The sequence below is a fragment of the Adiantum capillus-veneris genome, chromosome 6 (genome assembly GCF_014529385.1).
Source record: "Adiantum capillus-veneris isolate H3 chromosome 6, ASM1452938v2, whole genome shotgun sequence".
In the NCBI taxonomy this organism is placed as follows: Eukaryota; Viridiplantae; Streptophyta; class Polypodiopsida; order Polypodiales; family Pteridaceae; genus Adiantum; species Adiantum capillus-veneris.
The window spans coordinates 12,695,709-12,767,797 of NC_140936.1; the positions used below are offsets into that span (position 1 = coordinate 12,695,709).

General features: G+C 44.1%; 2 protein-coding genes across 2 annotated transcripts; both read left to right on the forward strand.

Moving 5' to 3' along the window:
- Positions 1–12,018: 12,018 nt before the first annotated feature.
- Positions 12,019–51,726, forward strand: LOC147455160 (ER lumen protein-retaining receptor-like). Its single transcript, XM_086513999.1, has 6 exons — positions 12,019–12,329; positions 49,770–50,035; positions 50,849–50,964; positions 51,210–51,283; positions 51,380–51,443; positions 51,565–51,726. The coding sequence occupies exons 1-6, from the start codon at positions 12,239–12,241 to the stop codon at positions 51,599–51,601; spliced, it is 648 nt and encodes a 215-aa protein (XP_086370125.1). The 5' UTR covers positions 12,019–12,238; the 3' UTR covers positions 51,602–51,726.
- A 13,306-nt stretch (positions 51,727–65,032) lies between these two features.
- On the forward strand, positions 65,033–67,953 carry LOC147455161 (uncharacterized). The gene is made up of 2 exons (XM_086514000.1): positions 65,033–65,761; positions 66,032–67,953. The coding sequence occupies exons 1-2, from the start codon at positions 65,696–65,698 to the stop codon at positions 67,490–67,492; spliced, it is 1,527 nt and encodes a 508-aa protein (XP_086370126.1). The 5' UTR covers positions 65,033–65,695; the 3' UTR covers positions 67,493–67,953.
- The last annotated feature ends 4,136 nt before the right edge of the window (positions 67,954–72,089 follow it).

Sequence of the window (72,089 nt, forward strand, 5' to 3'; positions counted from 1 at the left end):
CTGGAGGCCTTCTTGTGCATCAACGCTCCCCCCCCCCCCCCCCCCCCCCCCCCCCCCCCCCCCCCCCCCCCCCCCCCCCCCCCCCCCCCCCCCCCCCAACTTTTGCACTATATTTGAGTATTTTTGAACTCTTTGCTCATGTGGAAACATTACAGCTGATTATCATGAATATTTTAGGGTGTTGTGAATTGAAACCGTCACCTATTTGTTGCTATTTGTTGACGAGTATCAATATCCTTGTTGAGTTTTATTTAGCTTTTATGAGGAATCTATCAAGATTCCAAAGACAAAATTAAAAGTCGACTACAAGCAAGAAGTTTGTGTTGCATTGACTATTGCATGCTTGTCCCTCCGCCTTTCTTAAAAAGGAGAGTCTCAATAAAATCCATTAAGATTTTGTTTCCCACTTGTTCTAATCACACTCCCTCCCTCTCTCTAGAAGACTCTAGAGTCCAAAACCTCAGTTTGCATTCGAAAGACCTCTCTCTCTCTCTCTCTCTCTCTCTCTCTCTCTCTCTCTCTCTCTCTCTGTGAAACACATATTTGATGACTCTATGGCAATTCATGTGCTGTAGCCTGCACACAAAAAGATCCTGCTCCTTCTCAGCAAGACTGTCTGCCACCAAATCCACATCGAGTCGTGCCATCAACATCCTCAAGTACAAAGATTGTTGGGTGAGAGCTATAACAATTTTTTCTTTTGAGAGGAAACTCTCTCTCTCTCTCTCTCTCTCTCTCTCTCTCTCTCTCTCTCTCTCTCTCTCTCTCTAAGTTTGGTTCTAGAAAACCTGTAATGAGAAGGTGGTGGGAAGTATTTCCACCCAACTCTTAACAGTGTGTGACCTTACTCGAAAGGTAGGGCAAGATTGTTGTCGTGCGTCATGTTCACCAAAAACATTTTTAGCAACCAATGCAAAAAAGGAGAGCATTGAAAATCTCCCAATTTTTAGTAAAAATTTATGGGTTTTTATTGAATTTTACACTAAAATCCTCCAAATTTAGTCAATTTCCATCAAGGTGACCCTCCAAACTAGCCAATAATTTTTAATTTTTGTCCTTAAAAATTACACCAAAGATTGGTTTTCTATGAACATTGGTTGTTGAAATAACACAATGAGGCCTTGTTAGTCGTAGGCTACTATTATTGAAAGATAGGGTGAGATTCAAGATTGTTAATCAGGAATTTTTATTAATAATAGAAACATTCATTCCGTCCAACTTTTGCTTTCTCTCTTTGTATAGTAAAAAAAATCTCCCTCGAAAGGGATGCACGAACAGATACTCTTTTAGGGATTTTTTTTCTCTATAACACATTGCTAGCTTTGAAAAAGAAAAATCTATTCACTTTTCCTTTAGTTGAGAGAGAGAGAGAGAGAGTAAAAAAAAACCTATTCACTTTTGAACTAGATATGATATGTCACTCTAATCTTTTTTCCATTTCTTTTTGTAGGAATCTCCGGAGATGCTTTTGTGAAAGTTTGCACGAAAGCTAAACTAAAGGGTATGGGGAGGGGCAGGGCAAGTGGAGGAGATAGAGAGAGATTTTCAAAAGAGGGAATTTTTTTTGAGGGTAGAGAATTGAGAGGTTGTGGCGCGTGTGTCAGAGCAAGATATTTGCAGGTAGAGACAGGGGCGATGCATGAGCGGTATGCATGGGGATTTTGTTGTGTCCATGCTGTCAGGGTGATGAGACAGAGAGAGCCGACTCCGGATATTGGAGGCATTGCAAATATGTCTGGTCACAAGGGTGTATGTGTGTCAATTATAGGCCAAGCCGAGGTAGACAACCATTGTGTAAACCAAGGGATGCACGTGCAATATGGGAGTCTTGTCGCTGTAGGCAATGGCATACGTTGTGCATGGTGCGATGTTCGTCCAATTGCATTGCAAGACAAGCACGAGGAGTAGTGGGCTGCTCATCGGCTGCACGACATAGAGAGGTAAGAGAACGAGCTACGAGCATGTCTACGTAGCAAAATTATCCTCTCTCTCTCTCTCTCTCTCATGTTCTAAGTGTTGTCAAGCCTAGTAGTGTGCTCTCCCTCGCAAAAGACATGTGTGGTCTCCTTTCGTGCATGCACAACAAGTGTGGGCGGAGGGGCAATCCATGGTGATTCGAAAGAGCGGGGGCCAGAGTTCGATCCTAGTGATAGACACAAGAAGTGCAAGGAGTGGAGATAGCACCGATGCACGAACTGCATCAAAGCTCGAGGTGATGGGGAGGGTGGGAACCTTGCTGAGCATAAACTTTTTAGTGGTTTTGGAAAGCAAGTGGGGAATCTTAGAAAGAAATTAATGGGGAGGTATGAAAATAGACCTAGCATGTAATGTAATACCTCACTATAAAAGACAAAGCTTCAAACAAAAATCACTTTTGGATTCACTCAAAAAGACAAAGTTTCAACAAAAGAACAGCGTCCTAAAGGATCAGCGCCGGCGCAGATCCTTTAGGAGGCTCTTTTTTTAAACTTTAGACTTTGTCTTTTAGTGAGTTCAAATGTGAATTTTTCTAAAAACCTCTTCGGTTATTATTCATGTTATTCCACTATTATTGTCCCTCCCCCCAACAAACTAATTAATGGGTTTCATAAAAACAACGTTTTGAGGACCTATTCGACCTGGTTCCAAAATTGGGGAAACATACTCGATCTACTTTCGCAAAAGTCTATTAAATTGTCATCGAGATTCTGACGGATTCAATCAAATTCTAAAGCAAAAGAGCTCATAATCCCTGTTCAGGTGCACCCACCTCCACAGTTTGACCCTCCCCCCAGACATGTTTTGTGAATCTCTGTGTTTCATGCCTTTGCGTGCCTTGGCTTGCAAAACAGACCTGAGGTCAGAGAGAGAGAGAGAGAGAGAGAGAGAGAGAGAGAGAGAGAGCAACAAAAGGAGCACGACTTTGCTACCCTACCTGTTATCCCCTTTCCTTTGATGACCAAAAGATTTGCGTTCGCAGCTCGTCCTCCTACCGTTTCTCCATACAGCCTAGCTAAGGTCCGCAAGCAGCCTCTTGGATGAGGAGTCGACCATGGAGGTGCCCCAGCTGCACCGAGCACAACACTCAAGCACGCACGAACAGAGCTCCAAATTCACAAAAGTATTAATTTGATGGGCAGATGCTTCACCATGAAAAAAAAATGAGGCCAGCACGCTCCATCTCTTTGTTGCTCACCCCTGCCATATCTCATGGACACGATGCAGATGGCAAGGCCAGAGTCTCTCTCTCTCTCTCTCTCTCTCTCTCTATATATATATATATATATATTTATTTATTTATTTATTTATTTATATATAGTTACTACACTCTGGGAGCATCGTTGCCATGCCAATTGCAGCCCTCATCCCCCTTTCTTCCTCAGTAGTCTGTGAGTTTGCCCTCTATCGATAGGCTACTCTCCAGGATAATGCAGTTGTCTTCCTTGATCTGCATAACCACCCACACAATGGGTGCCTAGCATGATCTACAACTGCAGGAAGCCCTACCACATCCTCTCTCTTCCAAGCCCATTACGGACAGCACTACAAAAGGCGGAGGGGGGGGGGGGGGGAGAGAGAGAGAGAGAGAGAGAGAGAGAGAGAGAGAGAGAGCAAGAATAGAAAAATACATTTTTCCTAACTAGCAAAAATAAGGGCAAACTTGGATTACTCCCAATTTTTAGGTCAAAATTTGAATATTTTGCCAATATGACACTAAAACTTGTGTAAATATCTCGCTATTTTTTAAAGGCAAGCTCAAAATCTAGTCGAGATTCTACAATTTCAGCTAGTTATAATACACTGGAACCCGGTTTTTTTCTAACCTTGAGAGAGAGTCTCACTTATTTGTTTTAAATGTCTAAACACATCGAAGAGTTTCAAAAAAAAAGCTCATTCACTTTTGTATTTTGAAATGACTTCACGTCCCTTGTCACACTAGAGCGCTTGCCCCACCCTCCTTTTGCAGATGGCCGTTAGTGCTACTGTCACATTGGACTTGAAAACAAAAACTTTGAATTTTTCTCAGCAAATGGGAGTATAATACACTGGAACCCGGTTTTTTTCTAACCTTGAGAGAGAGTCTCACTTATTTGTTTTAAATGTCTAAACACATCGAAGAGTTTCAAAAAAAAAGTTCATTCACTTTTGTATTTCGAAATGACTTCACGTCCCTTGTCACACTAGAGCGCTTGCCCCACCCTCCTTTTGCAGATGGCAGTTAGTGCTAATGTCACATTGGACTTGAAAACAAAAACTTTGAATTTTTCTCAGCAAATGGGAGTAGCCCAGGTGGTTAAACCTTTGGCTTAGACCTTAGCCTACATTCACGAGCACATGTGTAGTATGGGGGGGGGGGAGAGAGAGAGAGAGAGAGAGAGAGAGAGAGAGAGAGAGAGAGAGAGAGAGCATGTGAGAGGAGCCCTGTCTTGTGCACTATGGTCAAAGAGAGAAGAGAATGCATTTGCAACAAGGGAGAGAGAGTGAGGAGATGCAAGAGGAGAGACAAAGAGCCTGCAGAATGTCTGTGCTCTACAGCTCTTGGAGTCAAAGACTCACGAGTCATGTCTCTTGAATGATGACGTGAAGACAAGAATCAACACAAATAGATCATTGCTCTATTAGGATTTGAAAGTGATTCTACATATGCTAGAGAGAGAGAGAGAGAGAGAGAGAGAGAGAGAGAGAGAGAATATAGAAGAAAAATGTAAACATGGTCCCTAGGTGGCATGCCCCCCTCTGCTTCATCCTTGATGTTGAGGATGGCACTCAAACCGCACCACATAGGACAACATGGGCCCATGCTATATAAATATTCGCTCGGAAAATATCGCTCGATGTATGGTAAGACTCCATTTCGTGTAAGCTTCAACTTACAGGGGCGTCTATTGGGGTAAGCCTTAGCTTACACTCACTTTGAGAACACTCACTAAAAGCCAAGCATGCACCATTTAAGTGCAAAATCACATTTCCCCTATGGAACCCACAAAGCGTCACACATGCTACTCATTCCATACACACATGCCACACACTTGATGGCCACATGCCACTTGTGGTAGCTCACACTACCCTTGCCATTTTCACTTGTGGTGCATATCCATTCAATCATTCATTGCACTTCTCTAAATTTAGTATATATATGGCCAATACCCAAAGCTATTACCAAGTGGTAGTGATGTGTGTGACTTAGGACCGTCGGGGCATTTTTTCTCTCACTAGGAGGTTTCCCCCCCAGTGCATTGTATATACACCCATCATTCTAGGGCTATCTATCTATCCATTGCGCACTAAGTAATACACTCTCTGTTGTGTGCCTTGAGCTTCCTTTGTCTTCTCCAAGACGCGTGTGTTTTCTTGCAACCCTAATTCCAACCATTGGTATCGGACCACGTTGCATCCTCCGGGGCTTAGTCGCCAACAACTCCATCACATGCCTGCTCACTCTCTCCGATTTTTGTAAGCTTTGACGAGAGTTAGCAGGTTGACCAATATTCTGGGTAAGCTTGAAGAGCGCTTTTTTGCTTTGATTTCTTTGAAGTTTACTTCAATCCAAAATCATCATTATCATTTCATGCAATGGTGTAGTATGTGAGGATGGTAATTGCCAACTTGCTTGCATATTTTTTGGTATTTTGAACTACTAGGTGTTACCATATACATGTGGTAGTGATGTGTGTGAACACACTAGGACCGCCGGGGCATTTTTTCCCTCTTTAGGAGGTTTTTTCCCCCGTGCATTGTATATACGCCCATCACTCTAGGGATATCTATCTTTCCATAGCACACTAAGTAACACACTCTCTATTGTGTGCCTTGAGCTTCCTTCGTCTTCTCCAAGCTGTGTGTGTTTCTTTGCAACCCTAATTCCAACAATTGGTATCATAGCAGGTCACGTCCTCCCGGGCTTAGTCGCCAGCTGCTCCAGCACATGCCAGCTCACTTTCTCCGATTTCAGTGAGCTTTGGCGAGTGTTCGCAGGTCGAAAAATATTTTGGGACAGCTCGAAGAGCTAGGTCTGCTCAGAATTTTGATTTGGGCTCATTTCGGCCTCCGTTTCCACTACGGGCAGTACTGCACAGGCTATTTCGTCATTTTGTGCAGATTTTCTGTCAGTGCCGTTTCCTGCATAACAGGTGCCTTATAGTCTTCTACAGTTTGTGCTATATAGCACAAGTTGTTCCCGCTCCATTTCTCCTATTTTCGGGCAGTTATCACATCAAGTGCAGCATTTACCATGGCTGACAACAACAACACAGATGTGTTCAAGATGTTTGTTGCTGAGGACAGGTTGGATGGGGACAACTACCCTATGTGGGCTTATATGATGCAACATGTTCTTGTGTCAAGTCTTGCTGCAAGGATTGCAGCTGTTAGAGTTGTTTTGCCTACGGCAGAACAAGCTCGTTGGGATGTTAAGGATGCACAGGCTCATGCATTGATTGCGTTGTCTGTGAAGCGCACCATTATTCCTCACATCCGTTCAGCAAAATCTGCAAAACAGGCTTGGGATATTCTAGCAGGTCTTTATGCAAGCCGCAATGAGGCTAAAATTGCTTTGCTGCGTAAAGAGCTAGAGTCGAAGATTATGCATGAGGAAGATGATATGGACACTTTCCTTGCTAGTGTCAAGGATATCAATGAGCAACTCATTTCTGCAGGTGAAGTCATTTTGGACAGTTCCCTTGTGCAGACTGTTCTTGATGCCTTACCAGATTCCTACCAGACTTTTGCTAGTACTTGGAGACTCATGACCCAAGGAAATCCTGAAGTTGTCAAGTTTGATGCATTATGCACATTGCTGTTGCAAGAGTCACTTTCTAGAAAAAACAGGACTAGGCAGCGTGCAGTTGAACAGGCTTTTATTGCTTCTCAAAGAAAGGGTGGTAACAGTAATGCAGCCACTTCTTATGGTTCTGCTGCGAGTGGCAAAATTTCTGTTCCTAATGCTTCTGCTGGCAGCACTTCGTCTGGCAATTCTGGTGATAAGGGCAAAAAGAAGATGCGTTGCCATTATTGTAAAGCAAATGATCACTTGATCAAGTCGTGTCCTAAGTTGAAGGCCAAAGAGGCTAAGAAGAAAGAGGGTGGTGCCACTGCAAATGCTGGATCCACTACAAATGCAACCATTGTTGAGTCTTCTGTGAAAGGAGATTGTGATGCTGATGTTGATGCAGAATGGGCTTTTAGCGCAGAGTGCACTTACAATCCTGCTGTCCATGATGCATGCTTGTCAGTTGCTGCAGATTCACATGTGTGGTATTTCGACAGTGGTGCTACAAAGCACATTACCTCACATCGTGAATTGTTTACCTCTCTTTAGTCTGTCCCTCATGGGAATTCAGTCACTTGTGCCAACAACGCCTCTTATCCAGTTCAGGGAGTTGGAAAGATTGTGCTCACTGCTGCTAATGGCAGTTCCTTCACACTTGTTGATGCACTGTATGTACCTCGGATCAAGAAGAATCTCTTGTCTGTATCCGCACTTGCTAGACTTGGACTTGTAGTCAAATTTGTGGATGACAGATGTACAGTTCATGATCTCAGTTTTGGTGATGAAATTGTTGCATCTGGGCTTTTGTGCCGTGGGCTGTATAAGCTCACTTTGTATGACAAGTGTGGACAAAATTTTGCAAATGCTGTTGCAGATTCAAGGGCTATTTCAGATGCAAAACTTTGGCATGCACATTTTGGTCATCTGAATTTTGCCAGTTTGCTGCGTTTGCAGAAATCTGATATGGTTGCTTCTTTGCCGCCTCTTGAAGGACCTATCAAACATGTTTGTGAAGGCTGTATTCTGGGTAAAATGCAGCGTTCTAAGTTTCCAAAGGATGGTTCAGCTAGGGCCACATGCAGGTTGCAGCTTGTGCATAGTGATGTTTGTGGGCCCATGCAAACTCCGTCCTTGGGCAATTACCTGTACTTCGTGACTTTCATTGATGATTACTCCAGGCATGCATGGGTATTTCCGCTTAAAGCGAAGTCCGAAGTTTTTATGTGCTTCAAACAATTTTTGGCTATGGCTGAAAATGTCTCAAAATGTACTATGGGCACCCTCCGTTCCGATCGAGGGGGGGAGTATATGTCTCATGAAATTTAATGCATTTCTGGCTAGTCGTGGGATAAAACACCAATGTACAGTGCCTTATACACCTCAGCAAAATGGTGTTGCTGAGAGGAAAAACAGGTCACTAACGGAAATGGCACGATGTATGGTCAAAAGTCAAGCTTTGCCGCATTCTTTTTGGCTTGAGGCCATCATGTGTGCCACTTATGTACTTAACAGGTGTCCTACGAAAGCTTTGCAGTCTATTACTCCATATGAAGCATGGCATGATAGAAAGCCTTCTATTGAGCACATGCGTGTTTTTGGCTGTTTGGCATATGCTTTGGTGCCACAAGTGCAGCGCAGAAAATTGGATGATAAGGCTGTCAAATGTATTTTTGTTGGTTATAGTGCTGAAAGCAAAGGTTACAGGTTGTATCATCCGCAAACAAAACGTATTCTGGTTTCACGGGATGTAGTGTTTGTGGAAGACTCTGTTCAGCCCTTGCTATCATGTACTAGAGACAGTAATGTAAGCTCACAGGACATTTATGACACTTTGTTGCCTCTTTTCAGTGGTGGAAATACGAATGTAAGTTCCAATGAGGCAAATGTACAGCCTATGGGGGTTTCTGAAAATGTTTTAGAACAGCCTATTACTGATGCAGATGTACATGATGTACTTGATGAGGAAAGGGCTGAAAATGAGCAGGCTAGAGGTATGCCAAAATGGCTGGTGCACACTTTGCGTGACAGTAAATTGGATGCACCTTTATCTAGTCGTACTCGTTCAGGCTCTCGCCATGCATCTTATGCATCAGATTGTTATGCTTTGGCTGTGTCTAGTTTACATGATGTTGAGGAGCCTCTGTCTTTTGATGAAGCACAGAATTCAGAAAATTGGATTGCTGCCATGAAATCAGAATATGATGCACTTATAGAGAATGACACATGGACTTTATGTGATTTGCCTCCTGGCAAAAAGGCCATTGGTACGAAGTGGGTTTACAAGTTGAAACGCAAGCCGGATGGTGAGATCGATCGCCATAAGGCTCGACTTGTTGCAAAGGGTTATGCACAACAAAAAGGCATAGATTATGAAGAGAATTTTGCTCCCACTTGTCGTATGACTACTGTGCGTTTTCTATGTGCATTGGCATCTCATTTTGGTTGGGATGTACATCAATCAGACATTGTTACTGCTTTCTTGAATGGTGACATATTTGGGGAAGTTTATGTAACGCAGCCTCGCGGTTTTGTCATAAAAGGACAAGAGGACAAAGTGTGCAAATGTAAGAAGGCTTTGTATGGGTTGAAGCAATCTCCTCGTGCTTGGTATGAGAAAGCTGACACTCATTTGGTTAAACGAGGCTTTCGTAACAGTCCAACAGAAAGCACATTGTATGTAAAGCGTGAGGATGATGTATTTCTCATTGTGGTTCTTTATGTTGATGATTTGCTGATCACTGGACCAAATGAGAGACATATTGCTGAATTTAAGGCTGATTTGAATGCTACTTTCAAGATGAAAGATTTGGGGCTGTTGCATCATTACTTGGGTATACAGTTTAAGCAGTGTGATGGTGGTATTGCCTTGTGTCAGAAAAGTTACATAGAGACATTGCTATGTAAGTTTGGACTTGAGGATTGCAAACCTATTGCCACTCCCATGGAAACAGGTTTGAAGTTGAGTCTACATGATGCTGGCGATCCTGCTGATGTCACTCTTTACCAAACTGCTGTTGGCTGCCTCATTTATGTATGCAACACGAGGCCAGATATTCAGTTTGCAGTCTCGCAGGTCAGCAGATTTATGCATAGCCCAGGGTCTAAGCATTGGCAGGCTGTCAAGAGGATTTTCCGCTACCTTAGTGGCACTTTACATCTTGGCTTGTTTTATCCCAAGGGGGGATCATTGCCGCCAGACTTACATGCTTTTTCGGACTCATATTGGGCTGGTTGTTTTGACACACGAGTGTCCACAAGTGGTTTTTGTTTCATGCTTGGCAGTTCATGTATATCATGGTTGAGCAAGAAGCAACCTACTGTGGCCACTTCGAGTTGTGAGGCTGAGTACAGGGCAGTCTTCACAGCTACGGTTGAGTGTGTATGGCTCAGACGCCTTATGGCTGACTTGGGTGTTGGACAGGACACTGCCAACACTATCTACACTGACAGTCAGAGCGCATTGGCAGTTGCGAGGAACCTAGTTTTTCATGCTCGCACAAAGCACATTGAGGTGCATTACCACTATGTCAGGGAGAGGCTCTCAGTAGGAGAGATCAGCTTGGCTTATGTGCCAACACAGGACAACCTTGCAGATCTTTTCACAAAGGCATTGTCTCGTGAGAAGCTTGAAGCTTTCCGCAAAGCTTTGGGCTTACTCCCCTTTGTGGACTGATCCTGTCCTCAGGGCATGGCACTTCCCTTTACTCATGTGCCAGCTCTCGTTCACCGCATCACTCCAGGGGGGATTTGTTACCATATACATGTGGTAGTGATGTGTGTGAACACACTAGGACCGCCAGGGCATTTTTTCCCTCTTTAGGAGGTTTTTTCCCCCGTGCATTGTATATACGCCCATCACTCTAGGGCTATCTATCTTTCCATAGCACACTAAGTAACACACTCTCTATTGTGTGCCTTGAGCTTCCTTTGTCTTCTCCAAGCTGTGTGTGTTTCTCTGCAACCCTAATTCCAACACTAGGCTAATCTCAATTTTGGTACGTTGATTCTTAGCAAGTTTCTTTTGCAAACAATTATGTTTGGCTCTGTGGCTATCATGAAGAGGCGTTCTTAATGCAAGTGACCATTCTCTGTTATTTCTAGCAAATCTATTTTATAGTTGGAGAAGTTTAGCCCATTGGTTTTATCGTGACATTCCTTACCCCTAAGAGGCTCCTTTTTAATATGAGGATGTGGATTTACTTAGTGGTTTTTGTGCTATGGTCTTTGCCTCAATTATTGTACCATGAGTTTATCCTTGCTACAGATGTCTAGTAACATCATTGATTTTGTTAGGGGACCATCAAAGTCCTCAATGTAGATCCAAATTTGAGTAGTATGCTTTTTGTTGCTATTGTAGGTTGCACGGTTGTCGGAGGCAGCAAGAGTCCCACTCGTCTTGAGATAAAAAAATATTCAAAACTATTCATTGCCCTTAATGCTCACCTACATTTCTTTAAGATCTCTCTCTTTCTCTCTCTCTCTCTCTCTCTCTCTCTCACACACACACACACACACACACACTCTCTCTCTCTCTCTCTCTCTCTCTCTCTCTCTCTCTCTCTCTCTCAAGACAAAGGAGGAGCGGATGAAGCTTTTGCGCCAATCCCGCCTCCTCAAGGGAACCAAGTTCCTATTGGCAGATGAATTGACTACCAACCAGTTGAAACTCAAAGCAAATGAGCTCACGAAGATACATGAAGCCCGCAAACAAGGTAAATGGGCGGTCTACAGAGATGGTAAAGCGGTCATCCAAGAGTTTCGGACTCCCAAACCGACACCTCCCTCCCTTAACCTTCCTTGGTTTTAGTTCTAGTTGTGTTTTTCTTTTTTATCTTCTTTTACTCTATCGATGGTCCCTCAGATTTTAACTGATATGTATCCCATACCTTCACTCCTCGAAAGATATCGTTGTACTGTTTTTGCTTTGGTCCCATAGGTCATATCTGACATCTGTGGACGATAAATCTATCTATTTATCTATCTATCTCTCAAATAATTGAACGTCATGCTAATAGTTAAAATTTCCTAGTTTCCTTTCCCATAGGTCATATCTGACATCCGTGGATGATAAATCTATCTATGTATCTATCTATCTCTCAAATAATTGAACGTCTTGCTGATAGTTAAAATTTCCTAGTTTCCTTTCCCAAACTCTCTCTCATCTCAATCTATATCTAAAACCATCGCTTAGTTAGTTAATTGGGAAGAATGCTTTTTGTCAATGCCACTCTCTTTCAACAAGGTGTCTAGCGGCAAACATTGCACTGCTGTTCACTGTGAGATAGACCTAGAGAGAGAGAGAATGCCTTGGCCGAAAGGCCGTGCCAACAAAGTATATTCCGACATTCTCGTTTTCTTTTCTACACGACCTCCACGCACAGCTTTTACGTGGCAGACCACTTCGTAATTCATACATTTCCCCTACACAAGCGCTCCACTAAACGCAGAGGCAGAGAGAGAGAGAGAGAGAGAGAGAGGGGGAGAGGCACCATGAACGTGTTCAGGCTTGTTGGTGACATGATGCACCTGCTCAGCGTTGTCGTCCTGCTTCTTAAGATCCACACTATGAAGTCGTGCGCAGGTCAGTCGTCCGGCTTACCTAATTGTTACTCTTGGGTTGGTCCTTGTTCGTTTAGAAAAACAGGCTTTCAGCTCAAGCAGGCTGATTTGAGCATTGCTTAGCAAGGGAGCGGGGTCTGCATTACGAATATGTGTTGATTATGTGCAATGGTCTAATTTGGGGTTGCAGATCAGGGGTTTAAGATGATGGGAGGCGTGTGTTTGTACATATGTACACATTTATCTGTGCTTTGCATGTATAGAGCATGTCATTTTGTTAGCTAGCTTTAGGGAAGATATTTCATCAGCACCATGACTCTCAGCCATGTTATGCATGCATCCAGAGAGAGAGAGAGAGAGAGAGAGAGAGAGATGAATTGATCGTCCTCATGATGTAATGGGACCAAAACATGCCTAGGAAGTGGTTGTTACATTGAAGCAACGACCTGAAGGGCGGTATGACTAGTGGTTGGGTGAGCCTTATGATTACAAAACAAGACACGACAAGACGAGGGAAAAGAAACTAGACGCTAAGGGGTGGTGTTCGGTGGTGTTGTAGAAGGCTTGGGAGAGCGAAAGTCTTCTATGATTGCCTTCCCTCTGCGACATACTGCCCATTTGCCTTTCGCTCGTGCCACGTGTACTATCTTGAGCTCTAACGCTATGTGTTTGAATTGTAGCGGGGTGTGAGCCAAAACTGACGTCTTTGATAAGGTATGATTGTTGGAGTAGCTAGAGCGAGCTTCCCTTTTCTTGAATTCAAGAATGGCATGTCCACTCGATATGAGTTCGTTGGGCTCTTGGCGGTGATACATTCTATCATGGCATAGTCGAGGTTGATCGGCTTGAGGGTCTCGTTGAGGAAGTTGAAGCGCTTGGAGAAGTCATTCGTGGTGGTTTCCCATGTTTGTGATACCCCACCAATGCGGACCTTGGAGCCGTTGTTCTCCGAGCTCCGTTGTCACACAAGTATCCACTTTAGCAAGCGTTGTTGAGTGGACTTGGTGACTTTGCTTCAACTTCTTTCACCTTATTGGTAGCAAGATCGAGCATGGAATCAAATTGTGGAGTTGATGGTTATGTTGAATGGGCTTGAGTGACCTTGCTTTGACTATGCATGATGAAATTGATGGTTATATTGTCTTGTGGGTGACTACCACGGGTCTCTACCTTGCACTCTCCTCTAATTTTGCATCCGGGTGCACCAATTTTGCATCCGGGTGTCAGGAGCAGCGGAATTGAAACGGTGAAGATTTAGGTTTTACACTTCCACAAATCTTTTACTTCTTTTCCTTAAGTTCATGATTCCTTTTAGCTTGATTGATGGTTCCTTTTACTTTTCCCTGAAGAGGGGGAATGGGAGAGTGCCATAGAGATGTGTTGAGGGAGAGAGAGAAGAGGAGGATGACATCCGATGGGGTCCCAACCAACCCTCTCAAGGGCCCCCCACACCGTTGCCAAAGTGGTATTTGCTGTCGATTGCATAAATGGAAGCAATACCTCAAGTGTAGACTCTACTAACTCAAATGATGACTGTCGCCCCGGTAACTCCTCAAGACGAGGCACCTCCGGGGTTGATTTGACGCACCTTTGGATCCTTCTCGATGTGGGATTGTGGATGGCCACCGAGGGGTAGATCTGGGGCTGAATTGCGCTCTTGATGTGAGAGGAATGAAGGGTTGAAAGCTGTCTGCAAAAACACAGATCTCCAATGTAATCCCAACAGATCTCTCGTGTAAACCAGAGTTGAAAACGCAGATCTCGATGACGACGATGATGGGCAGTAACGGAGTACTTGATACTGGCGAGGGAACGGTCGAGTGGAGGCTCGATGGGCTGTCGAAGTATGGACCGCAACGAGGCGAAGACAGATCCAAGCCGCCGTTTCTGGCGATGGAAAGGGGTGAAATCTGAAAACCCTGGCTGCTGATCTGAAAATGCTGGTGTTGATCTGGAAACGCTGGTCTTGATCTGGCAATTCCCAGCAAAACGTTGAGGCTGATCTGAATACTGGAAATGCTAGTGTTACGTGACACATCCCAACCCTATGTGTCCGTGGACAAGCTACACCATAACAGGGGTTTCTGTCAAGTCCAGTCAAGTTAGATTAGGAGTGATCTGGCACTTTTGTGAGTCTATTCGTAGACCGTGCATGCCCAGTCACTCAGTGTAGATGCATATCCTCTGGTTGCGCCTTGCATAAACATAAGCATTTCCATCAGATTCCATCAGAGTCAGTTTGGGGATTTTTCAGAGGACTTTATCCATTTTCCCCTATTTTTGACATTTTTCACTTATTTATTAAGTGACTTTTGTTGGGTACTCAGTAGGGCAAATTGGGTAAGTTAATATATAAGCAAACCCAAGTTAGCACAAATTGGAGATGAGCAAAGACACAGCAGGCTTCCCCAAGCAACAGGTGTCAACCCTCTCTCAGCAAGACCCTCTCCCAACCCTTGGCTAGGCCACTCCCTCCTATCAGCCATCGCCACAGTACTCCCCTTCCATTGGCGTTTTCTAGCTCAGCCATCGCCACCCCATGTCCCTCATGCCTGGCGTTTTCACCATTCATTGGCAGCAGCAGCAGGGTATCACTAACGCTAGCATTCAGTTGCAGATCTGCAGCGTTTTCAGCACCTAAACACTGCAAAGAATTCAGCCCCTTAAACCTGCAATAGACCAGCGATTTCAGCATTGTAAGATCTGCTGTGGCAGCGTTTTCTCAGCCAAAGATCATCTCCAAAAACGCAGCCTCAGGGTACAGGAAGTTCAGCGTTTTTACAGCCAGTCATCAGCGTTTTACAGCAGGTATTAAAGCAAGGAAAAACGCAGCTATATGTCCAGCTAGATCAGCATTTTTCATCACCAAGTCACCCCCGACAAGGGCAATGAAATTCAGCCATAAGTCAGCCCCGAAACAGTCCATTTTCAGCCCAAATACAGTCCCCGATTCCCGTCGAAGAAGATCACAGATTTAGTCATCACCGTCATCGTCATCGGCATAGTCCCATTGCATTAGTCCATTGCATACGCATTGTACACCTTTGTGCAATCAAGTAGACCACTCTCGTCGACGAGAGTGGGGCCTTCGGAGGAGGGTTTTACAATCTCTCGGTGTCATATCTCTTCTCTCTCCTTCTCTCAGTCTCATTCACTTGCACGCACAATACCCACTCACTTTGTTCGTGATCACAGCACTCTCCATAAGACGGAAAGCTCTCTCTTTCCCTAAAGAACTAAAAGGAACCTTGAGCAAGAAAGATCACTGATCTTGAGAAAATACAACATTCATTCCGCTGCACCTTACATTGGTATCAGAGCTTTGGAAATGTTCTGCATTACTCAAGGGAAGAACCACAAGAATTTTTTTTGCTTGTTGCGATCGCACGAACCCAAGTTTACTTGGGCGTGGCGATTCCTAATCGTGTTTTGTTGAAGAGTGACAGGAATCCCAAGAAAGAAGGGCTTGTCCAACCTCCCCTTGTGTCTCTTTTCACTCATTGAGAGCGGACCGTGCACTTAGCAGCCGGCCAATCGACGTGAGGTGGGAAAAAGCAACCTTGGTGTGAGCGCAAGGCCGCCAAGGGGTGCGCCTGCAGAAAAGGGTAGAACTCGGGTGATGAGAAGATCCTTCTCAACACGATTTGCAAGCAAAAGAACCCCTCAAGAACCTCAAGATCCTCAAGAACCCAAGATTCTCCCGAATCAAGGACCTCAAGAACCTCAAGATCCTAAAGAACCAAGTTCCTCGCGAGCTTCAGACCCCAAGATCATAGTGCATGGTCATCATCCGAAGCGGCATGGATACTTTGAATTCAGGTGATGAGCATGAGAGAGGCGACAAAGGATTCTCTCCATCAGGAGATTTTTCCAACCCTCCCCCTTCGCAATCTACGCCATACCCTATGGAGGCAATGGTCAAGCAGATGATGGCCATGATGGATAGATAGGAAGACAAGCGCCTTCCCTTAGAACGCGAGCGCCTTGCTCAGGACCGTGAGTGCGACGACAGAATTGCAAGAATGGCCGCAGATCAAGCAGCCAAGGACCGGGAGCGCGACCGAAAGAAACGCAAGATTTGCCGCACAACAAGAAGAAAATCGGCTTGCTCTCGAACGAGAGCGCGCTGAACGAAATGAACGAAAAGCAGAAAAGGAGGCCGAGCGTGAAGCTCAAAGGGAGCTTCGCAATCAAGAATTTATTGCCCAACTCCTCGCCTCGAAGACCGAACCACCCAAAGATCGTGGGAGTTCGTCAAGTGGCGCAAGCCACGATGCGGATTCACACAATCCAATTATAGAGAAGTTGACTTTCAGTAAGTATGACGGTAAGATGGATGCTACTGTTATTCATTCTTGGTTGCATCGATTTAATGCTTTTGTGACAACTAAGAAAACAGGCAATAGCAAAGTTTTGACGGCAGCTATGTACCTTGCTGGTGATGCCATAAATTGGTACCAGGCATGGCAAGAGGCACAGGTAGCCGCTCACCTAGAGGCAGCCAACGATCTCAGGCCCCTCTCTTTTAGTTGGGTTGATTTCCAAGACAAGCTCAAGGCGCGGTTTATGCCACCTCAGTACCTTGCACGATTAAAGGATGATTGGCGAGCTCTTAAGCAAAATGGTATGCCGGTTATGTCTTTCTCTAATCGTGTTTTGCAGCTTGGCACTCAATTACGCAAATCGGATGCGAAGCGCAAGGAGGCATTTCTTTACGGCTTGGACGAGTATATCAAGTATGATGTCGAGGTACTCGATCCCATCGATCTCAACAAAGCGGTAGCAATTGCTCTCGCCCACGAGATGAAGCACAACAAAGGAAAGCCTAAGGAAAACAAGACTTCTCAAGGAACCCTGCAGAATTCTCAGAACACACAGAATGGTAAGAACGGAAAGAATGGTAATTCTTCTAGTCCTTCTTCCTCTAATTCCTCGGAAAAGAACTCTAATAATGAATCTAAGGGTAAAGCTAAAGCACCTGCAAAACCTAAGCTAACCCCTGATGAAAAAGCTTCACAAGGAATTATAGGAGGATACATCACGGCTGAAGAACAAGTGATTTATGCTAAAGAAGGTAGATGTTTTCAATGTCACATTAAGGGTCACATTAAGAAAAACTGTCCTAAGACAGTCCCACCTAAAGAACCAAAGGCACCCGCAACTACCACAAACTCTGTCACAACACAACTTGCATCTTGTCATGACTCTGACACACACATTGATGAATCTCTCATGAAGTGTTATGGCCGTGTAAAAGGACAACGTTTTATCATATTGTTTGATCCAGGTAGTATGCATGATGTGATTAGTCCCCCTCTTGTTGAGAGAGCCCGCCTAGAGGTTAGTCAGAAATCTCCTATCGAGGTTTCTGGCTTTGCTCTTGGTATGGACTCTCTCATCACGAAGGAGTGCCTTGATGTGATGTTTACCGTTCAGCAAGCTTCTTTTCGTAGGAAATTTCTTGTGTCTCCTCTCTCAGGATGTGATATGATTTTAGGCATGAAGTGGTTTTGTGAATTGAACCCTCTCGTTGATTGGGAGGCTCTAACTCTCACTTTGCATGCCAAAACAGATTTCCCCCTCATCATTCGTGCTGAGGAGGGCTTGCATTCTTTGCCTCTCATCTCGCATGTGCAGGTAAAGTGTGAATTACGACGAGGAGCACAAGCGGCATTCATATATGCTGTCCCAGTTTCCCAGAGCATTCAGGCTCCAGGTAAGTATTCGGAGTTGTTTACGAAATTTAAACATCTCTTTTTGCAGTATGATCTTCCACCTCGTCTCCCACCGAAGCGGCCGGAGGACCATCGCATCGAGCTTATGGAGGGAGCGCAGCCGGTCAGTAAGGCTCCCTACCGTTTGAACAAGTCACAGGAGGAAGAGTTAGAGCGACAACTCACGGAGTTGGTGGCTAGACATAATGTGTGGATGGGAAAAAAAATATGGGAAAAGGCATGGCGTAGGCAGCGTACAACGTAAGGGAGGGGGAGAAGTGGCACTCACGACAGCTACCGTGGTGATCGGACGGCACCACGTATGAAGCGGAAGTTGCAGAGCATCGCCTGGCGCTTGTCACAAGATGAGCACCACGTGCCAATAGAAAAGAACAGACTGAATAGACTTTTAGCACTTCAGTAACAACTGAACTGAGAGAGAGAGAGAGAGACAACACGCGACACGGAGTGGTGGAATTTCACCCCAGAGAGTATTAGCCCCAAACCTTGGTGCCCCTTTCGGTATTTCTTTATATTGCATCAACACTGTTCAAGCCGGTACTCCAGACTCTGCACCTTCTCCAGGAAGCATGCCAGAGAATGAGCCCTTAGCACATATTTAAAGGCCCTAGGCCCCAAAAGCAGTTTACATGAAAAGCCTTCAAAATTCAAAAGCTTATAGTCAAAAAGCAATGCCAAAAAGTTGCCAGCACGATTTGCGGAATTTCGTACAACTGCCACGTCAACAATCAGCGCAAAACGCGGAGCGTCCGTACAGCTGCCACATCATCAGTTTTGAGAGTGTGTGTGTGTGTGTGAGTCCTGCTTTATTTTAATCCCTTTATGTCAGTGGGGCTCCATTGGACGGGGTCCCCATAAGTTGGTAGGACTTCTTTTTCTTCTACTACTTCTTCTTCTTAGGGTTTAGGCCCCTCGGCCGGCATCTGTAAGTTGGCTCCATTCTTCAGGGCTTCGACACGTCAACAGTTTGTGACATCCCCCCTTCTTGAAAGAAAGTAATCGTCCGCGATTACAGCATATCTGCAAAACAACTCAAGTTAGCTGAAAAATTTCCGAAGGTCATTTCGAAGGACAATCACTTTGCTCTTTTTGTTAACGAGCTTCTCCTTTTGGCTCTTTTGATCAAGGAGTTGGCTTCTCCTTTCGTCCAGATCGGAGCTCTTGATATTCCGGCGTAGTAAAATTAGCCATCACACCCATACCGCACTGATCTTCCATGGGTGTCTTGATGCACTAAAATTACATACCGAAGCAATCTCATCCAATTAGGAATATTCGGTGGTTGGTGAAACCGGCCTGTTCAATCCAAAAAGGGCGGTAGACTTTACTTTAAACCTTGATTTAGCTTTCACCCATTATTAGTCGTCTATTTTACCTGTACTTTCAAGACACAACAAAGGGGAGAGGGATACAGGCTGCTAGATTGCACCTGTATGAGTAGACAGACACCAGATTGGCCCCTAACTTAGGCGCCCCTTTCGGTATTTCTTTATTGTTCAAAAGAGGGAATAAACGCTGTGGTTCCTACAAGCTGCCCCGCACAAACTCGGCTGAATTTCCACTGTTCCAGCCCGATTTCGGCAGCATAACTGTACTAGAACCTTTCACGGTCAGTATTCCCACGCATTGACTGACTTTCCCGACGCATACGGGCACTTTGCAAAACCTGGCGAGAATCTGCAGCACGCTGAATTCTCTGTTTTCAGCCCTGAAAATACGCCAGATCGCCTGTACAGCGGTCCCCTTGCGTCCCCGAACCTCCTGGGGGTATTAGGGTCCGTTTAGGGCCAAAACCCTAAACCTGCAAAAATACACAGCAGGCTGTAATTCACTGTTTCGGGCTCCGTTTCGCGTGCCGGTCGCATCCCTAGCAAGTCCTCGAGCTCCCGCACCTGTAGGGCTACTTGCCCTTTGAATCGGACGAGATTTCTGGCGTGAAACCTCTCCGAATTCACCTGTACCTGCGGGGGGATTAGCCGCTAGCTAATCCAGTACCTGTGCAAGAGGCTCTTGCCTCGGCAATCGCGCATGAACCCACACAATTGTACATTGGTCAAATGAAGAGCCCACTAGAGGGGCATAACATACTGCCAAAGGGGAGAGAGAGGGCAGTGCGTAGCGTGCAGGGCATCACTCCTGGCACCGCACTGTGCATAAGAGGGAAAGCAAGCACTCCATAGCTCTTAACCTGTGACAGAGACTTGCAAAATGAGCCTCCCAGCTATAAATCACGTTTTTGCCTTCTCTATAAGTAGTAAACTGGCCTCAGAGTGCCAAGTGTCACTCATTTGTGCATTTTCCCGCTTTAGACCCTCGGGTCTAAAAATATCTCACCTGCAGCCTCTGTTGACTTGGTCACAGAGTAACAAAATGATCCCCATGTCAAACTGCACGTAATGACGCGAAGACATTTTCAGGTCCCAAAATAGCAGTTCCCTAAATTTTAGGAGATGCTGCCATTGTATCTTTCTAGGTCATCCGACCCTCTTTGTACACTGCGGCCACATCCAAAACTGAAATGTAGCCTCTGTAGCAAAGGATTCCACTTTGGCTAGTCAATGACCCCACTTGGCTAACCATAGTCCTTGTCCAACCTTAGTGCTCTCTTGCCCTCAGGCCTGGACTCCCTCTGGACAGTTCCACACTAGCTATGCAATGCAGGGCAGTTAGATTTCCCGAGGGGTGTTTCCAAAAAGTGAAAGTAAATAGATAATAAGAAAGAAATCAACAAAAAGGATAGATAGTAGTCACACGCTGGTGACATACCCCCCTCTTGAAATCTCAAACGTCCTCGTTTGCATCTATGTCGTACATGCTTACTGTCAACACTGATGTATTCAACACCTGTCGACACATATACGACACATACATGCTCATTGTCAACCCTGGTGTATTCAACACCTCGTCGACTCATGTATTGCCTGCGTGTGAACCCTGTCCCAATGACATAGTGGTAGCTGCACACTCTGCCATTGCTTTGAGTCACTAACTTTCCAATGACAAAATGGTAGCTGCACATTTTGCCACTGTCTTATAGTACACGTTGGATCCCGTAACACTTTCGAGCATACCCAAACCGACAGTTTAAGAATGCAGTTACACATGTACTCTTTAATAGAAGCAATCACTGTATCCTTGACAGACTGACAAGAAATACTCACTTCTATAGCACTAACCAAACTTTTGGACATTCCATAAGAGCAATTGCCAAACTGACAATCTGTACAGCTCTAACATTCATGTAACAGGTATTTCATTTGAGCTCACTTTAAATACCATGTACATCATTTGTTTCAGAAGCCATTGTCACACTGACAATCCATTTAGCTTTGAAACTCAAGGGGTCAAGGTAGGTTGCAAATCGAAGGCTTCCAGGTAAAGTGATAACACAGTTGGTGACTCTGCAAGTTCACCTTCTTCCATCCACTTAGCATCCATTGGTGGATAGTTTCTGAACTTTACCAAGTAACGCCTAGCAACCTTGCCTTTCACTTTCCTTTCTTTGTGTGCCAAAATCTGTTCAGGGACCAAGATCTCGTCAAGTTCCTCGACTTCCGGCTGATCTTCAGCTGGAATAGCTTCTGGCACATCACCCACATAGGGTCTGAGAAGACTCACATGAAACGCATTGTGAATCTTCCAACTGTCAGGCAATTTCAGCCTATATGCAACATCACTGATTATGTCGCACCCTTGAAAAGGCCCATAGTAACGCATGCTGAGCTTTGGAAACACTCTTTCCTTGCCCTTCATCTTCTTTAACCTTGCCTTTTCAAAGCGTAAAAGCACCCAATCACCAAGTGAATATACCACTTCACGACGGTGACGATCAGCTGCTTTCTTTTGCTTTGCCTGAGTCCTTTCTAAGGCCACTTTGACCTTCTTGTACATTTCATCCATGTCTTGAACATACTTATCTGCTTCAAATATCTTGTCCTTTGTATGCAGTATGGGAGGAACTTTCTTGCCACCTTCAACTATCTCAAAGGGTGCCTTGCCAGTTGATGAATGCACTGTATTATTGTATGCATACTCCACCAATGGCAAATACTGCTCCCACCTTCCTTTATGCTCTGACACATAGCACTTCAGCAGATCTAGGACAGTAGAATTTGCCTCTTCTGACTGCCCATCTGTTTGAGGATGAAATGACGAAGAGAATTTGAGCGTGGTGCCCATATTCTCAAACAAGCCTCTCCAGAACAAACTAGTCATGCGTGGATCACGGTCGCTAATAATCGACTGTGGCATGCCATGATACTTGAAAATATTGCTCATAAACAAGCGTGCCATCTGATCTGGCTTTATCTTCTTCCTGACAGGAATAAAATGAGCCTGTTTGCTGAATCTGCAAATAATGGTCCAAATACCATCATTTCCTGTCTGCGTTCTTGGAAGATCAAAGATAAAATCCATAGCAATACTTTCCCATGGTTTATCTGGAATAGGTAGTGGTTGCAATAACCCTGGTGCCTTTTGCCTGTCAAACTTGACCTTTTTGGCATATTAGGCATTCTCGCACAAAGGCATCCACATCCCTTCTCAATGTAGGCCAATAGAAGAATGTCTCAACCGCTTTAACTGTAGCATCGATACCACGATGCCCTGCATACGGTGGGACATGACTCTCTTCCATAACTTTGCGTCGCAATGGCTTTGTGACACACAATCTGCCATGCATCATCATGAACCCATCTTTAAGAAGATAGTGTTCATGACGTTGTCCATCCATTAGTTGCTCGAAGACCCTTGCAAAATCTTCATCATTTGCATACTGTTCTCTCATATCATCAAGTTCATGATGATAAGGAATCGACACAGCTGAAATTTGTGGCTTCCTTGACAAGGCATCAGCCACAACGTTCTTCTTGCCTTCCACATGCACAATCTGAAAATGGAACATGGACAAGATATTTGCCCATCGCATATGCTTCTCAGATAACTTTGTCTGTGTCAAGAAGTATCGCAAGGTCTGATGGTCCGTTTGGACAACAAAGTCTGCACCTAGCAGGTAGTGTTTCCAACTTAAGAGCGCATGAATCACAGCCAGTAACTCTTTCTCATAGACCTGCATGGTCATCTCTGGCCCTTGCAAAATTCTGCTCTCATAGGCTACTACCCTGCCATCTTGCATTAGCACAGCACCAATGCTACTACCGCAGGCATCACACTGGACCACAAATGACTTCCTAAGATCTGGCAACACAATGACTGGATCCGAAGTCATCTTTTCCTTTAAGAGATTAAAAGCTGAAATCTCTTTTTGTGTCCATCTAAAGGTGACTGCCTTCTTTTGAAGAGCATGTAAAGGTGAAGCAATCTCAGCGAAATTTCGGATAAACCTTCTGTAATAGGAGCATAGTCCCAAGAAGCTTCGGACATCATGCACCGTCTTCAAATTTGGCCATGACTTGATCGCTTCAACTTTTGCAGGATCCATTCTGACACCATCCTTTGAGACAATGTGTCCCAGAAAGTGAATCTCTTCCAGAAAAAACTCACTTTTCTTTGCATTGATGAGCAACCTATGACTGCGTAGCTCTTTGAACACAATGGCCAAGTGATGCCTATGCTCCTCTTCATTCTTTGAGTAGACTATCATGTCATCAAAGAATGTACCAACAAACTGCTGGTGTGGACGGAAAATTCTGTCCATCATCCTATTAAACGTAGCAGGAGCATTTGTGAGACCAAAGGGCATCACTAAAAATTCGTAAAGGCCAAACGTTGTTCTAAAAGCAGTCTTGTGCACATCCTCTGATCTAATGCGGATCTGATGATACCCACTCTTTAGATCTATCCTGCTAAACATAGCTGCTCCTTCTAATTTGTCCATAATATCATCAATTCTAGGTATAGGGAACCTATTCTTGATGGTATTCTTGTTTAGTGCACGGTAGTCGATGCACATACGCCATGAGCCATCTTTTTTCTGCACCAACAATACTGGAGAACAGAATGGAGATGAACTGGGCTGAATCAGCCCTTTTTCTAACAGCTCCTGTACTTGGCCCATTATCTCTTTCTGCTGAGCCGCACTAACCCTGTACGGAGGCTTATTTGGTGGGCTACAGCCTGGCACCAAATCTATCGCATGGTCCTCGGGTCTCTCTGGCGGTAATTGAGACGGTAATGAATCGGAAAAACAGTCACTATACTGTTGTAAAAACATTGACCTTTCTTTATCTAGCACAGATAAATTTGATTCATCACAATCTGACACTTCACGTGCAAAAACCAAGTACGCAGAAAGATGCTTTTTCATTACAGAAGTAATAGCAGAAGCTGATACAGTAGGAATAGACTCCCCTTTAAGCTTTACATCCAGAATGTGAGTCTTTCCCCTGCTCTGTACAGTGATCTTTTTGTTGTAGGCATCCATGATTCCCTGTACACGAAATAACCAAGGAATACCTAACAACACATCACATCCGTCCAGTGGCATGATGTAAAATTCTTCAGCATCTACATAGGACTGGATATGTAGACGCAACTTTCCAATGATGGGTGTCACAGCCTCTGTATGGCCAGGACATGCCAAACCTGCCTCTGCTGTATACCCCATCTCTTCAGGTCTGATTCCCAACTTTGAAGCCAATTCTGGGGAAATAAAGTTGGCTTTGGCACCTGGATCAAAGAAGATAAGCACTGTTTGATCCCTAACCTTTCCCCATGCTCTGCAAAGCTCACTTGCATCTGAATTTGGCTTGTCGCCCACCATATCTGGCACTAGACCAGCCATGGGCTTCTTTCCTTTCTTGTCTTCCTTGTCTTCAGAATCAGCTGGCCTTTTCTTTGTAGGACAGTTGTAAGCAATGTGGCCAGGCTGCTCACATATAAAGCATTTGTTCTCTGTCCTCAGGACCTTCTTTTGCTCTTCTGACTTGCGAGGAAAACGTCTTTTCCATTTCTTTGCTGGTCCTTTTTCTGATTCAGCCGTAGCTTTGTCTTTCCCTGCGTTGGCTGACTCCTGAGTCCCTTTAGGAGCCTCATTGGGAACGTGCTTCTTGGCTGAATTTTTCTTGCCTGATCCTGCCTTGACGCCAGTGTTAAATTCACAATCTTCTCCCTTGAGCAAACCATTGCCAGTGTTTGCTACCTCGATGAGCTGCGTCAAAGTAGTGACTTTGGTCTTTGTGCAGTATTTTCTCAATCCTTTGGGTAGGCCACAACAGTATTTTTCAATCTGTTCTGTCAATGGCACAAACCTATAGGAAGTTACTGGAAGTAGAGCTTTCCAAAACTTCCGATTGTAATCATCCAGATTTCTGCAAGTGGCAGCATTAAGCTGGTGCCATTCTGTCATGACATCTGCTTCGAAATCATCAGATAACCATGCTGCTGCAAAAATCTGCTTGAAGTAAATCCATGTGGACGGAGCTTGCCCTTGAAGCAATAAAGTTGTCCACCATTGTCCCGCATTCCCTGTCAAGAAAGTGGCTGCCTTGCGGACCTTTGAAGCCTCTGTAAAGTTTCCCCCTGCATAGGCCTTATCAAACTGCTGGAGGAATGAAAGAGCCTTCTTCCTGTCATCAAACCCTGTAAAGGTCGTGAATGACACACCTTTGCCACCTTCTTTGTACGGAGTTGGCCTCTCCAGCGGCGTTAAATTGTCATATGGAAGTGACTGAAACATGGGAACACTATTAGGGTTCATCTGTGTTCCTTGGCCGCTATTAACTTGACCTGGAAATGCCATATTTGGCTGCTGATTTGTAATTCCAGCCATACCAAAATTTGCTTGTGGCATCCCAAATTGTCCCTGAGTGCTTTGAAACCCTGGTTGCATACCCATGACACTGTACATGGGGTTAGGCATCATCGTTTGAGCACCCGCAAACACTGTTCCTGGCGTATAAAACTGATTTCCAGGTGCATGACCAGCCATGCTTTGGAATACGGATCCACCTCCAAAATAGCCAGGGTGTACTGAAGGTGGTGGGAAGACCTGTTGCATAGCCTGTAAGTTGCTTCCCTGCCCATTAGAACCAGCTATAGGCTGTTGAAAGGTGGCGGGCTGAACTGGTACAGCTTGAAAAACTGGCATCTCAGCCACCTGTTCTTGCACCTTAGGCATACGTTGTGGAGACTGCATGTTCTCCGTCAAGTGTACAGGTGTTTCCATTGACTGTGCGGTATGAATCACCTGTGTTCGAGCCTTAACAGGCTTTTGAATATGATCCAGTGACCCAACTTGCTGAGACGGAACAGGAGGTTGCAGAAAGGCTAAAAACCTTGGGTTCTGCATTACTTGTGTGAACATAGCCACAGCAGTAGCCAACTGGGTCCTGAATATATCATCATCAGTCTGTGGTGGTCTTGAGGACTCACCCACTTCATGTGTCTGTTGACCCTGTGAAGAGGAAACCTCTTCAGTCACATCATCTGGTCTGTCAGCCATAATTACAATTCCCTGTGTCTCGTCTATGATCCCCTGTGTCTTCAAGCCGAAAACTGCCCAAGGCTCACTTCTATGGGAAAAAGTGATTTAATCCCGTCGATGGAACCATGAAACCGGCCTGTTCAATCCAAAAAGGGCGGTAGACTTTACTTTAAACCTTGATTTAGCTTTCACCCATTATTAGTCGTCTATTTTACCTGTACTTTCAAGACACAACAAAGGGGAGAGGGATACAGGCTGCTAGATTGCACCTGTATGAGTAGACAGACACCAGATTGGCCCCTAACTTAGGCGCCCCTTTCGGTATTTCTTTATTGTTCAAAAGAGGGAATAAACGCTGTGGTTCCTACAAGCTGCCCCGCACAAACTCGGCTGAATTTCCACTGTTCCAGCCCGATTTCGGCAGCATAACTGTACTAGAACCTTTCACGGTCAGTATTCCCACGCATTGACTGACTTTCCCGACGCATACGGGCACTTTGCAAAACCTGGCGAGAATCTGCAGCACGCTGAATTCTCTGTTTTCAGCCCTGAAAATACGCCAGATCGCCTGTACAGCGGTCCCCTTGCGTCCCCGAACCTCCTGGGGGTATTAGGGTCCGTTTAGGGCCAAAACCCTAAACCTGCAAAAATACACAGCAGGCTGTAATTCACTGTTTCGGGCTCCGTTTCGCGTGCCGGTCGCATCCCTAGCAAGTCCTCGAGCTCCCGCACCTGTAGGGCTACTTGCCCTTTGAATCGGACGAGATTTCTGGCGTGAAACCTCTCCGAATTCACCTGTACCTGCGGGGGGATTAGCCGCTAGCTAATCCAGTACCTGTGCAAGAGGCTCTTGCCTCGGCAATCGCGCATGAACCCACACAATTGTACATTGGTCAAATGAAGAGCCCACTAGAGGGGCATAACATACTGCCAAAGGGGAGAGAGAGGGCAGTGCGTAGCGTGCAGGGCATCACTCCTGGCACCGCACTGTGCATAAGAGGGAAAGCAAGCACTCCATAGCTCTTAACCTGTGACAGAGACTTGCAAAATGAGCCTCCCAGCTATAAATCACGTTTTTGCCTTCTCTATAAGTAGTAAACTGGCCTCAGAGTGCCAAGTGTCACTCATTTGTGCATTTTCCCGCTTTAGACCCTCGGGTCTAAAAATATCTCACCTGCAGCCTCTGTTGACTTGGTCACAGAGTAACAAAATGATCCCCATGTCAAACTGCACGTAATGACGCGAAGACATTTTCAGGTCCCAAAATAGCAGTTCCCTAAATTTTAGGAGATGCTGCCATTGTATCTTTCTAGGTCATCCGACCCTCTTTGTACACTGCGGCCACATCCAAAACTGAAATGTAGCCTCTGTAGCAAAGGATTCCACTTTGGCTAGTCAATGACCCCACTTGGCTAACCATAGTCCTTGTCCAACCTTAGTGCTCTCTTGCCCTCAGGCCTGGACTCCCTCTGGACAGTTCCACACTAGCTATGCAATGCAGGGCAGTTAGATTTCCCGAGGGGTGTTTCCAAAAAGTGAAAGTAAATAGATAATAAGAAAGAAATCAACAAAAAGGATAGATAGTAGTCACACGCTGGTGACAGTTGGCACATCACAATGCAACACAAATGCTTACATATGCATGTTACAAGACATCGAAACATAAAGCCGTCGATGAACACTCCTCCCGCATAACCTAAAAAGGTCCGGGCCGAGAGATATTCAAGGACTCTCTCATCACTCCTCCCGCATAACCTAAAAAGGTCCGTGCCGGGAGATATAGAGGCCTTTTACAACCAAACACCCCCCAGATCGCAGCCTGCGTCGTTTGGAGGTGCTAAGAGTAACCATTGCTCAGACTTCTTAATACTCCCCCCGCATAACCATCCAGGTCCGGGTCGGGAGTCACAACAACAATACCCCCCCCGTAAAATAACCACAAGGGTCTGGGCCATGAGTAAAAACAACACTTTTCAATCATCATTTCTCACTACTCCACCCGGGAGTAAAATCACCAACCATTGAAACCAACATTAAAATCAGAGTCAAACATTTCAAATCGGCACCAAAACAAGTTTAAAACAGATACCATCCATTTCAAACAAATTTCAAATAATACTTTCTAGCTATTAAGACAAACAAGTAGAGAGAGTTTATCCGAGGATTTTTTCGGACAACCGAACTTTGAGGACGACTGGCTTGTCCTTCTGCATCACGGTGATGGTTCGGTTCCGAACCTGGAGAGTCGCATCATTCTTGTCGTGCCAAGGCATGCCCAAGAGAACTTCGCAATTGCCCAACTTCATGATGTGGAAATCAGCTTTTCCATGATAATCTTGAATAGTCACTGGAAGAGCACCGATGAGCGGTACTACTTTCCGAGTTTGCCCCATGGCCAACTTCAATTTCTCCACCCTCTGAATCATAATCAAAGTGCATCTGCTTTAAGAATTTTGGATGGATGGAGTTCTCTGTAGCTCCGGGGTCAAAGAAAATAAGGACTTTGAAGCCATTGACTTTGCCATATGCTCGACACAATTCATTTGTGCTCTCAAGGCGTATGCCATAAATATCAGAAACTAGTCCAATAGTGGGTCTAGCTCTCTTAGCAAGATGTGGCGTTGCGGTTCTGTCGACCGTTGGTGCGGGCGTCGGCTCCTCTGGTCTATCAATGCGTTTGGGACAATTAGAATGATTATGCCTTGTTTGAAAGCATCCAAAGCATCGGCCTTCTTGTAGTGAGGTGTCTCATTGTTGAGGCGTCAAACGAGGCCTTTGCGGTTGATTTTCACGAGACTCTTGAGAATTTGTTCGTTGTTGCCGAGAGTTGTGGTTAGTGGCTGGAGATTCTTTTGTGGTAAACTCTAGCTTTCCCTTCATCAATTTGTAGTTGACTGCGGCATGGTCCATAAGTTCTTGCATGATGGAGACCTGCTTGGATAGACAATATTTGTGCAATGGTGATGGTAGTCCAATGGTGTATCGCTCGCATTTTGCCTCCAAGGGAACAGATCTAAAGGACACCGGAAGGTACACGTCGAGAAACCTTTGGTTAGATTCATCCATGGTTTCGGTGGCAAGCATTTTCAAGTTGCCCCACTCTGCCAAAATCCGGACTTCAAACATAGAAGTCATGTAACTACGCACAAAAACTGTCTTGAAGGCTTGCCGGGTCCTTGGAGCATGCGGTTGTGTTGCGACTGAACTCCACCATTGCATAGCATTATCTTTAAGAAATCCTGCTGCTCGAGAAATCTTGGATTCTTCTGTATAGTTCCCCAAAGCATAGATGTTGTCGAATTGCTGTAGGAACTGCAATGCTTTCTTGCGATCCTTCACCCCAGAAAAAGTGAAAAATTTGACTGTCGTGCCGCCATCTTTGAAATCTTTGGGTTGGTTAGGCACATATCCAGGGTATGAGAAGTGGTGGAGGTGGGGGCAATGGCGGTTGCACTGGATCAGCGTCAGATGGCTGCACCATATTCTTGAAAACTCCCCCGATTGGAAAAGACGGCTGAGAAGGTTACCAGTTGGAAGCTCTCGTGCTTTCTGATGCCGGAGGAGGAGGTATCACCTGGGGCATCAGAGGGGGTAACATGTAGTTCAAAAATTGTTGAAAACTTTGCAGCATTGGAAGATTCTACTGAGGATGCCGCGAAAGAATGTCGTGGAGTTCGTTGAGCAGAAACTGCAAATATTATTCTGAATCCATGTCTTGGGTTCTTTATGGCTTATGCCTTGTAAGAGAGCGATGAAGACGGGAGCGCGCCCGATGTGCGATGAAGTAAGGATGGGAGTGCCTAATAAGTCTGGGGTCGGGACCCGAAGATACTTCAAGTAAACTTCCAATAGATCTGTCTGCTCTTTTGTAGGACCGGTATGCTTTAAGAAAAGCACACGCCTGACGCTCTGATACCACTGTCACAAGACGGGCACCACGTGCCAATAGAAAAGAACAGATTGAATTTTAGCACTTTAATAACAACTGAACTGAGAGAGAAAGACGACACGTGACATTGGCCCGAAACCTTGGCGCCCCTTTCGGTATTTCTTTATATTGCATCAACATTGTACAAGCCGGTACTCCAAAGTCTGCACCTTCTCCAGGAAGCATGCCAGAGAATGAGCCCTTAGCACATATTTAAAGGCCCTAGGCCCCAAAAGCAGTTTACATGAAAAGCCTTCAAAACTCAAAAGCTTCTGGTCCAAAAGCAATGCCAAAAAGTTGCCAGGGCGATTTGCGGAGTTCCATAAAACTGCCACATCATCAATTAGCGCAAAAAGCGGAGCGTTTGTACAGAACTGCCACGTCATCAATTTTGCACACATGTGTGTGTGTGTGAGTCCAGCTTTATTTTAATCCCTTTACGTCACTGGGGCCCCATCGGACGGGGTCTCCATAAGTTGGTAGGACTTCTTCTTCTTCTGCTACTTGTTCTTCTTAGGATTTAGGCTCCTTGGCTGGCATGTGTAAGTTGGCTCCATTCTTCAGGGCTTTGACACGTTAGCAGTTTGTGACAGCGTCCATATTTGGTACAAGTTCTGCCGGTTTTTACACTGGTCAGAACTCAGCATGCCACGTCATCAAGGCCGTTCCCACATCCTAGGCAATGACGGCGCCGTCGTTGCTTAGGGAAAGGGTGGCCCTATTTTACGAGGGGTTTCTTTTTAGCATAAAGGAACGAGAGGAGGAGGAAAAGCCTATGGTTTTGCAAAGCATGGAACGTGAAGGGCAAGGGGGAAGCATGAGGCTTGGCGAGCAAGCGAGAGAAGAGTAGAGAACTCGTGGTGAGAAGAGGGAAACGGGAGCTGTGAGGTCCCCACCTCGCCGTCTCAAACGGCGGATCTGATGGTAAACCTGGTGGCCACTAGATCTATAGCGGAAGCAAACAAAGTGGTTCAGGGTTATCTAGCGGACGATCTCTCATCACAAAGTGAGTCGAGTTCGAGCCTGCTAGCAACGAGATCTAGCTCCACCTCGCAGGGGAAGCGTGATTAACCTATCTAGCGATCCTAAGACCCACCTTCCAAGAGGAGAGAAATCTCGAGTGCCTTTTTTCCCATGTTTCAGAGGCACGTATCACTTGAGATTTCGTCGCTCTAGGGGCAATGAGTAATACTAGTGTCGATTTAAACACTATGGAGACGGAGAGTTCCCGACCAATCGGGACCACCTTTCGCATAGGCATTGGCAACCTGAGCCAAGCCTCCACTTTCTACCCCCACACCCACACTTCCTCATGTGTCCTAATTGCTACCGCAATGGTTGTTCAATATAAAAGTTCCTTGATTAGATTCCGATTCACAAGGTTCGTTAAGACAGCCCTTCAACCAGTATTGCAAAGCGGCACCAAGACAGTAATTCTAGTAAAAATTCTACTCAAACTTATTCATTAAAATTTCAATGTTCTGGAGGTACAACATTCCCCCTCCATCGAGAGTGTACTCCTCCCGATGTCGCTTAGCTGCCCATACAACTAGGTATGTCCACCGCATAGAAAGCACGACATGGACATTCGTACCGCATAGAAAGCAAGACGTGGGTTCCCATCGCATAGAAAGCAAGTCGTGGGTATCCACCGCTTAACCAGCAGACGTGGATTCAAGAGCCCTTAACCAGGAACTCTGCCCCTTGTGATCAGCAGGGGGTTCGAACTTCGGACTAGTATCAACATTGGAAATAGAAATGAATATGCCGAGCTAAATTTTCCCTAGCAGACATTCTTTCCTATTTCAAACAGTATATCCATCAACCATTCTTTCCTACTTGGAATTTAATATACAATTGAATTCAAATGTCGAGGTTTCCGTCGGATTTCTCCAACATGTTTAGGGATATGTTTTTTTCTAACTTATCGTATGCAATGTTAAATTAAACGACTTGAATTTAAAATGTGACCTACCTCCTCTATTTTCTCGTCATTGGCCCGTGAGATGGCCGGTACTTGGTCGTCCATGAGAGCTTTTCCTTTCCCATTCACGTTGCTTGTTCCCGCCTCGCGGTCGTGGGCACCACCGAAGCGAGTTCTCTTTATCGGGGCCATTTTATACTCACTACTTAATTGACAAACTCGGAGAAAAAGAACGTGATTATGGGCTGAATTCCACTCGAAATTTTGATTCAATGGAGTTCTCAAGACGAGAATCGGGCAGCACTTCCCTCCTTTGCTTCTTCTCCAAAAGCTGTGTGCGCCGGCATCACCTCCCCAAGGTGTGTGTGTAAGTGTGTGTGTGTGTGTGAGCACACTCTTAAATAGGCCTCTCCATGCTGAAAATCGAACCTAGCTGCTATAAGCATCTGAATGAGCACTCACTTCATGCATGGCAAGTCTAGTTACATGCCTACCAAGTGTCCAGTTAGCTAGTCTAACTGACTCTCACACTCTCTCTCAAGCTTGGAAACTCTCCCACAACTCCCAAAGGAAGAGAGGGCGTCCCCTAACTGCTAAAGTAGGCTCTGAGTGGTCTGGAACCTGTTCCCACACAGCCTCGAGCCCCGGTGCCTCCCCGCACATGTGACCTTAGGAAATTTTGGTTTTAGGCTAAAACGAGCCATACGAGTCGGAATTTGATGCCGTAAATTGCTATACTAAGCTCTAACTAAGGTATATCTGTCTGAGTACCTGCCATATTTAGCAGCCCTCATGGTCCGAAAATGCATTTTTTTCAAATTCGGAGTACGGGTGCAGTTTTTCGAGACGGTCAAAATTAGACGGGTTGGGTGACCAAAAACTTACTATTTTTGGAATTTTTTCACAAAAAATTATTTTAATTCACTTTTGGAAGCTTTATAACATTTTAAACATCATGGCACTGACAGAATTTGGAAAACTGTTAAAAGTAGTAACTTTTTCATTATGTTCATTCCATGGTACAAGGGTGCTCTTTTAGCTCGGGGTTAGAGACCTTACAACCTCCCTAACGTGAAGAATTTGAGATGTCCTCGTTGCTAAAATGGCTTTATCTTACAGAAAAATAATTCTATTGGATCTATAAGTGAGAGGGTTTTCTCGCTTGGAACACCAAGGAAAAAATAATTCTAAATGAATTATTGGAATTTTAAGCGAGAGGGTTTTTCTCACTGGAGACATCCGAGTACAGAGTATTCCAAGTGCGTCATTTAAAGTAATGACGGGAACACTGAGAATGGGAATATTTGTAAGGCCACCAGGAACGGGTACTTCTGATGCGTCACATCGGATGGGTGACAGGGAGCATCGGAAAGAAGTATCCGACCATCCGGGAACGGACATCTCTGATGCGTCATAGGATGGGTGACATAGAGCATCGTGAAGGAGATTGTACCGTAAGTTCGGTAGGAAAGGACTAGGTGATGGGTATTCCTGATGCGTCACAAGGTAGGTGACGGGTGCATCGGAAAGGGAATATCTATAGTCGGGGGAAATTCCGAACTGTGTTAGAATTGTGCACAAGGAAAAATCAAGCACTTGAATGAAGATGGGTTCAGAGGAAACTTTGAGGAAAAAACAGATGCTTTTTGAGAAAGCGGGATTGCTTTTCGGGAAAGCAGATGCTTTCCCGCGAGGAAGTCTATGTTTGCATTGCAACTGTGCATGTGATTGCATCCAGGGACGCCTGGGAAAGCATTGTTTTTAACTTATAAGGTTTTATTGAGTTTTTGGGCAGGTTCAGACTATTTTTAAAATACGCCGGCCGCCCACTTAATAAGTGGGCAGCCATCTGATAAATAAGGCAACAGATCAGCCAGCGTTTTCTCTCTCTCTTTTTCTGGCAGAACAGAAAAAAAAAAGAAAAAAAAATTTACAAAAAAAAAAAAACAAAAACGGCCGCGATCTCGACGCGAGCAGCTATTTGTGCCCGTGGCTAGGAGCTATAAAAGCATCACATGTCCTCACTCAGAGGGGAGGACCAATCTTTGCAAGGAGGAGATGCTGTTGCAAATTTCAGCCGTAAAGAAGACGTTGCAGGTGATGCCCATGGCTGCCCCAAGTGTACCCGATGTCGCCAAGACCCAGTGCGCGAGTTCCCTCGCGAGAAGTGCCTACGGAGCGTGTTTCCATCGCGACAAGCTGCTGTTTTTTCTCTGATTTCAGCCCATAAACGTCGTAGACGGGGCTGATTTATGAGAAGGAACCTGAGAACACACCTCTTTTGTGTGTAGGATTGGAAGAGAGGATTTTCTATGGAGAGATCTCTTCCGGGGAATTGCTGTTTTGAGAACGGAGTTGCGTTTCGAGCGTCGAGACTTTGAAGGTAACGATTTTCATGTTCTGATCTTTGAGTATTTGATTGCAGGTGTACTTCCTCTTCGTGAGGGAGTAGGAGCAGAGGAAGGCATGAGCCTCTGCAGGAGAAAAGCGCTCTGAGGAACTAGAGCCAGATCAGCCCAAGGGTTTCGTATCCGAGTTTGGGAAGTAGATCCACGGATCGGAGAGAGGTAGTCTCTCAAGTTGTGATCCGGAAGTTGGGATTCCCAAGTAAGGACTTCGTGTCCGGGAAAGCAGAGTTGTTCTGCGGGAAGAGGACTCTGGAAACAGAGTTGGAAAAGAGAGTTGCAGGGATGTCATTCCCTGAGTCTGGAAGGCGAGATCCAGAGACGAGAACCTTGATTCTCGAGGAATTGGAATAAGGAACGCAAGTTCCTTGGAATAGGGTTTTGCCCTAGGAATCGGAAGCTGAGGCTTCCAGGAACCATCAAGTCTTATTCTAGAACGAATGTGGTAATACGTTCGGTTCAAGTGCTTGTATAGACTTCTCCTCAGTAATAAAGATACTATTACGGGGGGGGACCAGCCCATCTTCTGGTCCCCAGTACTGTGTCGATCTTCTCACTCTCTATCTCTCTCTCTATTTATTTCTCTCTATATCCTCTGGCTTCAGTAATAAGTGATAAATCCTATTTATCCGAATGTATTTTATATTGTTATGCGCTCCCGTTTGTGACAATCCTCATCTCAAGAATACATCTGGATAAACTCTGTGCTAACTACTTAGGTACATATATCCTTTGTCTAAAGTAAAGACATCCTTTAATAATAGAACAGTCTTTAGCTTTATGCGTCTTATTCTGCTGAACTTTGATGAGATCCTGGTTCTTGAATTATAGCTCACTAGGATTAGCAGTTGCAGTATACAAAGCTGCTCTATCATCAGCTTTGTCACCCACAGTTGGTTGTCTCACTGCAGCATTAGCGAAAGCTCCGCTTCCTTGTCCTATGTTTCCTCTTCCTCGGCCTCCTCTTCTGTTTGGTTGACCTTACCCGTTGACGTTCAAAGGTACATTATTAGCACTGGATGTTTGGGAAATCCTTTTTGGACATCGACTTTTGTAATGTCCATCCTTGCATTCAAAGCATCTTATATTGGGAAACTCGGTAGCTGCCGTAGTAGCTACTACAGGACGATGGTCGTATGCAGGGTTGATTGGTCTGTTACTCCAGTTGTCCGTCCTGTCCCTCTTTGACAAATAGTATTGACTATCTTGGGTAGTCCTCTGAATCTCTTTAGCTAACGGTTTGGCCCTTAGCAAGGCATCTTGCAGAGTTGCTGGCCTGAGAGCTTCTAGTCGGTTGTTCAAGGGGTCGATGAGTCCTTGACAGAACCGTGCTACTTGCTGTCCCAGTGTCATCCTAGGAGCATATCTCCGAAGTGTGCCGAACTTCGAGTAGTATTCTTCGACGGAAGAAGTCAGCTTTCGAAGTGAGAAAAACTCGTCCATCTTCAAGGCTTTGTGAGCGGGTGGTAAGTATCGCTCCATCACAGCAGCCTTGATGTCTTCCCATGACTAGGAAGATCCCTTAATATCCAAGTCCCTGTAATGTTGCTTCCACTATATCTTGGCATCGCCAGACAAGGGGAACATCGCAAGCATGGTTTGATTCACGGGTTGGGTTCCTGCAGCTTCAAAGTAGTCGACCATCGCTTCCATCCACACTTCCACATCTCTCTCCACATTTGCCCCCTCGCCCTTAAAGAGTGGAGGTTGGGCTTGTTTAAGGAGGAGCTTCTTCTCTTGCGCTGCCGAGTAGAGAGCAGCAGGTGGTGCCTATATGGGTTGCACGAGACTCTTGATACCATTACTTGGATTTCAAATAGACACGAGACTTAAATAAAATTCAAGATCCCACTTTATCAAGAGACAGAGATTCAAAGACAAAAACACTTTATTGAAAATTTATTACAATTGAAACCCCTCAAGGTTTAGGATAACTCACGATCAATTTATTACATGGCATTTGGAATGCTTATAAGATACGCCTAGCAGGATGTGTTCACATGATACTCTACTTTATTCGTGAAGTAGTTCCTATACTCATCCTTGAGTGGATAGTAAACTATGGTGTCGAGCCGGGATTCTTCTTTTGGTACTCCAAAAGTTCTAACTCTGTTTGTTGGGATTACATTAGTGACCTTCTCCAAAAGCCACTCATTGAGGGTTTGATTGGTGTCGTCAGAGACAGTCAGGTCCAATCGTGTAGGCAGCAAGTAGAATATCTGCACCACCCTCAATTCTTCTCCCCAACGTATCTTCTTCAAATCGGTGGCCAGGCATCCTAGCTTCCGAGCGTTGATGTAGTAAACCTCTCCTGCAAGTGTCCAATCGAGCCCCCATTCTCTATCGATGCGAGTGGAGTGCGGTGTATGAGCCTTCATCAGCATCTCCGTGACATCTTGCCTGAATTGGTAAACTGGGGATCGTCGAGCTTGTTCGTAAATAAGCTCAAACACTTGGAACTTTCGATATTCTAGCACAGGGTCTTCCTACAATACCAATGCAAGGAATTCGGATTAGCTACCTACATACCTTTAGTTCCTTTTAAATATTCAAACAATACGACTTTATTTCTCAGCCTAACCTTGGCTCTGATACCAGGTGTGAGGTCCCCACCCCACCGTCTCAAACGGCGGATCTGATGGTAAACTTGGTGGCCACTAGATCTATAGCGGAAGCAAACAAAGTGGTTCAGGGTTCATCTAGCGGACGATCTCTCATCACAAAGTGAGTCGAGTTCGAGCCTGCTAGCAACGAGATCTAGCTCCACCTCGCAGGGGAAGCGTGATTAACCTATCTAGCGATCCTAAGAGGAGAGAAATCTCGAGTGCCTTTTTTCCCATGTTTTAGAGGCACGTATACTTGAGATTTCGCCGCTCTAAGGGCAATGAGTAATACTAGTGTCGATTTAAACACTATGGAGACGGAGAGTTCCCGACCAATCGGGCCCACACTTCTCAAAGGCATTGGCAACCTGAGCCAAGCCCCCGCTTTCCACCTCCACACTTACACTTCCTCGTGTGTCCTAATTACTACCACAATGGTTGTTCAACATAAAAGTTACTTGATTAGATTCCGATTCACAAGGTTCGTTAAGACAGCCCTTCAACCAGTATTGCAAAGCGGCACCAAGACAGTAATTCTAGTAAAAATTCTACTCAAACTTATTCATTAAAATTTCAATGTTCTGGAGGTACAACATTCCCCCTCCATCGAGAGTGTACTCCTCCCGTTGTCGCCTAGCTGCCTATACAACTAGGTATGTCCACCGCATAGAAAGCACGACATGGACATTCTCACTGCATAGAAAGCAAGACGTGGGTTCCCACCGCATAGAAAGCAAGTCGTGGGTATCCATCGTTTAACCAGCAGGCATGGATTCACGAGCCCTTAATCAGGAACTCTGCCCCCTGTGATCAGGAGGGGGTTCCGACTAGTATCAACAATGGAAATAGAAAGGGAACATGCCGAGGTAAATTTTTCCTAGCAGACATTCTTTCTTATTTCAAACAGTATATCCATCAACCATTCTTTCCTACTTAGAATTTAATATACAATTGAATTCAAATGCCGAGGTTTTCGTCGGATTTCTCCAACATGTTTAGGGATATGTTCTTTCCTAACTTATGGTATGCAATGTTAAATTAAACGACTTGAATTTAAAATGTGACCTACCTGCTCCATTTCCTCGTCATTGGCTCGTGAGATGGCCGGTACTTGGTCGTCCATGGGAGATTTTCCTTTCCCATTCACGTTGCTTGTTTCTGTCTCGCGGTCGTGGGCACCGCTGAAGCGAGCTCTCTTTACTGGGGCCATTTTATACTCACTACTTAATTGACAAACTCGGAGAAAAAGAACGTGATTAGGGGCTGAATTCTACTCGAAATTATGATCCAATGGAGTTCTCAAGACAAGAATTGGGCAGCACTTCCCTCCTTTACTTCTTCTCCAAAAGCTATGTGTGCCGGCAACACCTCTCCAAGGTGTGTGTGTAAGTGTGTGTGTGTGTGTGTACTGAGTGGGTGTGTGAGCATGTGTGTGTGTGTGTGTGTGTGTGAGCACACTCTTACATAGGCCTCTCCATGCTGAAATCGAACCTAGCTATAAGCATCTAAATGAGCACTCACTTCATGCATGACAAGTCCAGTTATATGCCTACCAAGTGTTCAATTAGCTAGTTTAACTGACTCTCACACTCTCTCTCAAGCTTGGAAACTCTCCCACAACTCCTAAAGGAAGAGAGGGCCCCCCCTAACTGCTAAAGCAGGCTTTGAGTGGTCTGGAACCTGTTCCCACACAGCCTCGAGCCCCGGTGCCTCCACGCACAACCTTAGGAAATTTTGGTTTTAGGCTAAAACAAGCCATACGAGTCGGAATTGGATGCCGTAAATTGCTATACTAAGCTCTAACTAAGGTGTATCTGTCCGAGTACCTGCCATATTTAGTAGTCTTCGGGGTCCGAAAATGCATTTTTTTCAAATTCGGGGTACGGGTGAAGTTTTTCGAGACGGTCAAAATTAGACGAGTCGGGTGACCAAAAACTTACTATTTTTGAAAATTTTTTACAAAAATTATTTTAATTCACTTTTGGAAGCTTTATAACATTTTAAACATCATGACACTGAGAGAATTTGGAAAACTGTTAAAAATAGTAACTTTTTCCATTACGTTCATTCCATGGTACAAGGGTGCTCTTTTAGCTCGGGGTCAGAGACCTTACAAGAGCAAGAAGAACACGATACAAAGTTGGAGCACTAAGGGCAACCCGAGGAGTGTGAAGCTCGTGACATGAAGGGATAGAGGAAGAGGAGTGTGGAGCAATAATGATGGACTAAATTAGCCTTCTCTCTCTCCGTCGACTCAGTGAATAAGTAAGAAGAAGAGGAGAGGAAGCCCATGAACACGAGAGAAAAGTTTTAAGACTTCTTGTTGGTTATTGAACTAGGAGGAGGAGATCTTCATCATTGTCATCGATGTGAGTTTTGTTAATCACGATTGATAAGTCACAGAGCCGTTAACGACCCGTTTAATCTTGTAAAGGGAGCTTAAACTTTTAGTTTTTAGTTAATCCAGTGACGGCGTCGTTAACGACTCGTCTTGGTTATCGATTAAGTTGTACTCTGAGCTTTCCTCAATTTATTGATGATTACGGTGATTGCCAAAGCTTTCCGTGTCTACTTTCCTGTCACAAGGTGGGCACCACGTGCCAATAGAAAAGAACAGATTGAACAGACTTCTAGCACTTCAACAACAACTGAATTGAGAGAAAGAGATGACACACGACACGGAGTGGCGGAATTCCACCCCAGAGAGTATTGGCCCCAAACCTTGGCGCCCCTTTTGGTATTTCTTTATATTGCATCAACACTGTACAAGCCAGTACTCCAGACTCTGCACCTTCTCCAGGAAGCATGCCAGAGAATGAGCCCTGTCACAAAGTGATGACGTGGCGGACAGCAAAAACCCTAATTTCTGCCAGAAACCCTAAAATTCTTGCAAACCCTAATTTTTGCCAGAAACCCTAAATTCTGGAAATCGCGGAGGCAGATTATTATTATTATTATTATTATTATTATTATTTTTGGAAAATGATGAGCGACGCGAATTTTGCTCCTGCATTTTTTTATAAAAAAAGAGAAAAGACTCTCTAAGAGAGAGAGAGAACTGATGCTTTCGATTTTAAAAGCTTTTGGGGCTCTGCTTTTGGGCATCCCTTGTAACCTTTAAATTAGTGGTGAGGGCCTCACTTCTCAGAGCATCTGAACGCAGAGTCTGAGAGTGAAACCCTAACCGCTCTCTTGTACTTTGATGATTGATTAATATAAAAAGAAATACCGAAAGGGGCGCCAGTCTTTGGGGCCAATATCTCTAGGCACGGAACTCCGCCGGGCCAGTGCAAATCTATTGTGATCTGTGAATTGTTTTGAAGTGGTTATTTGGTGCTGTCGCGGTTGATTCTTGACTTGGAGTGTCCAAGTTTGTTACAGTGGTATCAGAGCACGGCCGATTTCTCTTCTACGGGAAATCCGATCCTCGAATTTTTTTTCCGCGGCACCTATGGCTTCAGGCAATGATCAGTCGACTCCCTCTGCATCTGGAGATGCGGGCTGGGATCACAACGAAGATTCAGACAGAGAGTATGGCCCGCCTCGGCCTACTCAGGCGGAGCAAACAGAGATGGAGCGTCGTCAATTGATTGGCGATGCAACAAAGATGATGCTCAATTTTGCCAAGGACCCGAAGATGGCAAAATATATGAACCAGACCTCTTTGAAAGAGGTACAGATGGAGTGGCAGAGAACCACAACACCACTCCCGAAACCTGCTCTCAAGAAACCTTCTGCCTCCAAGAAATATACGGAGAAGGAACTGGAGAACGTGGTTGATGCACGGATTGCTTAGCTTTTTGACACGCAAAAGAAAGCCAAAAAGCACGGCAAAAAGCAGAAGAAAGGCACTGACTTCCCGGGATATTTGGGTCGTCGGTTGACATTTGACAAGGCAAAGAAACGGAAGAAGCGTGTTCGATTTGAAGGAGTACCCAGTTCTTCTTCTTCTTCTGACAGTTCTTCTAGCTCCTCGGATTCGAGCGAAGAAGACAGAAAAGGTAAAAAGCGAAGCAAGAAGCAACGCTTTGGAAAGGGCAAGGCAAAGAAGGCTAAATCTCGCCCAGAGACTGACAGTTCTACTGAGGAATCGTCTACAGACAGCTCAGATTCCGATGACGGAAAGTTTTATGCGAACAAGAAGAATTTTTACAAAGCCAACCAGTATGACTTTCTCGAAGATAAAAGCAAGAAAGTCCGAGAGTTTAAGGAAGGTGGCCACTCGATCAAGTTTGATACTTTTCAGGAGACTCAGATGCTTCGAAGGCTTTGTCTTTTATTCAACAGTTTGACATCGCTTTCGCGGGAGGACGCTATTCAGAGCACTCCAAGATTCGGAGAGCTGCCTCTTACCTCAAGGGGAATGCTCGTACTTGGTAGTCCACGCTTCTATTAAGCAAGACTGTGCCAGTTACATGGCTGAAATTCAAGAGGCTTTTTATTTCTTCTTGGTTGACTCAAGAGTTTGAGCGAGATATACGAGCTGCTTGGAACCATCTCCGGATGACCAAGAGCGATACAGTGAATTCTTATTGTGAAAGATTCTGGACCTCTTTTCTACCCGCCTCTTCATTTAAGAAGATCTCATTCAGAGAACAGATTGAGCAGTTTACCTTGGGTCTACCTACAGAGATCCGAGATCACTGCTTGGAACAGAAGTCAGCTTCTATTCAGGAGTTGATTAGTCATGCGAAGCGGGGCTTTGCCATTCACTCTGGCAGTCTGACCTACCCCACAAATGAGGCCATGACACAACGAGCCGAACAGACTTCTGGGAATGAAAGTAGAATGAAAAAGAGCAACCCAGAGAAAAAAAAGGATGCATGACCCAAGCTTACTCCTGAGGAGAGAGCTCACTTCATCAGAGAGGGGAAGTGCTTTGGATGCGGGGAACATGGACATATTTCCGCGAAGTGCCCTGATAAGGCACAAAAAGAACAGAATGATAAAGACGACGACAGGTCTGAGAGTTCGAGAGCAGTTGAGGAATGTGGCAGAAAAGGCAGATAGAAAAGTAGAACTGGTACCACATGGCGTGGGACTTGCACCGAATCAAATGAATGAAAGTACAAACTTTGCCGCTTTTTTTGGGGCAAAGTGAAGGATCAGGAAGCTCTTTTGAAGGAGCCAAGGCCAACTTCTTTTCACTTGGAATTGGCGGCTCGATTTGGAACTGCGCCCGACAGACTGATGCCACAGGCGGAGGTAGTTCGACTGGTACCCGGATGGGATGTTGCCATTACACCAAGCATTGGCAAACTTCGTTTGCAATGACAGGGGTGTTCAGGGCACGTGAGTGACGTTCTACTCGGGATCCCTTGGTACCACAAGAACTACGCCGTGGTTGACTACCGGGCCGAGAAAGCGACTTTGATAAATGAAGGGCTTAGAGATTGTACTTGAAGAACTTCAGTTTTCTTACTCATTCTTTTGGGAGAACTGAACGATGGATAAAAGTTGAATATGTTTTGACCTGAAGAAAAGAACGCCAAGATTTTTTTCTCCACGCTCATGCCGATTGCTTTTGAGAGGGCCTGAAGATCATACCATTGATCTGATATCTGGAAGCACGCCACCGAATCGGCCACCTTATCGTGTGAGCCGAGTACAGAATGAAAAGATTATGAACTCAGTGAAAGACCTCCTGGAAAAGGGTCTTGTTCAGCCTAGTACTTCACCGTATTGCTCTCCAGTGTTGTTGGTTTTGAAGAAAGACGAATCTTGGAGAATGTGTATCGATTATAGCACTCTCAACGAAATCACCATCAAGAACAGATTTCCGATTCCTAGGATCGATGATATACTCGACAGGTTACAGGGATCCTCGTGCTTTAGCAGGATTGACTTGAAGAGTGGATATCATCAGATCAGGATAGCGCCAGGAGATGTCTACAAGACAGCTTTTCGAACGACTTTTGGGTTATTTGAGTTTTTGGTGATGCCTTTTGGCTTAACCAATGCTCCTGCGACATTTAACCGGATGATGGATAGGATTTTTCGAGAGTACAGGCTATTTGTTGGCACTTTCTTTGACGACATCATTGTTTTCTCCAAGAATGAGGCAGAACACAGAGATCATCTGCTTCAGGTCTTTCAGGCATTACGAGATCACAAGTTAGTGATTAATGCAAAGAAAAGTGAATTTTTCCTACCAGAGATACACTTTTTGGGACACATTGTGTCAGTCGCAGGAGTGCAAATGAACCCGGCCAAGATAGAGACTATCCGTGATTGGCCCGATTTGAGGAATGTCCATGAAGCTAGAAGCTTCTTGGGACTGTGTTCGTACTACAGGCGGTTCATACGAAAGTTTGTAGAGGTTGCTTCCCCTTTGCATACCTTGACACAGAAAGGAGTACCTTTTTCGTGGGGACCCACAGAGGTGACTGCCTTTCAGACATTGAAAGAGAAATTAACTACAGGACCATATTTTGACTTTGCCGAACTTGCAGAAGTCATTTGAAGTATATTGTGATGCTTGTGGTCGTAGTCTGGGTACGGTCTTGATGCAAGAAGGCCATGTCATAGCTTACGAGAGCCGTTTGTTCTCTAGGCCGCAGATGACAGCACAGATCTATGGGAAAGAGCTTTTGGCAGTTATCCACGCTCTTACTCAGTGGCGGCATTACCTACTCGGAGCGGATTTTACTGTCTTTACAGACCATCAGAGTTTGCGCTACTTCTTGTCACAGAAGCAGCTTTCGGAAAAGTAGATGCGGTGGGTGAACATCTTGTCACAGTTCCACTTCCAGATTGTCCATGTGCAGGGACAGAAGAATGTGGTGGCAGATGCTTTGTCTCGGAAACCGTTGGTTCTGGCTATTTCCGCGATACATCATAGGAGCTTCGAGGATATGGTCGATCAGTGTGCCACAGATACAGATTTTGCAGATATTTTCACACGGATACGGGATGGGGAGACAGTAGCTGGATACTCCCTTCGGGAAGGCTACTTGATGAAAAAGACTATGTTGTGCGTTACACAGCCGTTGAGGGAAAAGGTTATGATTGATTGCCACTGTCCAGCTTTTACGGGTCACCGCGGCATTGCTACCACCATGAAAGGGGTAGAGAGAGATTTCTTTTGGCGGAGACTGAAGAAGGATGTGGAAGAGTTTGTGCGCAGTTGCTTGGTATGCCAGAAGGTCAAGTTTGACAGGCATAAGGCACAGGGATTGTTACAGCCTTTATCCATACCCACCCGCCCCTGGGAAAATATTGAAATGGATTTCATTTTTTTTTAAATCTCCCGAGAATACAGAATGATCACGATGATTTTCCGATTACATGGCACGCCTGAGACGATTGTCTCCGACAGAGACCCCAGATTTATGAGTTTGTTTTGGAAGGCAATTTGGGAGAACATTGGCACGCGGTTGCAGTTCTCGTTATCGTTCCACTTGCAGACTGACAGGCAATCTGAGATTGCCAATTCAGTGATTTTAGATTTATTGAAGTTTTGTATCTCGCATCAGAAGACTCAATGGGAAAAGAACTTACCTTTGGTGGAATTTGCCTACAATAACACGATACACTCTTCGACGGGGAAGATGCCATGTGAGATTGTTGAAACTGCTGCGAAGGTTCCATCCTTCCTGAGCACGAAAGATTAGAAATTTGAAGCGGATGAATATTCGCGAGATTTGGATACGGCTTTTGCCAAGGTTCGCGAGACTTTGCAGGAGTCTCAAGAACGACAGAAAAAGGTATCGGATCGCCATCGTCGCGACTGGAAACTGAAGGAGGATGATTGGGTGCTCTTACTTTGAGAAGGCACGCCTAAGAAAGAAGAAGGGAAAGGAGAGGCTTTTTCCAAAGCTTAGTATGTGATACTACGGACCTTTCCAGATTACTGACAAGATAAATGATGTCTCCTTGCGATTGAAACTGCGAGATACTTGGAGAATTCACAATGCATTGTATGTGAGTCTCTTGAAACCTGTTAAGGGTGATGTGCCTGATGATGGGGAGCCTGATGAGCAACCCAAAGTGGAAGAAAACGAGGAGATCCTTGTTCCTGAACAGATTTTGGCACATAATGATACGAAGAAAGGTAAAGTCTGAAGGCGGTTCTTGGTTAAGTTCAAGAACTTTCCTGCATTTGAAGCGAAGTGGATGGAGGAGGAGGACCTAGCAGATACTCCTCGGATTGTGAAACTTTACCTCGATGTTTTGGTTTAGCATAGTCTACTCCAAACGGAACCCAGAAACTCAGCTTGGCCGAAGATCTGGTGCAGTGGGATGCACAAGAGGGGAGTTACTCCGCTCCTTTGTCAACAGATGCCTCGATTTTGATACTAAAGTCACTGATGTCTCTTTGAGCTTCAGGGATACTGAGAGCTGACAGTATTCTGCTGGATGACTTTATGAAATGGAATTCCTGATTATGATACTGATTTGTTCTTGACTTCTTGTGAGTGCAGGAACTGATAGCCGAAATGACTGCAGCATTTTGGTCTGATTGATCTCGAATAGACATGGTTGCAATAGGGGTTAGTCAATCGGACATCGATGAGGTCCCGATTGGACCTAGATGTGATTGCTAGCTACATTGCCGATAAATCATGGTCTAAGATCCGAATGAATGTTGAATGTCATGTGATGTCCTGTGATGTCTGGTGATGTCCTGTGATGTCGTGTGATGTGATTGTCGATTTTGTACATGTGCTAGATGTGTGTTCCTAGTACGTAGGTACTAACAGTCAGTGTCTGCTAAGACGGTTTATGGCTTTTGTCGGTTTTGCAGGCATAATCGCGGTCGATTACAATGCTTTCAAGAGGGGGGTATGTCACAAAGTGATGACGTGGCGGACATCAGAAACCCTAAAATTCCTGCAAACCCTAATTTTTGCCAGAAACCCTAAATTCCGGAAATCGCGGAGGCAGATTATTAAATAAATTTTTTTTTTGTGGAAAATGATGAGCGACACGAATTTTGCTTTTGCTTTTTTTTATAAAAAAAGAGAAAAGACTCTTAAGATAGAGAGAGAACTGATGCTTTCGATTTTAAAAGCTTTTGGGGCTCTGCTTTTGGGCATCCCTTGTAACCTTTAAATTAGTGGTGAGGGCCTCACTTCTCAGAGCATCTGGACGCAGAGTCTGAGAGTGAAACCCTAACCGCTCTCTTGTACTTTGATGATTGATTAATATAAAAAGAAATACCGAAAGGGGCGCCAGTCTTTGGGGCCAATATCTCTAGGCACGGAACTCCGCCGGGCCAGTGCAAATCTATTGTGATCTGTGAATTGTTTTGAAGTGGTTATTTGGTGCTGTCGCGGTTGATTCTTGACTTGGAGTGTCCAAGTTTGTTACAAGCCCTAGCCTCATATTTAAAGGCCCTAGGCCCCAAAAGCAGTTTACAGTGAAAAGCCTTCAAACTCAAAAAGCATATGGTCCAAAAGCAATGCTGAAAAGCTGCCAGCGTAAATCACGGAAATCCGTACAGTTGCCACATCAACAGTCAGCGCAAAACGCGGAAATCCATACAGCCTGCTATGTCATCATGACAGTTCTGCCACGCCATCAACTGGTTGCGCAAGCCTGCTTTATTTTAATTCCTTTATGACTCTTGGGCCCCATCGAATGGGGTCCCATAAGTTGGTAGGACTTCTTCTTCTTCTGTTGCTTGTTCTTCTTCCTCGGTCGGCATGTGTAAGTTGGCTCCATTCTTCAGGGCTTTGACACGTCAGCAGTTTGTGATATTCCTCTCTCCCTCACATCTCTCACAGCCAGAGGCCTCACTCCTTCCTGGCTCACGTTTCAAACACATATCCCTCAACAACGGTCCTACGTGCAATGGCAAGGCCTGTAGTTCCTTGAGTGAGAGAAGCGTCCTTGGGCGCAACCCTACAACACACTCAAAACACTCAAGCAAAAACAAATTCAAAGATTAGTGGGATTAGTGCAAAATCTTCAAAGCACTGATACCAATGTCAGGTTCAGCGGAATTGAAATGGTGAAGATCTAGGTTTTACACTTCCACAAATCCTTTACTTCTTTTCCTTGTGTTAGTGATTTTTTAAAGCTTGAATAATGGTTCCTTTTACTTTTCCGTGAAGAGAGGAAACGAGAGTGCGGTAGAGATGTGTAGAGGGAGAGCGAAAGAGAGAAGAGGAAAATGACACCTGATGGGGTCCCAACCAACCCTCTCAAGGGCCCCCCACACTGTTGCAGATGTGGTATTTGCTTTTGATTGTGTAATTGGAATGTACACATGCGATACCTCAAGTGTAGACTCTACTGACTCAAATGATGACTGTCGCCGTGGTAACTCCTCAAGACGAGGCACCTCTGGATCCTTCTTGATGTGGGATTGCAGATGGCCACCAAGGGGTAGATCTGGGGCTGAATTGCGCGCCCGATGTGAGAGGAATGAAGGGCTAAAAGCTGGCTGCAAGAACGCAGATCTACAACGTAATCCCAACAGATCTCTCGCGTAAAGCAGAGCTGAAAACGCAAATCTCGATGACAACGATGATGGGCAGCAATGGAGCACTCAATGTCGGCGAGGGAATGGCCAAGTGGAGGCTCAATGGGCCGCAATGAGGAGATTGCGAAGGCAGATCCAAGCAGCCGTTTCTGTGAGTTCGCGTGTGCGGAGAGAGAGAGAGAGAGAGAGAGAGAGAGAGAGAGAGAGAGAGAGAGAGAGAGAGAGAGAGAGAAGAAGAAGAAGAAGAAGAAGAAGATTAATTTAATGTCGTAGGAAACTATCCCAAGAGACCTTAAAGATCTATCCGACGAGGAGAGTTGAACTCAAGGATTGTTATTCAAGAGGGAAATGGCATAACCAATCTACCACACTTGGGTGATAGAAAGGTTATACCATTTTCCTGTTTTTTTTAGCGCACACACACCCACACACACCCGAGAGAGAGAGAGAGAGAGAGAGAGAGAGAGAGAGAGAGAGAGAGAGAGAGAGAGAGAGAGAGATGAAATGTTACATTAAACGTCTTCAAAAGGCCAAAAATGACCTATGAGACCAAACCGATACAATCTTGATGGATCTAATACAACGTCTGGGTACAAAATAAAAATGAAGTAAAGTGAAAAACTAAAACCATCATCATCATCATCAATGCCCGAGGAATGGCGAGGATGTGCGGCATCGGGAGTCGTCCAAGAAAGTATTGCATCGATTGCATAAGAGCATCGTCAATGTCCGCCTCTGTAAATAGTCGTACTGGACATCTCCCATGTCGTGCTAGAATAGTCATGATCCTCTGATGGAGCCTCCGTCGATGTCGTAGTTGCCTTCGTAGACGTGGGTGCCTAGCTCTCCGGAGCTCAATGGCTCTGTCAACTAATATACCATTGAGCTTGAGAGAGCTAGGTGCCCACGTCTACGAGAGAGAGAGAGAGAGAGAGAGAGAGAGAGAGAGAGAGAGAGGGGGGGGGGGGGGGGGGGAAAGTTCTACGACGCAGTTCGTATTTTGCATAGTAACATGTTTGGGCTTCTGGTTGTTAAGAGATAGAGAAGGAGAGAGCTTGAGCTCTTGCAAGCACACGCACACACAGAGATGGAGGCAAACCTGCTTCTTCTTCTTCTTCTTCACTAATTCAAGATAAGAAGTACACAATGCATAAAATGGAAAATACAACATAAGGGGAAACTAATACAAATCGAGTGTGAACCGCTAGTGAGTGAGTGAGATGGATAAGTGTGCCATCACTCCGGTAGGTAGACCAAGTTGATATAGTCCTGCTATAGTATCTGGCAAAGATATGCGTATCCATTAAGACGCGCCAACGATGATGACTGTTGGTGATAGTCATGCAAGAGTAGTACATGTTGAGCTAGACATCTCAAACACCCGTCCCCACTGTCCTCCTGTTCCCCTTGTCCCAGCACCATCCCCTTGTTTCAAACCCCTCTTATGGAAACAAGGTTCCCCTCTAAACTCCGTCCCCCGTTCCCCGTCCAGCTGTTTGGATGCGTCCCATGTTACTATGGTATTTATGCATGACAGAGTTGAGGTGATGGTTATGTTGTCTATCATGAGTCTCCCTTCCTAGATTCACCTATGTATATCCATGCACTGTATGTAGCAGTTGTACATTTATAGCTTTCATAAACTGCATTCACCATTGTTTTTGGCTCGTTTTCTCCTTCAGTTTCCATTTCTGTTTCTGGACATTAGTATCATGGTGGAGCTGATGGTTGAACTGTCTTGTGGATGACTACCATGAGTCTATAAATTGCACATTCCTTGAAGGTGAATGCGGGCTTTTCTTGTATTCATCTAGGTATATATCAGTTGTGAGATTCTGACATTATGTTTACTGCTGCTTCTTGTACAGGCCTATGGGCTCTTTGCAACATTTAGTAGACGTCTCATCTTGACCTCCTTTGTTCCTGTAGCTTCTTTAGTGAGATACGGAGGGAGGGAAGATGTTTCTCTGCAGTTTAGAGAGGTGGTGTCATCAAAGGGGGATGTGATCTCAGGGCATTGAATGGGTTCTAATTTTTGTTGTTGCTATGTTGCAGGCATCTCCCTTAAGACTCAAGAGCTTTATGCTCTTGTTTTTGTTTGCCGATATCTTGACATATTCAGGGATTTTATCTCGTTCTACAACACAACTATGAAGATTATATTTCTTGCAAGTGCTTTTGCCATCCTTTGGTATATGAGATCGCATAAAGTTGTGCGACAAACTTACGACAAGGACCAAGATACATTTCGGCATTATTTCCTCGTCTTGGGTTGCGTGGTGCTGGCTCTCTTTGTGCATCACAAGTTCACATTTCGAGAGGTAATACTTTTTTTAACTCTTACTTTGTTTTGCAGAGAGATATTTTAGGCAATTGCCCCTGTTTGTGCATGATATTTAGGCTCAAGGTGTTTAGCAAACATTATCTGGCACAAAAGTGATGTAGGCCAATTGTTTAAGGCACAAACCTTGGTGTGAGCATTGTTAAGAAACACTTTCCTTCTGATCCCATGTGATTGGGCAAAAGATGGCCTTTATTCACTTAACGATATGCATTAGGTTTAAGTGGAAAATTTCTGAACACTTAATTGAAGTAGTTGTCCCCTTTTAGGCTCAAGATTGGAGATGCCCAAGAGTAAAACTTCAATTTCAGCCTAGAAGTGATATAGAACTTAAGGATGCTAGATTTTGAAGGAGTTCCAGCAGTAGGGTTGAGTGGAGATTTTCAGCTATGGAGGCAATCCAATGTACTGCCTTATGCCCGGAAGCATTTGTTGTAACTCGATTTTTGGCTGATACATGTAATCTCCAATCAAGATCCACTGTTTTCAAGTAAGAGCGTTGTTGAAGTGTTTTTTCTTTAGGAGTTATTTGCTTCTCTCGCTTGTAACAATATGGATAATCAGGGCTGGATGCTGTGACTTACGCACAGTTCTCGAGTCTAGACCATAATGTAGTCTTTATAGCTTGAATGCTTATGCTTTCTGAGGAATAAGAGTCTTAGTGTTGCTGATTCCTTAGTAGGGTGTTTCTTTGGTTATGCTCTTTTCATTGTGTTGAGAGCTCAATGTGGCTTGCTGTTTTCTTTAAAATGAGCTGAGAAACTAAAATCTTGTTTCATCTATGTATTGGAAGGTTATGTGGACATTTTCTATTTACTTGGAAGCTGTGGCAATTCTTCCTCAACTTGTTCTTCTACAAAGGACTCGGAACATCGACAATTTGACAGGAAATTATGTGTTCTTTCTTGGGTGAGTGTTTTTTCAAGCAGATGCTTTGTAGTTTAAAACAAGTGTGATTTTTGGCTCTCTAAATCAAGCCGTATTATTTCTTGTATTTATTGGACTTACCTTTTCATGTGAAGCATTGAAATCCAGTTTGTTAATGGATTCCTTCATTTTCAGAGCCAAACATGACTTCCTTTTCATTTTATTGTTTTAGAATGCCAAAGTGAACCTTCTTCACCTTGTTTAATACAATGTGCCTATCTTTGCAGAACATACAGAGGGTTTTACATGTTGAATTGGGTGTACCGGTATATGACTGAGCCACATTACCATCGATGGCTTAGTAAGTTTTTAATGGGCGTCTCCGTTTCCAGTTTGCGTTTAAGGCAACAAGGAGCACTTTGTTTAACAATGTATTCTTTTTCTGTTTTCGCAACAGCATGGATATCAGGATTTGTTCAAACTGCACTTTATGCAGATTTCTTCTATTACTATTTGAAGAGGTATGATCTAGCGTTCCCCTAGAATTTTTCTCGGCTGCACTGATCTGACGTTTTTTTCCTCGTTTTTCCTTCTCACTGCATCTGGTCTTTTCCTTGAGATATCTCCTTGTTTTCTTTGCAGTTGGAGAAATAACGAGAAACTACAATTGCCACCGTAGGCTAATGAAGCTTTACAGATTACAATTATATGTGGGTCCCCAAAAGTTCCCAAGCAGATGGCCAAAGGCCATCTGCTGTCCAGCACTCTTACATCGTAAAATCACATATAGAATCATTGTAGCCATCTCTCTCTCTCTCTCTCTCTCTCTCTCTCTCTCTCTCTCTCTTTTTCAAGTCTATTGATTAGTTGTCAGCATTGGTATGTGTGAGTTGTGCATGCTGGTCCGTCGTAGGTGCCAAATGGAAAGCCTTGAGGTAAAGCTCTAACAATTGAGGGGTATCTGTCCCAAGCCACTTCACGCCTTGCCAAGACCCGTGTGTGTGTGTGTGAGAGAGAGAGAGAGAGAGAGAGAGAGAGAGAGAGCACAAAATATCCATTAGTTTGCTCTCTTTTACGCTTCTCAGATTTTGTTGTTAATGCATATCCTTTAAGTGTTACCCATTTTAGGGAATCCCTAGGCTATTTTAACTAAATGTTAGTGAGGTCTAGTTAGATGCTATTGGAGAAAGATGTCGTGCTTGGCGATGCTTTGGTCAATATGTAGTGCCGTCATGGAAGCGCAAGAAGTCCTTGTGTGCATTGGCGCGAGAGATTCAATCGTGCAGTGAGTAAGCACTACCATCTTTTGATTATTGACATTGAGAACCCTATGAACGTTTTGAGAATTGCACTTTGCCGTGGGATCCGCACATTTTAAAGTATTATAAAAATTGGGGAGGACTATGCAAACTCCTCTATGCAAGGAGACTTTCATGTTTTTTTTCCAAACATAAAAAATCAACGACATCTAAAAGATGTGAGTGCGCGAATGCGATGTGTGTGCGGAGAGGGAGAAGGAAAGAGAGAGAACATAAGATGTGGGTGGAGCAGTTCACCACAATGTTTGTGTGAGTCCTTTATTCTTTTATCCAATAAAGAATAAGGTGTACAAGTGATGGGTGGCAGGACGTCTCTGGCTCATTCGATTGAGGTAAAAGGCACATCGCCTTTACTTCAACAATCTTCTATTAAAGGTGAATGTGTCGGTAATTGGTACTACTATATACAAGAGGTATAGGGAGGAAATTCGTCTCAACTTATGTCCATTGGCTCTCTCAAAGTCGATGCATACCGTTGTATAGGCTTTAGCGGTGTATGAAAGCGTAGATCCTTGTTAGAATCAGCATGCATATCGTGCAGGTATCCTATAATGACATGCACTGTTCCATGATGCATCATGTTAGTGTCAATCATCACACTATTGACAATCTCAATTGTAATTGCTTCCATTGTAATTGTTATGTTGGGTCTTAATACTAAGAGGCCGTACATCAAAGTCTCGAAAGTCGATAAATGCGTAATCTTTTTGAGTATACCCGTGCCAATCGCATCAGCGCCATGTGTAGTGATCTTTGTCAATCTATTTGCAATAGGTATCTCAACACTCATTGTATCACCATCGAAACTAGTCACGCATGGACGTGTCAATCTCGGCTCTAGGGTAGCTGTCACTCTCTCATCGTCCAAACTGATTGTATCCACTTGCCTTGGCATCACCATATCAGTCTCTAGCATGACTATGTCAAAGAACACCATATCACTCATCTCTGTGTTAGGAGGTAATTGTGCCAGAGATTGAGCTACTTACTGTCATTACAAGGTTGTCCTAACTATCTGGCGAAGTCGATAGTATTAGGAGAGCTCGCACTTCATCGTCGAAGTTGATCTTCATCGATTAAAGTTGACGTATGTTGGTGTTGAAGTCATTTAGGTGTTTTGTAACCGAACCACTCTTTGTTATTTTTAGGTTGAACAATTGCTTCATGAGAAATGTCTTATTGGATGTTGTTGGTTTCTTGTAGAGGTCGTCAAGAGACTCATCAAGTCGTTCGTGGTTTTCATCTTTGAAACGTTAAAGGCCACCGTTAACGCCAAGCATAGCTAGATTGTTCTCAATGTCGTTCAAGGAAATTTCAAGATCATATAGTGGCAAATAGAGATCCTTTTGCTAGAGATAGTCTTCGATCTGCATCTTTCAGTGTTTGTATTTTTCTTGTTGAACTTCTTGATCTTGAGCTTACTTTCCTTTGCCATCACTTCCACTCAATTTAAAGAATCATTTTCTTTAGATATTTTAGCTATGACCAAACCCCAATCCGATACCAGTTGTTAAGAATTAAGGAGTAGCTAAATAGAGATTATAGTGGTTTACTTAATGGAGAGAGATAATATTCACACACGAGCGAGAGAGAGAGAGAGAGAGAGAGAGAGAGAGAGAGAGCACAATATACGTGGTTCACCCAAGTGTCGGTCATGTCCACGGGAAATCAATCACTTAATGGCTTTGCATTTCAAGCTAGAAGTAGGTTACAAGGGGATTATCAACCCTTAATGGATCTCCCGCCTTGCTTTACTCTCTTTCACCAGTTCACACTTTATCACTCACACACACTCTGCCACCTTCAATCCAATGTTTTGTGTGTAGAAGAGCTTCTTTTATAGGCCAAAATGATATGCCCTCTCTCATGAGAGATAACCGTGTGTAGCGGTCCTTGTGTAGATAAGTTCAAGTAGATTTTCCCAATGTGTGATTGTCCTTAGATAGACAAGTCTACTTGAAACTCAACCATCGGTCGTTGAATGTCAGCCACCGACCGTTGAACTTGGCGAAAATGAATATTCCAATAAAAAGAAGTATTTTGGGCATGAATTTTTTGTTTTTCGACGAGTGATTTTTCTCATGCACTATGGCTTCTCCTCATAATGAGGGCTTTATAAATGTGCATTTTTAGAATAAAAATTACAAGGGGTGAATCAAAATCCATACTTGATATTCACTATCTCGCCACTGTCTCACTAAGACCAAACTATGTCTCACAGTTGAGAAACATATCTCACATGACAAAGTGTGTATGATGTGTCGTTGGGCAATAACAAACATACATCTCCTGTACCATGTATGTCATACATCGAACCATCACCAAGCCGCACGCAACCAACTCTCCCACTAGAAACACTCTTAAACCACTCACGACATTGTGTGATGTGGAAAGTAGCATTGCCATCCAGTAACCACCGTTGAGAAAGTGTGTTATCCATAGACATATCTGCAAAAGGTATCCTCAAGACAAGCGTGACATCACTGTCACTGGTATATACCGCCACTTTAATTGCTTCTCATACATTTTCAGAGCTGAATCTTCATCACGCGGACGTCTGCACCATTGCCTCATGCGTGTAGAACAACGATATCTAATGTTTCCTAAAACTGTCACACATATCAATTGCCATAAATGAAGCTATGGTTCTTTAACATGTACAAGGGCAATGTGCATAAACCAATGACAAAGAGAAGTGCACTAAACCTGGAACAAAAGGAGCTCCTTACGGGAAGAAAACACTAATACAAGTCTCAACTGCCAAAAGTACATGGAACTTGTAACCAATGACTACGTGTAAACTATATGTAGTAGACTCACGGTCAAAATATTTGTCGATCGAAAATAGTGCATACCATAAGTCTACCTTTAGGCTTTGTGAGTACACACAAATCTCACTCTTGCAAGAGTGGATACAAGAACACCAATCCGTGTCAAAAAACAACCATATGCCCATCAATGTGGGAGCAAAGTCGACCATAACAAAAGAGAATCACCGTCGCAATCCAATGACCATAAATACATTAAAAAAAAGGTGTATGACAAACAAGCCAAAACTATGACAAGAAATCTAGGAAAAATTAGACAGTCTCCCTTGCAAAATGAGAAAAATCTCAAACGTAAACTTTTAAACCATAAGCTGCTTTTAAAATGCCAAAGTGGGAGAAGCGCTCGATTATTAGTCTCCAAAAGAGGATTCAAAACCATAAACCATAACACTACTCAATGGTAATGAGTAGCAGTGCCAAAATAGCTCCACAATGTGCATATAATGGCAATCCACACTCAACATACACAAAATAAGTGACCACACATAAACAAGTGTCAAAGAAGTGCAATCCAAAAAACCGATCAATTGGAAAACAATGCTCTCAAGAGAGCTCACCGGCACTCAAAAGTGCTCGCCAAAATGCATATACAATGGAGATTAATTATGTGCCATAACCATATGCAAACCCGTCCACAAAGATGATAAACCCAAGCACGAAATCTCTACCAAAGTGTCCTGTGAAAACCTGTGAAAGAGGCTCCACATGTAGTGTCAATGCTGACAACTTCACCTCGGTCAAAAATCAGTATCCATCGGTCAATCTACCCGCTTCTTCTTTATCCAAGTCTGTTAGAAAACCTCAAATCTCACGTTCAGCACAAGCTAAAATTGCATATTCAACTTGGAATTTATGAACCTAGCTTTGAGCACCTATCGTGCTCCCAAAAGTGCATCATACTCGCACGTTGCGCGAACATTAAAAACCTAAAATTTCATGCATACACTCAATCTAAAGTGGAATATAAGCAAATTGGTGATGAATTTGCAAAAAATTTCTTCTACAAAGTTGTAGACCATGTTAAAACGGAGGGAATCACATGCAAAATTTTCAGATCTAGCTTCTACTAGGAGAAAAATAATTTGCAAAACAATGTTGCTGTGTATATAGTTTTTTGGGCAGCACCTTTACCTACACATTGTCTTCCACACTCTCTTCTAACAATAACTCTAGAGAGAGATAATTAGTTGCTAAGTCTCTAGACAAAAAAATTTACATAAAAATTTCTTAAAGCTTATTTTACTCACTTTACTCATAAATAAGGTAAAATTAGTTAGTAAATATTATGCTATTCTTTTACAAAAATTATTTCAACTAAAGCTACTTGTGTTTCAAGTTTGAATGTATGTTAATTTTTAAAGAGAATTTACTACCTATTTATAAGTTTTTAAAAGAAGAAATTTTGAGAGAAAGAATCCTGAAAATGAGAATCAACTTTAGAAAATTAACAAACAAATTAACACGCGGTGACGAGGGTGCTTTCCGTACATCCAAATGACCACAATCGTCTACCTTTGACTTTGTGTAAGAGTTGCCTAAAGCCTATCCATGTTGGAGACTTGGTTTATGTTCTAGATGCATGAAATTATGGTGACAAAGAAGGGTAGAGCTACTAAGATGGAGTGGGAAGTGGCTTCTAAGTACTTTCCCATGGAAGAAGTTGATGACATGGTGCATGCGATTGGATGCCTTGCTTGAATTTGGCACGGCACCTATCTAATCTTGCCTCGAGCTAAGCTCGAGCTCTACAACTGTAGCATGGCTCTAAGTAAGATGTTCGTGCAAGGTTTTTGCGGTTTGCCCCCGAGTCAATGTTATTCATGGTACTACTCTACAGATCCAATGGCAGTAATATAGGTGTGCCAAGAAAGTAGCGACATCACTAGCCTAGGTGATGATGGACGCAACAGCCATATAAGAGAAGGGTTGGCATCATGTATGCACTATCATCACACAAGGGTGTGGGAGAGACATTGTAGTGTGGTTGGAGTGGGGTTGTGCTCGATGTGGCATGAAATAGAAGGAAGCCAAGGCAAGGTAGCACACAAGGGATAAGGAAGCATGACTAGGTAGGGCCAAAAAAGGAGAGGGGGGATATGGAATAGTGTGTGTATCCGTGCACCCTTATGGTGTGTCTCATATAGCATGAGTCTGTGTGTGCTCTATGCTATTGTATGTACAATACATGTGCAACATGCATATTGCAACATCATACACATTGCCTTCGAGAGGAGAAAAGCAACGAAATAAATGAATGCATGTTTTTCTTTGACGCAACAATGTGCGGGTCACATACTAGTTATTTATTTAGTGCTCTTCTTTGCATGTGATCAAGAATGAGGCTTAGTTATTAGTTAAAATAACCATAGCCTAAAGAATCTTCACCCTAGAGACGTTGGTTATCTTTAGTTTCTCCCTTTATTGTTGGCTAGAAGCCATGACCCTCATGTTTAATGAACTCCATTTTTCTAGTACATATGCAACATGTATATTGCAACATCATACACATTGCCTTGGAGAGGAGAAAAACAATGAAATAAATGAATCCATGTTTTTCTTTGCCGCAACAACATGCGGTCACATACTAGTTATTTATTTAATGCTCTTCTTTGCGTGTGACCAAGACTGAGGCTTAGTTATTAGTTAAAATAACCATAGCCTAAAGAATATTCACCCTAGAGACGTTGGTTATCTTTAGTTTCTCTCTTTATTGTTGGCTAGAAGCCATGACCCTCATGTTTAACAAACTCCATTTTCCTAGTGTTTGAACATAATTTAAAGTTATGAAACAATTTGAGTTTTTGTTGTTGTTCCCCACATGTAAAAGAATAATTGCTAGAGTTGAGTGAAATGACTTGATGTGACTCATCTCAGATGCACGCTCAAGCAAGGGAGGGAGGGATCATGGGATTAGGTCTCCCCAATCTCATAAAAATAAAAATTCTTTCAAAACATATCAAGTGCATAAGTTAAGGGTGAGTTTAGGAAATAAAAAGACAGATTAAAGTGGAAATTCAAGAGACATATAAAGGTGGAAAGTCCAAAGGCAAATAAAGATGGAAAGTCAAAAGACTTTTTGTGTCCATATAAATAGGTGTTTCTCTGCTCTTTCATTTTTTTTTTAACGTTTTCTTCTAAGTTCTCTGTAGCGTTTTCCTCTCTCTCTCTCTCTCTCTCTCTCTCTCTCTCTCTCTCTCTCATACACACACACACACACACAATGTTGTATTCATTTTTCTTAGGTAATATTGTTGCAAGTCTATGTGCTTTTTTATTGCCTATCGTTACGTGCTATAGCTTAACGCATCGTTTTTTCTTGTTTTTGAGTGGAATCTTTGAATTGGGAGCACCTTTTATTTTTTTGAATCCATTAAGAATACCTTTTAATTTTTTGAATTGGGATAATATAGGGTACCTCCACACAAGGAGAGGGTATCTATATTGAGTTAACCTCCTCCCCTCAACATAAGTGTTGAGTCGCCCCAGGACAAGTGGGTTTAGTGAGGGTAAACGTCAGCACCAGGTCGCAATACTTTCATGATGGGAGTCATCGCAAGCATAGTAGAAAATCTTGCTTGGCTTTCCTTTCCTGATTGGCTACACTTTTCCTACGACTCAGGAGAGAATCCGCTCAGCTAGAAAATAGCTGAGCCCCTCCATTTCTCCCAATGCTAGCAGTGTTAGGATTCTCTTTCGATTCTTCCGGCCTCTTATAATAGGCAAGACACTCCCCCCACTCACCCTGTTCTTCCCAGATGCAACTTTGCTCTAACTTCTTTGAGGTAAAGTTACCATTACCACCCTCCATTGGTCCTCTCCCGTTCCATGCGCTTGTGCATGCGTATGTGAGAGATATGTGCAATCAAATAAGAGGGAGGCACCTCACGTCAAAAATATAACTACATCCTTTTGGGGTGTAGATAATGGAGAGGGAGGGGGTAATTCAATAACAATCCCCCCTCCCCCCCCCCCCCCCCCCCCCCCCCCCCCTCCCCAGCCAGAAAAAAGAAAAGAAACACCACAAACAAACACATGGTCTTGGCGCCGGGCTGTCTTGAAAATTGCAGGGCACCCTTACCCATCGTAGGGAAGGGAAATTTGCCAGAGTGCCCTTCCCATGGAAAGGGTTGTGTGCTCTTCTCATACTATTTGCGAGTCGCAACTCACGACTTAAAGATCAATATCCATGCACTCGTACATGAGTTGAAGACTTTGAAGAACCAAAACCAGTTCCTTTACAGAGCATCAACAAAATATTTGTGACTAAAATCCAAAATTTGTTATCAAATGGCGACATTAGGACAATTGGCATAACCTCTATGACTGTTGCATTAGACTCAAGAGCAACGACATGCTAACAATAAAATTAATTGAAAAAATGAATTTGCTATTCATAGATCATTGAAATGAGTTACCACGCAATACCTACGGCTATAAAAGTAAGAGACCCTGTACAAAATAGTACCAATTACATTAAGCTAAATTACATTAAGGTGCTCTCCACCATAACTGGTCACAATACTAAAAACAGGCGAAAATCATACCCATCATCAATTACACCAAGCTGATTTACATAAAGCTGTAGTCCACCAGAACCAATCGCAATACTAAAAACATGACAAAAATCATACCAACTCATCCATGCTAAGCAGTCTTAGATTTTATACTAGCAAACAAAAAGGGATTTCAGTTGTGATTCTTGAAGGGCTAGTGTACAAAAACCTGCAAAATGTGAGAGACACAAAAGCTTTGCGCAGATCATAATAGGTATCTCAGATGACAATAACTCAAAAAGTTACAAAGCTAATAGCATGTAGAGATCCATAATATAGGAGGGTGTAACCAATCCAAAAATCAACGGCAAAACGTTTTTGCCTATGCCGCAATATTTATAGACCTCTTTTTCTTCTTGCTCCATAAGGAGAAAAGATAAGCCCAAGGCACATCAGAAGTTGTTTCGGGACCATTAAGACCTACGAACATGTAATTTTCAATAGTTGTTAAGCTCATGCTTGTTCGTTGGGCCGACTTAATGTTTTTTTGAAGAGAAAATCCTCGTTCTGCAACAGCCGTGTTAAACGAGAACCACGAAGAGAATCTCCCAAAGCCTCATCAAGTTTGGAAATGAGTCTCACATTATCATATCTCCTCTGCATACTTGCCATGCATCATAAAAACCTTTGCACTTGAAAGTTGGTAGATAAGACCGTGACGAATGAGTCCAACTCTCCCACACACTTCTCTGCATCATCGATCAATCCATTTCCTGCTACAATCTTCACACTCCAGCTCTTGACTTGGATAGTGCTTTAGGCCGAAGAGCTTGCAAGTATCAAAGAGTGGCATGTCTTCTTGCATCCTTGCACTTAGATTCTCCACAACCTGTATGACCAACTCTTTACCTAGCTACATACAATCTTCAAATAAGCCACCTCTGTTGCTTCCCTTAATGCAATCGAATGTCAGCTTGTGAATTCTCCATCAACATCAAGAAAGATGATCTCTCCATATTTTGCTTGTTGAACAAATTGCTTCAAATGCTTTGTCCCACAACTAGTAGAATCTCTTAAGAAATTTTTCCTTAATTTTTGTAATGTGGCATCAACATAACCTGATATGTTAGCGACATCCACATGATCCGATTAAAATTGACGACTTAAAATATCTAGCTCAGAACATATGTCAGCCAACAAATGTATATAGAACTAATTTGCATAGACTACAAGCTCGTCATTGATGCTAGGCTTTTCTTTGGCAAATTCCACAAGCAAAGCAGGCATAATTTTCACCACGCGTTCCATGACTTGTCCTCGAGACAACCACCTCACTGACTGGATATGTAGCTTTGCTAAGTTCGGAAAGTCTAAGGCTCCCTCAACAAGCTTAAGATCATCCACTCTTTTCCCTGATGCATGAATCTACGTGTAGATGCTTCTGCATAACTTATCCAAATGCATAAGTTCTTGAAAAGAATCCACTGCTTGGCTTGCGCAAGGTTCTCCCTATGCGCAAGGCACTGAACGAGAAGTAGATGAGGAACATTTGCTCTCATTTTTGCAATTAGCCCAGATTAGCAACCCACCATAATAGAGCATCCATCGGTTGCAAGCGACACAAGCTTAGAAAGAGACAACCCCATCTCCTTAAATTAGCAACTTAATAAGAGCATCATATTTTGCAAGAGCTCCACCACCATCAGTTTTCAAAAGTCTCATAAAGACAACTTGATTGTCACCCTTACCCCCATCTTCCAAGTAACCGACATAAACAATAAAATGGCCTTCTTTTCTTCTATCTGTACTGTCATCTACTATGATAGAATACCACGGGCTTTCTTGGATTTCTCTACATAAGGAATTCCAAAGTACATCCCGGATTGCTTGCATAAACTCCACACCAATTGACCTGTTTAAGTAAGTTCCATACTCCATATGACGGGGCATATTTGGTAGCTCTTGGTCGATTTGATGAAGACAAAGCTTTTCAAAGAGCTCAAGAGGCCCGATGCATTTCACGACAAAGTACGTTTTTCACATGACTGTGATGATCCTTATTTTCTCTTTGTTCTCAAACGTAGAAACCTACTCCTCAAGAGGGATGCAAACTCTTTTCTTCTTGTTTCCCATTCAAAGGCTGCGATTTTATGTTCATCGGACTCGCTATGCTCTGTCAAACCTGGAAGTTGGACAGTAGAAGACCCTACATTTGCAAAACGGGTCCTTTGTCGAAAATAGGCACACCACTCACACTTTATTTTCACTCTTCCCTCAACTATGACGGGATAAGCCCATGGATGTTGTAACTTCCATGATGGCCTCCATCTTCTTAGCTTCTTTGCTTTCGAAGTGGGTACGGAGCTTGCAACATCCTGGTCTTCATGGTCTTCATCATTGTTGTCCTGTCCTAGTTCAATGCCATCTCCAAAAAGTTCCTCTACCAAGCGGGTTTACTGCTCCTTTAACTCTTTTCCTTTTCGTTTACCTCTATAAATTGTGACCTGATAAAAAATTGAAAGATCCACTTGTTTCTTCTTCTAGTCTAAAGTTTGGATTCCCATACTTCGTTCGTGGTATCTAGATCACAATGTCAATAGTCACATGCCAAAAATTTCATGGCATTTCGTTCAAGAGTCTAACAACTTACAAGGTGCATAAGAGGGATTACCTGGAGGCTCGGTCAGGGTGATGCACCAATCCAACTGAGAGCACACGGTTTAAGACTCAGGAGCCTTGAGGCTTGGAAGTTGGAGCATCTATGTAGTTGGTAGACTGTGCAGTGTGGACTCTGGACTTGTCTGGAGCAGTCTACACTCACGAAGTTCAGAGGCTTCACCACCGCCTGCGCATTCCTCTGACCCCTAGCAACATCATTAAAAGAAAACAAATCATGCAAGCTTTCAATCACCTCATCAAAGTCTCTCTTTGAATACGTTTGTGCTTGCTTTGGAGTCAAAGGGGGATGATGGATTGTGCGAAGGCTGTTGGTCACGGACTCACATGGCAGACAATGAGGAGCCACAACACATGCGCCCTTGCCAGCACCCGTCGGCTCTGGAGTTTAGACTCCGACAGTCGGCTATGGAGTCTAGAGTCTGGAATCGCCTTTTTGGAGTAGCCTGCAAGCTGCGAGAACAATGAAACGATAGCTTCAACCTTCAGCCCGAAAGTTTGAAATTCAAGTTGAAAGCAGGTTCGAAGCTCGAATTTGGATTCTTGGAATTTCCATGCTATCATCAATAAGTGTAAATTTAAACCTTTAAGTTGAAGGGTGCATTCCCGCTACCAACCAGACTCCAGCTCGTTATAAAATGACCTTACTTAAAACTGTGCACCGTGCACACTGCATGCTTGAACAACCTTGAGCCTTGGGGGCTCTCAAACTCTGTGGCACATGCTCTAGCCTCTAGGTACAATTCAGGTCAATCTTTGCAGGGCTTTTTTTAGCAGTTGCCCTTCCCTAGGAAGGCTTTGCATAAAGTAAGCCCTTCCTTGGGGCATGGCCAGTTGAGCAGAGTGCCCGTCCTTAGGAAGGGCTACTATAATTTTGCTTGGCGTGTGCAAGGCTAGCAACAAAGGAAGGGCGGGAAGGGGTTGCAAGTTTCGGCCCTGGACCATTTGGGATACCCTTATGAGAAAGAGATATAAGTGAGGACCAAATCTGATTGAACTTGTGAAGCTTTTAGAAAACGTGGGGGCTTCAATGCAAGCCTTATAGAAATGGGCAAAGTTTCAATGAACCTTATAGTAGGAAAGGGGGCACATGAAAAGCATCAACTATAAACAGGAGGGGAGGGGATTGGACGTTAGAGGGAGAATCTTGAGAGTTGGGTGTTTAGAAGATTGGAAAATCTTGTAGGGGTGCTTTTTGGGGAGGGAGGCCTCAATCTCTCTCTTTCTCTCTCCACACAAGAGAACCTTTTTGAGAGAGAGTGAGTTGTAGAGTACTAAATAGTAGGTAGACTGTACAGAGAAGAAAATGAGCAGCGCGTCAAACCCCAAGCTCTACCTGGCGAGTTTTGAGCTCAAAACGTGATACCCTACGAGAAAGGCTCAGAGAGCAACAGTTATAGAGATAGAAAGAGAAGTGGTTTTGTGAGAGAGAGAGAGAGAGAGAGAGAGAGTGTCATTGGAATTTGGGACTTGGGTAGTAGTGTGTGGCTACGTGAGGGCGGTGCATGAACATGCAAAAGAGAGGGAAAATTAAAAAGGGGTCTCTAAGTCGTGAGAAGGGGCTGCATTCGGCGTGGGCGTTGCGTGGGTTTGTGAGGCCCTTTCAAGGCGCCCCCTATCTTTTGAAATTTTAAGAAATAATCCAATCAAAATACCCGCTCACTACTTTTCTTATTTTTCATCCTCGGGAAAATGATATTTTAAAAATTGCCATTGGTGGAGAGGAACTGGAACGAACATGGGGAGTTTGTGGAGGGCGGGCGCGGCCCACGAGTAGCTGGGCCCCCGCCGCAGAAGTGTGAAATGGAATTTTTAAAACAATAATAATGAGCAGCTGGGTTTTTAAATCTAATTTAGTCTCAGTAAAACTGACGCTAAGTTCTAACCCGGCAGAATCTTTTCTTCCTGAGCTGGCTAAAAAGAAAAAGGTCGAATCTATTTTAGGAAACAAATTTTAAAAAACAGCTTGCCAAAATGGGGGCGGGGGATACTAAAAGGCCATTTTCCTTCGCAAATTTGCCCATTTTTCTCTCTCAAGAATATTCCACCACACGAATGAGTTCCCGGGCTTTTCGGCCAATTGAAAATTCAAGAAATGGTAATTGACCTTTTTGCGCTGCTTGGGCGTTTGACTGGGAAAATGCAGTGCACCCAAAAAGATTCAAAGTCTACGAAAAGAGGAGCTTTTTGCAGTCCGGCAGAGAGTCGCCCCTTCTTTTTTGTTATTATTATTAGTTTATTCTAATAAAAAGTTCGGTAATTTTGACAGCATGAATCGTGGGTGCAGTGAAGAAGGAGAGAGAGGGAAGGAGATCTGCATAATTGCAAAATAGTGAATTGAGGGGCAGAGAGAGAAGGTAAGTATAGAGAGAGAGAGAGTGTAGCTAGGGAGCAGCGCTCATTTAATGAGGAGGAAGGTGTGGATAAAATACGCAGAGGATTGCTGCTTCTAGCTAGGAAGGGGACTCTACTATCTAGCGCTAGTCTAGTAGCCACAGTCTATTGGGGTGGAGCCAAGGGCCTGCTTCGGTCCACACTGCACAGCTTCACACACACGCGCGTGCCGCAATCCATCTCTCAAAAGTTCAAGGCAAGGCTCGTGGGCCGTCAGTAGTGCCCGTCACACACACACACACACACAACATGGACATTGGACTCTAGTCTAGACTGTCTAGTCTCTCTCTCTCTCTCACATTCGGTCTCATTCTTTTGTCCCATCGACATGGATGATGGGCCATTGGGCTCGCGCGCGCGCGCTCTCTCTCTCTCTCTCTCATATGTTCTGTTCTCTCTCTTTCTCCAGGAATCTCTCTCTTCTCTCTCTATCTCTAGCTGGCTGCGTGGTTAAAGCAGGAGGGGGGGGCTCTAGAGAGTAGAGAGTCAGAGACCCTTTGCATGTGTGTGGTTTTCAGTTGGAAGCGGTTGCGAGGTAGGTAGTTGAAGCCCTTCGCTTTTTTGAGGCCAATGTGCTTTTTTGGGGCAGGAACTTAGGAAGGGAGCAGAAGAGCAAGGTCACTTCTCTCTGTCTTTCTTATATTGTGATCGTGATACGAGCAGAGGAAAGCAAGAGCAGAAGAGAAGCATGACCCTCGCCCTTCCTTGCTTCCTTCCCCCTTTCTCTATCAAGGGTCCCATCTCTCTCCCCCTCTTTTTGTAGTGGCTTGTTTGGTGTCAAGATCAAGAACTTGTGTGGGCATGTGATGGGTTGCATCCCTAATGGACAAGTGATGATGCTCAGATGATGATAAAGGCTTCCCCTCCCCTGCCCCTGCCCTGTCTCCTCTGCTACCTCTAGACCCTACCCCTCCCTCTCTCTTTGCCGGCACTTTTCCTTCTTGTGCTTTTTGCTACCCAAAAGCCATAGTGCTGGTTAGCTTTTCAAGGTTCCTCTGTTTTTGGCATCTTTAACGCTCCCCTCTTTTTCTGTTGGTTTGATCTCTTCTGCCCTCTGGCTTCCATGGATGGATCTTTGGCTTCAATTTTCTTGAATCCCGTACTGGCGCAGCGGCATTGCGACAATGAGGTAAGGCGACATGAATCTCTTAAATTTTTTTTTTGGTTTGTGGGGGGGGGGGGGGGGGGGGGGGGGGGGGGCATTGCTTGCTTTTTGTTGCCTTCTGCTTCAGCTTACTAGTGCTATAATTCTTTTGAAAACCTGGTGCACTAGCCTTCTGCTTCAGCTTACTAGTGCTATAATTCTTTTGAAAACCTGGTGCACTAGCTCTAGCATCTTCTTTTCTGTTTCAACAAAATTGCTCATTGGTCTCTTGGCATCTTCATGTTATTCCTGCAGTGGACTTCTCTGGACTCACAATGCCCAGAGGAGCTTCAATACAAGCTCGCATGCGCCTCCATGGAGTTGCAAAGGACTAAAGCCGCTGCAAAAGAGGAGGAGCAGATTCAAGATGCAAAGCTTCACCATCTCCAAGAGCTTCTTAGCATCATCAGAAAAGAGAGAGACGAAGCACGCGAGGAGTGCCAGAAGCTGCGGGAGTGTATCTCACAACAGAGCTCATCATGTGCAGATTCCCCCTGCAGTTTCATGAACTCCTCACCCATAATGTCCTCCCCTACATCATCCCCATGGAGCCTGCAGCAACTTGAAGAGCATCTTAACAGCGATAGCTTTTGTGATTTTGGCAAGGTCCCTGCATCCCTTGAGCTCCAGCAGACCTTGCAATCCTTCTCTCAAAGTTGCAACGACGAACATGGCTTCCAGGCCCTGTTCCCGACCATCCAACCCACATGTGAGAGCATTCTTGAGAGCTCTCTCTCACCATTCAGCTTGGACGTTCTGGAGCAAGCCTCTCCTTTTGAAGCAGAACCCAGCTTACATCTAGCCGAGCTGGAGCAGAGTAAAGAAGCAATGCAAGTAATGTCTGAGTCGTCACAATCAACACGCTCGCTTTCCCGGCAGTCATCGTCCAATTCAAGCTCTGCATCTGTGCAGATATTCCAACAAGCTCAAAGCTTTATCGATCTGACAGATTCGGGAGCACCCTCATCATCAGTTGAGAAGAATTTCGTTGAACCAGGCGCTGAATGCTACATGATTCCGTCATCGCCTCTATGTGACAATGCATCCCTCCCTGTTGTCTCTTCTTGCACCAGCAGCAAAGTGCTACCTCTAACAAGGGACTCACCCACTAATTCCATATCAGCTTCTGTTTCTATTACAAACCTTACAATTGGTGCGGAGGGTGTGCCTGCCATGAAATCCACCCTTCTGACTACGCAGGCATGTAGAGCACAATCACCACCCAATGTGCCTCTTGCAGCTAAACAGGCTATTGCTCCCCTTGTGAGGCAGGTCCATCTTCCCGAGCCTCCTGAAGCAGACCCGCAAGTCATGCTCAGTTCTTTACCTGAGAAAGGAAAGCTTTTACAAGCTGTAATGCAGGCGGGCCCTTTGTTACAAACTCTTCTTTTAGCAGGGCCGTTGCCGCAATGGCGCCATCCTCCCCCTCCGCTGAGCACAGGAGATATCCCAAAGGTATCCATGGTACCTTCCATGGTTCCATATCCTAATCCGTGTGTGGCGCAGGGCCACATTAAGTATGTTACTCCTACCATTAATTGTGTTCCTGCTTCGGCAACGAGGGTCCGAGCTGCGAATGCAGACTCATGTGCGAGGCCAAAGAAGCTACGGAAGCTTAGTCCTGCGACTCCACATCAGAGCCAGTTGATGCACATGTGGTCTAGCGATGGACGGATGCCAGTTGGGGTGGTTTCATATCCACCAACAATCTATTAAGATTTTAGCTCTATGGATAGGTTAGTTTTTAGGGTTCCCTATTGTAATGTAGCCTTTATGTGTGCATTAGGTAGCTCTAGAGCTTGCATCACCTCGTGCGGTGGCGTTGTGGTCGCCCACCGAGAGTAGAATGCAAGCCTAACAACTCAATATGTGCAATCGGGGCGAGCACACCTTCATGTGTGGCCTCTGAATTGTCGGAGTTGTTATGGAGTCTCTATTTTCTTGTGGGTGTCTTCATGTTATGTGTGCATTCTTGCTTTTTGCCGGTGCAGTGATGGCATATTATGCAGATTGTAGTTTTTGTCTAGCGCTTGGATATGTATCTCATATAGTGGTGTGGAAACTTTGCTCGGGGCAAAGAAAGTCACCCTATGAGACTTGTTAGCTGCAGCACATTTTAGTGCTTATGTACATGTACCTTTGGCCTTAACAAACTTACTGTTTCTATGCTCTCAGAATTACTTCACCTCAAACTTTGCCTCTTTGTCTTTTTAATTCTACAATCTGGTTTTGTTTCAAATGTACAGGATCGATTATTTAAAGTGAGTTTAGATTTGCAATCTTGCGGCAAGGCAATGCCGATGTAGACGTTCATATATGGTTTTAACCTCAGTGTCAGGGCCTGTGAGAGGTGCTTTGGACTAGTTTGATGGGGCTCTCACCCTCGGGACTCTTGGGACCTTATATTGGAGAGGATGCCTCTCCATACTACAATTTGAACGACGGGGCTGCTCGATGTTAAGCTGGGCAGAAAATTACACTCTGGTCCCATGATAGGTGAATTAGACTAGGTAGAACAATATGGTTTTGGTTCTTTTAATGTGAACTCCTGTATGTCTCCCTTCTCCCTTTTTGCAGTCTCTTCATGGTCTTTTGTGCTCATCGACAGCATGTTTAGTTTCCTATAATGAGTGCCTAACTAGGTTTCCTTTCTTCAGGGATGAGTTTTTCTGTGAATGTGGTCAGGAGCACCAGGTCTTGAGTTCAAGGCTCGATGGAGAGAGATCTTTGAGGTCTCTTGGGATCTAGAAGCATGAGTGCATGCAGATCCCAATGTCCAGGTAATAGGTTTGCCTTACCAAAAGTAATGAGAGGCTGCTGCTTGCAACTGAAATATGCAAGAATGGGTAAAGTCATCATGAGATTGTTAAACGCTGAATAGATTATGGAGGAGAATTTTGTGGCAAGCCTGCACAAGCCTCAGGACTAAGTGGCATGGGCAGGGGGGCTGGGATTTACGGCCGGGGGATTGTGGGCCATAGATCTGGAATGCGGGTACCTTAGATCTAGTATTCACTTTTGCGGCCATGGGTTTTGAACCCGTGACCTCACCTATGTGAGGCGCACACCATAACCACTACGCCATGCGCGCGGTGTGAAGCGCGAGGGCCCTAATTCACTTAAAACATGTATGCACAAGGGCGGCAGCCAAAAGCAATATAGGGTACCCTACCCTAGATTACTTTCGACGCCGCCACTGGGATCACAATGCCCCTGTCGTAGATCCCACCCTCCCATGCCCGTGCCACTTAGTCCCGAGGTTGCACAAGGGAGACAAAAGCACATTAGAATATGCTAAAAAGTGCTAACTTTTGTGCATTGGTTGACATTATGGAAGCCTGGATTGCTTGCCCACTCAAAGCATGGATTGTGAATCTCTAGAAAATTGGTGGACATGACTTTTTATGCTCTCTACATATAATGGAAGCTGGGCAGAAAACGAGACAAGAACATAATTGAAGGGGTGCTTTTATGCACATTCATAAATAATTGCACTGATTTACATATAGACAAACTATCGACCTTCACGGTTCACCAATCGAAAGCGAGGTTTTATGACTTATTGATGCACATTGAAGCATGTGCAAATTGCTTGAAAGGCAGTGAAAAATGCTGCAAATTTCCTTATGGATAGTTGAGCATTGTTAGACTTTGGCCCTTTTAAACCAATAAAAAAAAACCCAATAGAAACTTCACTTTTGTCTTTTGCAATGTTTATCTCGGATTTGGCAAAGCTTGTTCTGTGCTTATGATTGACACTTGTGGTTTCATTCCACCTCAACTTGCTTTGATAGGAGAACTGACGGTGTGCCGTGTGATTGTGGATAACCCTTACGCCATCGTATATAGGGACATGCTAGGATAGGTGTATAGAACACATAATCATGGACTTTCAGCCTGAGGTTTGTATAATCACAGTCAAATAGACAAGGAGCCAGCATTTGGTGTCAACTAATGTCAATGTCATCAAAGTCGTGCTCTGCATGACACCTTGTGCAAACTAGTGCCATTCCTCCTCGGTTTTGGCTTCTTCACGTCACAACAATCACATAGTGCCTAGGTAGATGGTTCAATAATCCATAGCTTGACTCTTGCTACTCCTATGGAAAGAGGTTTGAAGCTTAGTCTCTTGATGTTGGAGATTATTTTGATGTCAGATTCTTATCAATTCTCCAAGAACCCTCTTCACCAATCTTCAATTAGAGATCTATCTCACTTTGTGAGATGCCTCCATGCCTTACCTTGGTCATGCTCTTCACCGCTTGGACAATTTAGAGTGTCAATGGTGCATATGCAATGCCATCACTCCTAATTTTGACCACCTACGAACTAAATTTTCACTAATTGCTCTCTAATTATCATTAATTTTATTGATTTTTGGCATGCATTCGTAATTCAACTTCTATATTTAGATGCAGTTATGATAGTATGTGCTTGCTCTTTGGTGCTTGATTTGGAGGTGCGTGTGCACACATGCTCATTTTTATTTTAACGAATCATAGCATAGCGGTATGGCAATCACACTCCAAAAGGTGCATTTCCAATCGGAAGAGTAAACGCATGCACTCTTTTCATCTGCCGCCCATTGTGAAAGCTCGAGGCCGGAGGGAATCAACACTAAAGTGCCTTTTTTCAAAAGGTTTGAAGTTATTAAAAAATAAATAAAATAATTTAGACCTCCAGCAAGGATTTTCTGCGGACGTGGAGGGTGGAAGCGTTTTGTGCCGGGGGGGGGGGTCCGAAGAAAAAGTCTAAATCACTTCCGCGAGCTGGCAACATTTTCTCTCTACTGCCTCTGTGCTATGTGAACGGGTCTGCCTACCTGGCGCAGTGTGATTGGCTGCGCGCATGTGTCATTTCCCTTCAAAGCTAAGGTCCTTCTGTGCTTTTTAGCAATAGACTTTTGCCTTTGTTGCGAGATGGATATAGCCTCCTTAATCTTTTGGAAAGATTCTTGTAGGTCTCGGCCATACTCATCGGCAATGAAGAACTTCCCATGTACCTTAAGTAGCAAGGGACGTTTTGGTCCTCCTTCAATGATTTTGAAAGGTGCCTTCCCCGTAGTAGTATGGACAATGTTATTGTATGCATACTTTGTAAGAGATAAATACTTTTCCCATTGTGAATGTTGATCTACTTCGATAACATAAGTTTTAAGTAGATCTAGAATCGTAAGGTTGGCTATTTCACTTTGGCCATCCGTTTGTAGGTGATAAGCTGAAGAGAAATTAAGCTTAGTACCTAGATTCTCAAAGAGACCCTTCCAAAAATTACTGGTCGTTCGAGGATCTCTATGAGACATTATTGATCTTGGCAAGCCATGGTGTTTAAAAATTTGGGATATGAAAAGGGTTTCCATTTGGTGTGCCTTAATAGTCTTTTTGACAGGTATAAAATATGCTTGTTTACTAAACCTGTCTACTATTGTTCATATTCCTGTATTCCCATGGATGGACTTGGGCAATCCAAAGATAAAATCCATGGATATGCTCTCCCATGGTGAATCAGGAATTGGTAAAGGCTGGAGCAATCCAAGTTGCTTTCCCCTATCATACTTTGTCTTTTGGCCTACTACACATTTTGACACATAGTCTTGTATGCCCATCTTCATGGTAGGCCAATAGAAATGCGTTTCTACTCTGCGAAGGGTAGGTTGAACCCCTTGATGCCCCGCATAGGGAGGAGCATGAGATTCATACATCATTTTCTCACAAAGAGAGTGAGTAACACATAGCCTATTGCCATAGAGAAGATAACCATCCTGCAAGGTGAATGGTTCTTCTTTCTTCCCTAAGGCAAGGGCTGAAATTACATCTTTGAAATTGGGGTCAGTAGCATACTCATCTATCATAGAAGATAGATAATTATGAGTTGCTATGGACATTGCATTGGTTCTTGGCCATCGTGATAGTGCATTAGCTACTTGATTGTGCTTGCCAACAACGTGAGCAATATGAAAATCGAATTGCAAAAAAAAATTTGCCCACCTAATTTTTTTGTCGGAGGGCTTGATTTGCATCATGAAGTTTAATACTTTGGTGATCCATGCGTAGGATGAATGGAGTCCCCAAAAGATAGTGCTTCCATGTGTCAAGAGCATGTAGGATAGCTAGTAGCTCCTTCTTGTAGATGCCCAATACTCCCTCGTCGGAAATGAGACTTCGACTCTCGTATGCTATGGCATGCACTTCTTGAAGCAAAACTGCTCCAAGGCAATCTCCACAAGCAATACATTGGGCCTCAAATGGTTTTGAGAGATCCGGTAGTGTAAGCACGGGTTGAGAGGTAAGCTTTTCTTTAAGCTTGTCAAAAG

Excerpts from the sequence above, each read along its gene's own strand:
- LOC147455161 (XM_086514000.1), top strand. The coding sequence starts at position 65,696 with ATGGATGGATCTTTGGCTTCAATTTTCTTGAATCCCGTACTGGCGCAG. Across the intron at positions 65,762-66,031 it reads AGCGGCATTGCGACAATGAG|TGGACTTCTCTGGACTCACA; the intron begins GTAAGGCGACAT and ends TTATTCCTGCAG.
- LOC147455160 (XM_086513999.1), top strand. The coding sequence starts at position 12,239 with ATGAACGTGTTCAGGCTTGTTGGTGACATGATGCACCTGCTCAGCGTT. Across the intron at positions 50,965-51,209 it reads AATTATGTGTTCTTTCTTGG|AACATACAGAGGGTTTTACA; the intron begins GTGAGTGTTTTT and ends CTATCTTTGCAG. Across the intron at positions 51,284-51,379 it reads ACATTACCATCGATGGCTTA|CATGGATATCAGGATTTGTT; the intron begins GTAAGTTTTTAA and ends TTTTCGCAACAG.